General features: G+C 36.5%; 3 protein-coding genes and 1 long non-coding RNA gene across 4 annotated transcripts; 2 read left to right on the top strand and 2 right to left on the bottom strand.

The window, feature by feature from the left end:
* Nucleotides 1-28,189: 28,189 nt before the first annotated feature.
* On the bottom strand, nucleotides 28,190-29,107 carry LOC127080517 (uncharacterized). Its single transcript, XM_051020836.1, has 2 exons — nucleotides 28,524-29,107; nucleotides 28,190-28,481 (listed from the first exon to the last, which is right to left on the bottom strand). Exons 1-2 carry the CDS (start codon nucleotides 29,105-29,107, stop codon nucleotides 28,190-28,192), a joined length of 876 nt encoding a protein of 291 aa, XP_050876793.1.
* A 9,556-nt stretch (nucleotides 29,108-38,663) lies between these two features.
* Nucleotides 38,664-42,105, top strand: LOC127084442 (pentatricopeptide repeat-containing protein At5g48910). The gene is made up of 2 exons (XM_051024886.1): nucleotides 38,664-41,350; nucleotides 41,569-42,105. Exon 1 carries the CDS (start codon nucleotides 39,093-39,095, stop codon nucleotides 40,707-40,709), a length of 1,617 nt encoding a protein of 538 aa, XP_050880843.1. The 5' UTR covers nucleotides 38,664-39,092; the 3' UTR covers nucleotides 40,710-41,350; nucleotides 41,569-42,105.
* A 16,017-nt stretch (nucleotides 42,106-58,122) lies between these two features.
* LOC127084441 (uncharacterized) lies at nucleotides 58,123-59,046 on the bottom strand. Its single transcript, XR_007788714.1, has 2 exons — nucleotides 58,912-59,046; nucleotides 58,123-58,794 (listed from the first exon to the last, which is right to left on the bottom strand). It is a non-coding gene; the product is annotated as an uncharacterized LOC127084441 (long non-coding RNA).
* Nucleotides 58,347-60,689, top strand: LOC127084440 (protein NUCLEAR FUSION DEFECTIVE 4). The gene is made up of 2 exons (XM_051024885.1): nucleotides 58,347-59,500; nucleotides 60,212-60,689. Exons 1-2 carry the CDS (start codon nucleotides 58,347-58,349, stop codon nucleotides 60,630-60,632), a joined length of 1,575 nt encoding a protein of 524 aa, XP_050880842.1. The 3' UTR covers nucleotides 60,633-60,689.
* Nucleotides 60,690-72,089: the final 11,400 nt, after the last annotated feature.

Here is a 72,089-nt window from a genome sequence, read left to right as displayed (position 1 = left end):
GTCTCTCAATACTTCTGATTTTTTCCCCTTCTGGTATTTTCCCGTCTAACCATCGAACCAGCTCCCTCTTCAGTTGATCTAACGTGGTGATGTTCCAAAACAGCATCAGCAATTGAGGTTTGTCTCTCGCATAAATCACCTTACCGTATCGGCGACGAACACCAAACATGATAGGCAAATGATTATATGAGTTGTGGAACAATAGGTCACACAACGCATCTATTTATAAGACAAAAAAGGCATTTTATGAGGGACTCGCCAATTGAGTTGGCGCCTCCTTTTAAAACATACACATGGGCGCCAGTTGGATTGGCTAGGGAACCTACCCTAGCCTAGGGCACCTGCCCTAGCCTAGGGCACCTACCCTAGCCAATCCAACTGGCGCCTCCATTCAAGTTTTAACAACAGTCGCCATATGAGCAACTTTCATGTTCATCAAAAATCCATTTGAAACTTGGAAGCTCATCATTCATTTCAAAACATTATAGATCATTTTGACAGAAACCCTAATTTTAGGTCAACTTCGCAGGGACCTAACTCACTCATTTTTAATTATTTTGAGGTGGGACCAAGTGCATTAGAAAATTTAAGATGTCTACTTCAAATGTTATGTTGGACAAAATTTCATAACTCTAAAAGAAACACATGAAATAATGCAAGACATTATAGGTCAGATTACAGTTGAAACCCTAATTTTGGGTCAAGTTCGCAAGGACCTACCTCACTCATTTTTAATTATTTTGAGGTGGGACCAAGTGCATTGGAAAATTTAATATGTCTACTTCAAATGTTATGTTGGACAAAATTTCATAACTCTAAAAGAAACACATGAAATAATGCAAGACATTATAGGTCAGATTACAGTTGAAAAACTCAGAAGTCCAACTTCAACTGCCCATAACTTTCTCATAAAAAATCCAAATGATGCAAAATTTATATCCAAATTCATTGTCTTGAAAAGATCTACAACTTTCATGTTGAAGGTTTTTTCATTTGAGGCTTTTTTAAGGGAGTCGCCAATTGGATTGGCGCCCCCTCTTAAAAAATACACACAGGCGCCAATTGGATTGGCTAGGGCAGGTGCCCTAGCCAATCCAATTGGCGCCTCCTTGTAATTTTTAAGAGGGGGCGCCAATCCAATTGGCGCCTCCCTCTAAAACTGGGGTAGATTGGGAAATTTTTTGAAACCTGGGTTATTTTGGGAAGTCAAACTACAATTACAAATTTGTTCTAATTAAATGGTTTTATTTTATTCTCTTACTTTTGTCTTATTCAGAATAAACTACAAATATTATATAGCGTCAACATTTAAATATTTGGAACAAATTAATAATTTACATTTCTTTATATCCAATTTTATTATTTATTTATTTGTTTCTCTTTCATATTCTTTTTTTTCAATATATTAATATGTATTGATATTAGGAATGTGCAAGTTCTTCATGTGTATTAAATTTATTGATTTTTTCTTAAATATGTGAAAAAGATTATGAGTGTTTATAAGAGGGGTTATAGAATACGAGTATTTTATATTTATTAATCACCCTAATTTAAAATTTAAAATATTATTAACAATTCAAGTATCTAATTTAATGAATTTTTAGATATGTCCCGTACATATTCCATTTTAATTTATATAAAGACATATAATTATTTTTAGAGATTAATTGTTATGCACTGTTAGTGTAAAAAAATTTACATTGTCAATACATCACAATCATCCGTTTGTATTACTTTTTAAATGTTTAAAATAAAAGTCAAACCTTTCAAATATATTTGTGGTTGTGATTAACTGATAGTGTAAAAAATCTTTACACTGTCAGTGTATATCAATTAAATTCTTATTTTTAATATTATCTCACTAATTTATAATTTTGTATAGGATTTTGAATATCATTTTATAAATTAATTATATGCGATATTTATTTTTCTTATAGTATTTTGAACAAATTTGAAGCTCTGCTGAACCGGGAAATTATCCCGACAAGGTATGCAGACGAAACTTGCTTACGTAGGTTAGGGATGTTCTATAGTGTTAATTGGATGATTGGTAGAGTAGGTTTGACTCAACTTTGTGCACATAATGAGGCCATTTATGCTAGACTGACTAGGGAATTTATCAGTTCACTCATTTACACGGTACAACCTGCCACTACTAGTACCTCTAGGACTGTCCGATTTAGGATGTTTAATAGAGAATTTACATTTAGTACCAATCAACTTGTTGAGCTACTAAATTTCTCTTTGGGGCAGGGGGTAGTCTGTGAAACCCCATTGGATACTGATTGGGTATATGAGGTTGGACAATTTTGGAAAAAAGATGACAGGGTTTGAAACAAACAGTTTTGAGGGCAATGTGGCATCTCATGTTCATAACTCGGTCATCCGCTACTTTCGCCAAATTTTGTCTGACACTATTTTTGGTCGGGAGAATAGTAATAAGACTAATGCAAAGGAAATATATTATTTGCATGATGTTCTCACACAAACATCGATTAACTCAACCTCATTCATGATAGCCTACATGCATATGGTTCACACCGCTAGCAAGATGTCTATTTCAGTTGGAGGAATGATTACCTCTGTAGGTGTTTAATTGGTTGCATTATATGGTAAAACACTAGCTGGATTATAATGTCTTGACTGATGTCATGACATGGTGTGTATGTGTGACTGCATTGTAGGTTAGAATATCTAACTGTACTCTGATGTCTTGACTGATGTCATGACACACTTGAGTAGTTACTGCAGGATTAGCTAATACAGGATTTATTGAATGTCAAACTGGATACTGTGACATTCATCCCTGTCAGCAGATACTGAGGAATAGAACAGTTGGTGTTCTGTTAGAGCTCAGTATTCATTTGCAGTCTGGTTATCAAGGAAGAACCAGACCTGGCATAAGGCCTACTATATGAATGTCAAACTGGATGTTATGACATTCATCATGGACAGTATATACTGAATAATAGACAGAGTGGTGTTCTGCTACACTTCAGTATGTTTCTTAGTCTGTTCTTCAAGAGGATAACAGAACTGACTTAAGGCCAAATGTGTAAATGTCAAATTGGATACTTTGACATTTATTATTGTAAGTTGTTACTGTAGTATGGTCATTTTGGTCATGTACAGGTCAGCAAAATTGTACAGTCTGTTTTCTGGAAAAACAGACTCAGCATATGATCCTTGATGTCAAGCTGAATGTCGTGACATTCATTCCTGACAGCATATGCTATATTGTAGGTTGTTCAGTTTTCTGTTTCAGCTTTTTCTCAGGCTATTCTTCAGGGATTCAACAGCTTAGAGAAAATCCAGGAAATCAACAACCAAGCTACATTTAATGAACCTAACAAATAGCCTATTTGTTAGTAACCTAGATGTTGAATTTATGGGAACTCGCGTGACCTTAAATTCAGGAGAATACAAGTGCAAAAGCCCAGGTACTGCAATATAAAAGGAAGTCGTTCCTTCATTCAGTTTCGGGGATTTTGAGGCGTGAAGATTAAGTGTGTCCATCATACTTCACTGCTGTATTTTTGTGAGTCTTGTATTAGACATATCTTGTAAGCCAAGCCTTTATCACGTTGATGATTGCTTTGGCATAGGGTGTTCATTGAGTTGTAAGTGTTATGTCGCTCAAAGCTTTTAAGCGTGAGTGTTGTGTATCTTGATTAAAGCTGCTAAGCACAATCAAGAGTTGTTTGAAGTATGACTTCAAAATTGTCTTTAATATTGATTAAAGGTAGTAATCACTGAGGTGATTGAGGGGGAGTGAGTAGGAACTCTGATCTTAGAGTAAGATTGAAATTGCATTGGGTAGGGATTAAGTGACAAGTTGTAAACGGGTGAGTTTAGCTTTGAATTAATACTACTAATAGTGGATTTCCTCCCTGGCTTGGTAGCCCCCAGATGTAGGTCATGTTGGACTGAACTGGGTAAACAATTACTTGTGTTATTTACTGCACTTACTGTTAAGTTCTGCATAATTCTTGTCTGTGCAGAATTGGATGTCATAACAACCCGTGTGACATCTAAAGTCTGATAACTAGAATTTCAATTGGCATCAGAGCAGGCACCCTGCCTGTGAATTTCTGGGTGAGATCTAGGGAAGTTACTTTCTAGTACCATGGACAAGGATATAGGACACTCAAATAGACCACCCATGTTGGATGGCTCTAATTATGATGACTGGAAGCCTCGTATGATAGCCTTCTTAAGGTCTCTAGATAGCAAAGTCTGGAGAGCTGTCAACAAAGGATGGGAGCATCCAACGAAGACAGGTGAAGATGGAATCAGTGTGCAGATTCCTGAAGAAGAGTGGGACAAGGAGCAAGAGGCATTAGCTCTTGGAAATTCCAAGGCCTTGAATGCATTGTTCAATGGAATCAGTAAGAACATCTTCAGGCTGGTGCACCACTGTGAACTAGCTAAGGAAGTTTGGGATACCCTCAAGGTAACTCATGAAGGTACTTCCAAGGTGAAGATGTCCAAACTTCAGATGCTGACCACCAAGTTTGAAAATCTGAGGATGAAAGAGGATGAGACTATTCATGACTTTCACATGAATATTCTTGAAATTGCAAACACCTCTGGTGGACTAGGTGAGAAAATGGCTGAAGAGAAACTTGTAAGAAAGATTCTCAGGTCCTTGCCTAAGAGATTTGCTATGAAGGTCACAACCATAGAGGAGGCGCAGGACATCTGCAATATGAAGGTGGATGAGCTCATTGGTTCTCTCCAAACCTTTGAAATGGGCTTGTGTGAGAATGCTGAAAAGAAGAACAAAAGTGTAGCTTTTGTATCTAATGCTGAAGAGGAGTCAGAAGCAGGATATACTGAAGGTGATGAAAGTATATCAGAAGCCTTAGCCATGCTTGGAAGACATTTCAACAAGTTCGTGAAGAAGATTGATCAAAGAGGGAGACCAAATGTCAAGAACATCCCGTCTAACATCAGGAAAAGATCAACTTCTGAAGAAAAGTTCAACCAAGGCAAGGGAATCCAGTGTCATGGTTGTGAAGGGTATGAACACGTCAGAGCTGAATGTCCTACTTATCTCAAGATGCAAAAGAAGGGGCTAACTATCACATGGTCTGAAGGAGATTCTGAAAGTGAATCTGAAGGAGAATCTGCCAAACATGTCACTGCACTAACCAGTGTTTGTGCCTCTGATGATGACTCAAGTGCAGATGAACTGACCGTTGATGAACTTGCTGCAGCCTATAAGAAGCTGTGTACCACCAGTGCAGAAGTCCGTGCACAAGGAGAAAAGCAGAAGAAACTCATCAAGGAACTGGAAGATGAGAGGCATAAGCATCTGACAGCCATAGAGGGTCTAAATGGTGAGATAGCCTTGCTGACCTCCAAGCTGAATCAGATGACTAAATCCATCAGAATGATGAACAAGGGAACTGACACCTTGGAAGAGATTCTAAAGGTGGGACAGAAGTCTGGAACCAAATCTGGCCTATGATTTGGGAAAAGATCCTCAGTTGAACACAAACGCCCAAAGGCTAAAGTTCAGAAGTTCAAGCGGAAGTCAAAGCCAATGTCTCAACATCGGGGAACTAAGATGAATAATCATCAGAAGAGGAAATACCAGGAGTGGAGATGTCACCACTGTGGTAGGCTTGGACATATAAAAGCCTTCTGCTACTGGCTTCATGGTTTCCCTAACCAAACCTCGCATGTCAGGCCTAAGCACAAGACATATAAGCGCTATGTCCCCATCAAGAAGCAACAATGGTATGCTAGGTTAGCGCACACAGCTCTAAGGGCTTCTACCAGAGAAGACTGGTACTTTGACAGTGGATGCTCAAGACATATGACTGGTATGGAAAATCTACTGGTGGATATTCAACCTCACACTACCAGCTATGTGACCTTTGGTGATGGTGCCAAAGGAAAAATAAAAGGTGTGGGTAAGCTGGACTGCTTTGGAGTTCCAAAACTGAATAATGTGCTGTTAGTAAGAGGACTGACTGCAAATCTCATCAGCATAAGCCAACTGTGTGATCATGGGTTCTATGTTCAATTTACTAAGGAGCTGTGCATTGTGACAAATGGTGACAATCAGGAAGTTATGAGAGGAACCAGGTCCAAAGATAACTGTTATCTGTGGGAACCTAAAGTCTCTAACTTTTCCACAATATGCTCCTCAGCCAAGGAAGAACAGGAGGTGAAGCTGTGGCATAGACGTCTTGGACATATTCACCTACGGGGAATGAAGAAGATTATATCCAAGGAAGCAGTCAGAGGAATTCCAAAGCTGCTTATTGATGAAGGAAGAGTCTGTGGAGAATGCCAGGTGGGCAAGCAAACCAAGATGTCACATCCGAAGCTGGGACATCCTACAACTTCCAGAGTTCTGGAACTGTTGCACATGGACTTAATGGGACCTATGCAGGTTGAAAGTCTCGGTGGGAAGAGATATGCTTACGTGGTGGTTGATGACCATTCCAGATACACGTGGATAAGCTTCATCAGAGAGAAGTCAGATACATTTGATGTCTTCAAAGACCTGTGCATCAGACTTCAAAGGGAAAAGGACAGTTGTGTGGTCCGGATTAGGAGTGATCATGGTACGGAGTTCAAGAATTCCAAGTTTGATGAGTTCTGCTCGTCTGAAGGAATAAGTCATGAGTTCTCCTCCCCTATAACTCCCCAGCAGAATGGGATAGTTGAAAGAAAAAATAGAACTATTCAAGAATCTGTCAGAGCAATGATTCATGCAAAGAAGCTCCCCATGCACTTTTGGGCTGAAGCGATGAATACCGCGTGCTATGTTCACAACAGAGTCACCTTGATAAAAGGAACCTCCTCCACTCTATATGAAATATGGAAAGGCAGAAAACCCACAGTGAAGTACTTTCATATCTTTGGAAGTAAATGCTACATTCTCACAGATCGTGAACATAGAAGGAAGCTGGATCCCAAAAGTGATGAGGGTATATTTCTAGGATACTCCACTAACAGCAGAGCCTACAGAGTGTTCAACTACAGGACCAACGTCCTGATGGAATCCATAAATGTTATTGTGGATGATAAAGAGGAAGGGATCGATGTCATAGAGGATGTTGAAACATTCCTTGACAGTTCAACTGACATTCCAGTCAAGTCTGAAGAAGTATAGGAACCTCCTCCTGAATGTGAAGTAGATGCAACCACCAAAATGCCATCTATCAGAATTCAGAAAGACCACCCTAAGGATCTTATCATAGGGGATCCTAATAGTGGTGTGACTACCAGGTCACGGGGAATAAGCTCAAATTCCTGCTTTGTATCCAAGGTTGAACCAAAGAATGTGAAAGAAGCCCTGACTGACGAATACTGGATCAATGCCATGCAAGAGGAACTTGAGCAGTTCAAAAGGAATGAAGTATGGGAGCTAGTTCCAAGACCTGAAGGGACCAACATCATTGGTACCAAGTGGATCTACAAAAACAAATCTGATGAGAAAGGAGTAATTACTAGGAATAAAGCAAGACTAGTAGCTCAAGGATACACTCAAGTTGAAGGGGTTGATTTTGATGAGACATTTGCTCCTGTGGCTAGACTTGAGTCCATCAGATTGTTGTTAGGGGTAGCATGCATTCTGAAGTTTAAACTATTCCAAATGGATGTGAAGAGTGCATTCTTGAATGGCTACTTGAATGAAGAAGTCTATGTGGAACAACCCAAAGGGTTCTGTGATCCTAACCAACCTAAGCATGTATACAAGTTGAGGAAAGCCTTGTATGGGTTGAAACAAGCACCTAGAGCATGGTATGAAAGGTTGACCGAATTTCTGACCTCAAATGGATACAGAAAAGGTGGAATAGATAAAACCTTGTTTGTGAAGGATGAAGACGGCAAAATCATGATTGCTCAAATCTATGTGGATGATATAGTCTTTGGTGGTATGTCAGAACAAATGGTAACACATTTTGTTCAACAGATGCAATCTGAGTTTGAAATGAGTCTGGTTGGGGAACTAACCTACTTTCTTGGAATGCAAGTCAACCAAATGGAGGACTCTATGTTTCTCTCCCAAAGCAAGTATGCCAAAAACATCGTTAAGAAGTTTGGTATGGATAATGCTAGGTACAAAAGGACTCCTGCTCCTACTCATCTGAAGTTAACCAAAGATGATGGAGGGCCTAGTGTTGATCAATGCTTGTATAGAAGCATGATAGGCAGTCTACTATATCTAACTGCAAGTAGACCTGACATTTCTTATGCAGTTGGAGTGTGTGCGAGATACCAAGCAGAGCCTAAGGTGAGCCACTTGAATCAAGTCAAAAGGACCCTCAAGTACATCAATGGGACGTGTGACTATGGGATGATGTACTCACATGGGTCTGAGCCTGTCCTATCTGGGTACTGTGATGCTGACTTGGCTGGAAGTGCTGATGACAGAAAAAGCACATCTGGAGGATGTTTCTTCTTGGGAGACAATCTCATATCTTGGTTCAGCAAGAAGCAGAACTGTGTATCCCTGTCCACCGCAGAGGCTGAATACATAGCTGCTGGAAGCAGTTGTTCCCAACTGGTGTGGATGAAACAGATGCTCACTGAGTACAATGTCACTCAAAATGTCATGACATTATTCTGTGATAATCTCAGTGCCATCAATATTTCCAAGAATCCCATTCAACACAGCAGGACCAAACATATTGACATTAGACATCACTTCATCAGACATCTGGTGGAAGACAAGGTGATTACTTTGGAACATGTAGCCACTGAACTACAACTGGCTGACATATTTACAAAGGCTCTGGATGCTACTCAGTTTGAAAATTTAAGGGGCAAACTGGGAATATGTCTCTCTGAGACCTTATAGCAACCAATGATGTTTGGAATGTATTTATTGGAACTATGTTCTGATTGGTCAACAGATCATAGCTATACCACTTACAACAAGTGTGGCAACAAGAGGGTAAGGAGACACCCTAACGTGAGAAGGCCTATGCACCTGCAGGAATTCAAGGACGATGTTCATGCAAGAGTGGTTCTGGATGTCAGAAACAAAGTCATGGCATCTGATATGGTTGTACCTACAGTAAAGCAAAAGTGGGTGATTACTTGATCAAAGCTGTGAAGCAAGATCAAGTGGGTACTAACTTGGTTGAAACTGTGAAGTAAAACCAAGTCTGTAAGTCTGTCATTTTTCTCTGTTTATGTTGTTGGCTTTGGCAACATTTTTGACAAAAAGGGGGAGTAACAGGTGATACCCCAGACAACAGATTGGTCTGTGATAACAGACGTTCATGACAGACTCGAAGATTCCTCCCCTGCAGCTGATGTGTGTTGAAGTTTTGTATTTAACTTCTGCTCCTCTGTATGTGTGCTGCTTTGTGAAGTTTTTATTTAACTTCAATGTGTGTGAGTGTGCTGCCACTCTGAGTGTATTAGCTAGGTTTATTTCCTGCTAGATGTATGATTCCGCTGCTATGAACTCTGTTATGGGGATCAAAGTGTTTTAGCCAAAAATTTGCCAAAGGGGGAGTTTGTAGGTGTTTAATTGGCTGCATTAAATGGTAAAACACTAGCTGGATTCTAATGTCTTGACTGATGTCATGACATGGTGTGTATGTGTGACTGCATTGTAGGTTAGAATATCTAACTGTACTCTGATGTCTTGATTGATGTCATGACACACTTGAGTAGTTACTGCAGGATTAGCTAATACAGGATTTATTGAATGTCAAACTAGATACTGTGACATTCATCCCTGTCAGCAGATACTGAGGAATAGAACAGTTGGTGTTCTGTTAGAGCTCAGTATTCATTTGAAGTCTGGTTATCAAGGAAGAACCAGACCTGGCATAAGGCCTACTATATGAATGTCAAACTGGATGTTATGACATTCATCATGGACAGTATATACTGAATAATAGACAGAGTGGTGTTCTGCTACACTTCAGTATGTTTCTTAGTCTGTTCTTCAAGAGGATAACATAACTGACTTAAGGCCAAATGTGTAAATGTCAAATTGGATACTTTGACATTTATTATTGTAAGCTGTTACTGTAGTATGGTCATTTTGGTCATGTACAGGTCAGCAAAATTGTACAGTCTGTTTTCTGGAAAAACAGACTCAGCATATGATCCTTGATGTCAAGCTGAATGTCGTGACATTCATTCCTGACAGCATATGCTATATTGTAGGTTGTTCAGTTTTCTGTTTCAGCTTTTTCTCAGGCTATTCTTCAGGGGTTCAACAGCTTAGAGAAAATCCAGGAAATCAACAACCAAACTACATTTAATGAACCTAACAAATAGCCTATTTGTTAGTAACCTAGATGTTGAATTTATGGGAACTCGCGTGACCTTAAATTCAGGAGAATACAAGTGCAAAAACCCAGGTACTGCAATATAAAAGGAAGTCGTTCCTTCATTCAGTTTCGGGGATTTTGAGGCGTGAAGATTAAGTGTGTCCATCATACTTCACTGCTGTATTTTTGTGAGTCTTGTATTAGACATATCTTGTAAGCCAAGCCTTTATCACGTTGATGATTGCTTTGGCATAGTGTCACAACCTGAAAAATACAGTGCGAAAAAAAAACAACCGGCGAAAGAAAAAGACAGAAGAGTCGCCACCGTGCGTTATTTATCCCAAGGGAGGGAAAGGAAACGCTCGAAGTAAACCTGAAAAAGGAAAGGACAAGACGGGGTCTCGCAACCAAATCTTGGGTTGGGGAGTCGGTTATGCGAAGGGAAGGTATTAGCACCCCTACGCATCCGTAGTACTCTACGGGATCCACTTTTGTAGTTCTTGTCTAAAGGGTGTGGGTTTATCTTGTGTTGTTTGCCAAAAAAAAAGGGTTAAATGAAAATGACTCGCGCGGATGTCGCATCCACTGCATACGTATCTCATCTGAATATGAGAATCAGAGTCTTCGTAGCTCGGCTGACCTATGGGTTGGGATGTGTGCTCGCTAAGACATCGCGTCTTATGCCTACGTATCTCATCTGGCCTGAGAATCAGAGCAAAACGTAGTTCGGCTAACTACGGGGTTATGGATTGGGTTTTGGACGAACGACGTCACTACGCAATCTACCGGATGCTCGACCTTTGGAGACTTACTCGCCTGTAGTAGAAGGAGTTAACGTGTTGCTTTGGGTTTTAGGGTTTGGGATGCTCGAGGGCAAAAAGGTAGTCTTTGATGAAGGAACCGCGCTACCTGCAGGGATATGAATACAAAACACAAAACATGTATCTCAAAGTAAAATGCCACCAAGGGGCTCAAACGTTGCCTCCTATCGAGGTCTTCCAGCTAGGAAAGCAGTAAAATGCAGGAAAAATGTAAAAGTACCACGCGGATAAAGATCCGAAGTAACAGCAATTAGAGGAATGGGAAACCCTGAGATCCTTCCAAGCTAATGCCATCAAAGAAAAGTGAGTCAGTACAGGTAATCGGAATGAACCTCCAGGGGTTATCCCACAAATAAAGTGGGAAACCACGCAAGTTATCCCTGCAAAAGTCATGTGAGCCCTCACAAAAATTCAACAAAAGGGTTAGTGAAACACCATAAGCATTTTTTTCATGATCAACAGTATGGTTTCAGAAAAACTCAAACCTTGTGGCATACACTCAAAAATTAAACGGTTAAACATTCAAGGCATTGTTTATACATTCATATACATATTAAACCCATGGGCAAAAACCTAATGAAATTCATCCATCATACCTCATACATTCAGAGTATTCAACTTCAAAGCAAAAGGTAATGGGAATAAAGGCAAACCTGATTGGAGAGCTTGATTGAAATTGAGTTGCACCCGTGAGGTTTACAAAACAATCTTCAGGGTTTATGTGAGGCAGAGGTGATTCTGTGTAGTTGAGTTCCCTTCGGGGTTTGGAGGCTGCTCTGAACTCCGTTAGGTCTTCTCTCACTATCTTTTTCCTCAGGGTTTTGTTCCAAGGAAACCTCAGAGTATTTTGCTTCTCTTCCTTCTTCTCCTCTTCTGTGTGTCTTTTGTTTCAATGAAACTCTAGTATTTATAGGCTAATATTGGTAGCTTAGTGGGCTTTTGAGAAAGGTCCAAGTCCAAAAAAATTTATTATATTTTATTTATTTATTTATTATTATTTAATTAATTAAATAATTAATTAATTAAAAAAAATTTTTTTTTTTTTTTTTTTCGTTTTTTTTTTTTTTTCGTTTTTTTTTTTTTTCGTTTTTTTTTTTTTTCGTTTTTTTTTTTTTCGGATCTAATTCTGATTGACATGATGAAATGCTAAATGAATGCATTAATGAGGAGGGCAAATTTTGGGGTGTTACAGTTGCCCCTATTCAATCATCAGCTAACCCGAGTAGGATGAAAGCGAACAGCTTATCAGACAAACGGGATGAGCTGTGATTGAATACCAAAGATAGACCGAAAATTTGCGCTCCGAGAACACCACAAAAACGTGGAAATACACCGCGCTGTTTATTTTTCTTCCGATCCTCTGGCTGGATCTGAATCAGTCTTCTGGCTTAATCTGGAGTGTCGATCCTCTGGCTGAACATATACTCAATTTAGTCCTCTGGTTGGATATTAATTTTGATCCTCGGGCTGGATACGATTTTGATCTTCTGGCTAGATCTTCTTCGATCTTCTGGCTAGATCTATTTCCGTTTCGATTCTCTGGCTGAATCTATTTCCTTTGATTCTCTGGCTGAATCTACTTCGATCTTCTGGCTAGATCTGAATTGTTTCGATTCTCTGGCTGAATCTATTTCCGGTCTTCGGGCTAGACCTGACTTCGATCTTCTGGCTAGATCTTCTTTGTTTCGATTCTCTGGCTGAATCTACTTCGATCTTCTGGCTAGATCTTCTTCGATCTTCTGGCTAGATCTCCTTTGTTTCGATTCTCTGGCTGAATCTACTTCGATCTTCTGGCTAGATCTGGATTGTTTTGATGATAAATTCCCGTCATTAGGATCCCGCATCTGAGGCATGCGCTGGTTGACCTTCTTTTGAAATCTACACCCAACCTTCATATTAGATATGCAGCTTCGAGAATATTCCACTTTTGGGCTTCGTACATATTCTTCGGGCTAGAACATGTTGTAACGACTCCTCAATTAGACTTGGGCTTGCTGGGGAAATAAAGCTTGTAGGCGACTTCACTGGGGAATCTTCAAATTGAGCCTTAAGTTGGCTTACTGGAACACGATTCTCAGGCTGAATCTTCGAAATGACCCTCAGGCTGGATCACTGGAACACGATTCTCAGGCTGAATCTTCGAAATGGACCCTTAGGCTGGATCACTGGAACACGATTCTCAGGCTGAATCTTCAAAATGACCCTCAGGCTGGATCACTGGAAAACGATTCTCAGGCTGAATCTTCAAAATGACCCTCAGGCTGGATCACTGGAAAACGATTCTCAGGCTGAATCTTCAAAATGACCCTCAGGCTGGATCACTGGAACACGATTCTCAGGCTGAATCTTCGAAATGGACCCTCAGGCTGGATCACTGGAACACGATTCTCAGGCTGAATCTTCAAAATGAACCTCAGGCCGGATCACTGGAACACGATTCTCAGGCTGAATCTTCAAAATGACCCTCAGGCCGGATCACTGGAACACGATTCTCAGGCTGAATCTTCAAAATGACCCTCAGGTTGGATTACTGGAAAACGATTCTCAGGCTGAATCTTCAAAATGACCCTCAGGCTGGATCACTGGAAAACGATTCTCAGGCTGAATCTTCGAAATGACCCTCAGGCTGGATTACTCACGCTTGATCCTCTGGCTGGATCTCATGACCTTGGTTGTAAAGTAATTCTTCAGTCTGTTTGGAAGAACCTGTTTATCAGCTTATGTGTATGCTTGATATGATATGCATGCAAATGCAAATGTTATGCATGGTGTAAAAAGAAATCTGCTTGGGGAAGCAAACTCCGGTAGGGAACAGATCGCTGTATCAATCCTTGAATGCTCTGTGGGGAATGATCCGTCTGCCGGGACCAATGAGCCACCAAAAATAAATTGGTTGCTTGAAAAGTTGACCTTGCGGGGGGAGTATCAACTATGGAAACTTTTCTCGGCGAGGCTCTGTGAGGAGAGTCTGTGGGGAAAACACTTCCTGGGGAAATGTCGTAGGAAACAGCCTTTGCTGGGGATATGAACTTGCTAATCGCCCTCAAGCTGGGGATTAACAAATCTGTTAAAAATAATCTGCTGGGGATGAGATGAACACTGGGAACACCACCCTCTTGTCCGTTGGGTATGCAACCACTCCGCTGTTGCTAGGAAGATACAGTATGACACTGTCAACTCTACTGGGGATAGACAGTCTGGATACTGTCAACTCTGTTGGGGAACATGCTCTGCTGAGGAGAGACTTTGTCAACTGCTTGGGGATGGGGATTCATGACTTGGCATCCGGTTCCTGTGACCTGCAACCAAAAATACACGTATGCCTCGGGGGAATTACTCGGTTTGAATTCACCGTCCGGGATTAAGCACATTCAAAGCAATTTTAAATGTTTTCCTGTGCAAATCATCTGCAAAAGCCACCATTATGTTCATATGCAATATGTTTTATCAAAAATTCAGACATTTTTGCAAACAAACTGATAAATGAAAAATAAAGAGGCTCTTTAACTGAATTATTCGACTCTTACTGGGGAGAAAATTTGTGCCAGGAATAGGCGAGGGCATCAGGAAACTGATCCCTGAAAAGAGGTGATCGCTATAAAAAAAAGAGAACTATCCTAATGGCAATGTGGAAACGGGGTCCCACTGAGTTTCGACTCTGCTATGACTCGTATGTCCTCAAGACGATCTGCTCATCTTGCTTTCTGAAGTGGATGATTAGTCGATCTTTAACCTTCGAAGATTGCCGGATTGAATGAAACGGTGATATAACACTGATGAACTCAGATCACAGTCATTCGCTTATTCCCTAACTTTTGCCTGGATCGCCCCCTTTTTCGGGTTTTCAATCCACCGGGATACCCATTTTTGCCTGAGCCGCCCTTTTGGGTTTTCGACTCACCGGGTGTACTCTTTTTTTATTATATATCCCTAATTTTTGCCCGAACCTCTTTATTCTTTTTTTTTTTGGTTCGTCGGGATGCCCCTTTTTTGCCTGGACTATTCTTTTTACTGTCCAGCGGGTCTATTTTATGCGAAGTATTTTTTTTTAACTGTGTCTGAGTTAATAGGGGACGGGAATCCTTCGCCATCCATGGTTGTTAGCATCAAAGCTCCGTCATAGAAAATCCTTTTAACCACGTACGGACCCTCGTTGTTCGATGTCCATTTGCCCCTATGATCTGTGTTGGGAGGAAGAAATCTTTTGAGTACCAATTCACCGACTCGATACTCCCGAGAGCGCACTTTCTGACCAAATGCTTTCTTCATTCGTCTCTGACCGAGATACGTCAGTTCTGGGTACGTAGTTCCAGCATAGAACCATTTCCCATTGGTTTGATTGATAACCAAAGCTGAGTCCCCGTATACATCCAGGGATTTAATCTGTATTTTGACGGCTTCCTCAAGTCTTAGGATACAAGCTTCGTATTCGGATTCATTGTTGGTGCAGGGAAAAGTTATTCTGGCACCAAATGGCATATGAACCCCCTTCCGGTGTGATCAACACTATACCAACTGCGCGACCATTGACGTGGACCGCCCCATCAAACATCATAACCCATTTGGATTCAGGGTCAGGCCCCTCCTCCGGGAGTGGTTCCTCTCAATCTTTCGATTTGAGAAACATGATGTCCTCATCAGGAAAGTCAAACCTCATAGGTTGGTAATCATCAATCGGTTGCTCTGCAAGATAGTCTGACAAGACACTTCCCTTGATGGCTTTTTGTGAAGTGTATTGGATGTCATACTCTGTCAGTATCATTTGTCACCTAGTAACCTTTCCGGTAAGTGATGGCTTTTCAAAAATATACTTGACTGGATCCATTTTTGATATCAATAGAGTCGTGTGAGTCAACATATACTGTCTTAGTCGGCGAGCAGCCCATGCCAAAGTGCAGCAAGTTTTCTCGAGCAATGAGTATCTTTGTTCACAGTCGGTAAACTTTTGCTAAGGTAGTATATTGCATGCTCTTTTCGACCTGACTCGTCATGCTGACCGAGCACACAACCCATTGACCTTTCTAACACAGTCAAGTACATGATCAACGGTCTTTCCTCTCGGCCTGTAGACTGGCCCCGATCTTGATTTCTTTCTTGTCGTCTTCGGTACCAACGTTGATGGTCTCAACCATCTCCTGATAAGGTGTAATAGCTCGGTCCTCCTGTTTCAACAATCTGGCTAACCCTTCAGGCAATTCACAATCTTCCTCAGCCCCTTCTTCGGCTTGATAGATAGGATTGTCGAAGTCATACTTGGCCATAGCAGTGTCGTTAGCAGTGAGATCCGAGTGGTCGACTCTGCATGATGGAGGATCATGCTTTACCTTAAAATGAGAGTTTTTTTTTTTGAAAGAAAGGAAAAACGAAAAAAGAAACATTGCCATTTTTTTGTAAAAAGTAAAAAAAACTGAAAGAAAGAGAACACAAAATTGTTTGCAAAAGCCGTCCTTTATTGATGATAAAAATAATTGCGAAACGTAACTAAATGGATGGCCCTACAAATGAGTCATTACACCTTGGGCAAAGTGTAAGACTTTATTATGCATGTAATAAAAGGAAAACAATAAAAATCACTCTTTCAGCAGAGTAACCCGGACGGTTTTTTCGGACGACCAATTGTCGAGCTTTTCTCCTGGGACACACAGGCGAATCCAGCTATCCACGTCACAGTTGCCGTCAACCTTGTCTTCTTTGATGACTGGCTCCACAAATTTGCCCCAGCCTTGGGCATTACCAGCTTCAACCACTTCGACAACATTAATCCCCTGCCCGCCGTGAGCCGGCATCGGGTTCTGGATAACATTAGGCACCGGAGCAAAATTGATAGCCTGGGCATCTCTCAAATCTTGTACCTTTAACTAGAGAGCCTTGCAATTATCTGTAGTATGGCCAGGTGCGTTGGAGTGAAAAGCACATCTGGCGTTGACATCATAACCTCTAGGCAAATTATTGGGATCGATTGGTGGGGCCAGAGTTCTCAATGTAACCAGATTCATGTCAATCAGCTTGGGAAGTAATACTGAATAAGGCATTGGGATTGGCTCGATGACCCGGTCCGTCTGCCTTGGACGTTGTTGATAATGTCTCTGCTGACCCTGATTACCTCCTTGTTGTTGATTGTTCTACCTGGGTTGTTGTTGCGGATGATATTGCGGTTGAGGAACAGGTGTTGGAATAGTGACTGCGGCCACTTGATCTTGATAATAATTAGGGCGTCCTTTACTCCTGCCTCTGCCGGCATACACAACGCTTGTCTCGCCTTCTTTTCTTCGCTGACCGTTACCAGCAAACGGTCTCTTGGGACCTGATGAGTTGGAAGCACTATTGTCTTGAATTCGGCCCATCTTCAACAGACTCTCGATTCTTTCTCCAGCAATTACTATCTCTGCAAAGCTGATTGACGGGCAAGCAGCCAATCTCTCAATATAATTGCCTTGAAGAGTGTTCATGAACATGTCCGCCATCTCCCTTTCAGACATAGGGGGTTGGACGGACGCAACAATCTGTCTCCAACGCTGAGCATACTCTCTAAAGGTTTCCTTGGCAGTCTGAGACATACCTTGCAACAAGGTCCGATTTGGAGCCATGTCCAAGTTGTATTGATATTGCTTGACAAAAGCCTCTGCTAAGTATTTCCAGCTCTTGATGGTAGTACGAGACAAATGAGAATACCATTCACGAGAAGCTCCAGTTAAACTGTCTTCAAAATAGTACATCCACAGCTTTTCATCTTCCGTGTGAGCTCCCAACCTTCCCAGATAAGATTGGAGATGAGTGCGTGGGCAAGAAGCCCCGTTGTATTTCTCAAAAGTAGGGGGTTTGAACTTGTGAGGAATCCTTACTCCCTGAACCAGACCAAGATTTGTGACATCAAAACCTAAGGAATTTTGAGACTCCAAAGATTTGAGCTTCTCAGCAAGCTCATCCATACGGCGAGTGGTCTCGAGGGCCTCGTCGTGCAAAGAAAATTGATCATACTGACAATCTTCAGTAACGGGGTGCCCGTTAATCCGAATTCCTTGATTCACATTGTATCTTCCACCAATACCATTCCCAACATTCCCCGTGTTGCCAACATTACCCGGGTTTCCATCAACATTTGCGTTACCCGCGTTTCCAGTGTTCACAGGGTTATCAGCGTTCCCAGGGTTACCAGGGTTCCCAGGGTTACCAGGGTTCCCCTCAGCACTTGGTATCTCCAAATCTGGATTGGGCCTCGGTTGCTCAACCAATTCCCTCAGCTTTTCTTGGCCTGCTGCCATACCAGTCATCAATGTCATGAACTGATCCATCCTTTCACGCATATCAGCCAGCTCTTTCTGTACTTGGTCCATCGCTAGTTGTGGACGATTTTCCTTTGTCGGGTACCTGTGGACTCGCTTGGGACCAATAACTGCCTGATACAGGGAACAAACATTAGACACTGTGGTGACACCTGCAAAACAGACAAGGGTTAATATGCATGGTATGCGATGCACTGCTTGTTCAGTTTTAAGGCACCCCCGTTTTGAAAAGGAATACCCTGCAAATGAATAAGCATGAGATGTTGGATGCAAATATGCAGATGATGTTATGCAATGCAAAGGCATGTCAATCAGAATTGATGGACCCGCTTGAACATCTGTCAGGTTGCACTACCTGGAGAGAAATTAAGAGCACACCAAACAAAGGTCATGGGATGGATCATGTTATCCTTAATATCAACCACCCATTTTGGTGGATTATGGTTTACACCTTATCAACACCCGAGTTTCATTGATATTAAGGATACCTAATCGGACTAACCATGAATCAAGGGTTTGTTGCAAGTCACGAGCATGGAGTTTAGGTTAAGAACCACCCAAAAGGAGTGTACTAAGGTTTAAACCTGCCAAACATGTTCTACAAAAGGTTCCCATAGTCATAATCCCATCTTTCGGATATTATCAGAGGAACGACTACTCGTATTCCAACAATATTCTCAAGAGAGACTCTTATGAGTGTAGTATCGCGTAACAATCGTATCAAATCTTACATTTGAACGACTTTCGCACTACGTCCTACGAATAGGCCAAGATGGGTTTGGTAAACTAAGGTCCTTGGCTTCTTAGGTCTATATTGGAACAAGTAATGTCTAACCACAACTTACTTATGTGACATTATTGATCTCAACATGACCTCCACCAAGTGAATGGGCTTGCAAGTCAACTCGCTAAGAAATACTCCACACAAGTTGACAGGACTATGCCATTCTCCTATCTTAAGTGCACTCGAGTTCGGGTATAGAACTCATCTCACAAAGATCACCAAGCAGCCAGCCAACAGAAACAACAATGATATATACACAATGCAATAAGGTAAAGCAGGTAAATAAATAACTGCACAGAAGCATGAACACCCAATAAACAAACAAACTACAAAAGCTAGGAGGGACTCGCTTAGGGCAGATGGACCAGCAAGAGGTCAACTTCTTTCAGTCCCCAGCAGAGTCGCCAGCTGTCGCAACCTGAAAAATACAGTGCGAAAAAAAACAACCGGCGAAAGAAAAAGACAGAAGAGTCGCCACCGTGCGTTATTTATCCCAAGGGAGGGAAAGGAAACGCTCGAAGTAAACCTGAAAAAGGAAAGGACAAGACGGGGTCTCGCAACCAAATCTTGGGTTCGGGAGTCGGTTATGCGAAGGGAAGGTATTAGCACCCCTACGCATCCGTAGTACTCTACGGGATCCACTTTTGTAGTTCTTGTCTAAAGGGTGTGGGTTTATCTTGTGCTGTTTGCCAAAAAAAAAGGGTTAAATGAAAATGACTCGCGCGGATGTCGCATCCACTGCATACGTATCTCATCTGAATATGAGAATCAGAGTCTTCGTAGCTCGGCTGACCTATGGGTTGGGATGTGTGCTCGCTAAGACATCGCGTCTTATGCCTACGTATCTCATCTGGCCTGAGAATCAGAGCAAAACGTAGTTCGGCTAACTACGGGGTTATGGATTGGGTTTTGGACGAACGGCGTCACTACGCAATCTACCGGATGCTCGACCTTTGGAGACTTACTCGCTTGTAGTAGAAGGAGTTAACGTGTTGCTTTGGGTTTTAGGGTTTGGGATACTCGAGGGCAAAAAGGCAGTCTTTGATGAAGGAACCGCGCTACCTGCAGGGATATGAATACAAAACACAAAACATGTATCTCAAAGTAAAATGCCACAAAGGGGCTCAAACGTTGCCTCCTATCGAGGTCTTCCAGCTAGGAAAGCAGTAAAATGCGGGAAAAATGTAAAAGTACCACGCGGATAAAGATCCGAAGTAACAACAATTAGAGGAATGGGAAACCCTGAGATCCTTCCAAGCTAATGCCATCAAAGAAAAGTGAGTCAGTACAGGTAATCGGAATGAACCTCCAGGGGTTATCCCACAAATAAAGTGGGAAACCACGCAAGTTATCCCTGCAAAAGTCATGTGAGCCCTCACAAAAATTCAACAAAAGGGTTAGTGAAACACCATAAGCATTTTTTTCATGATCAAGAGTATGGTTTCAGAAAAACTCAAACCCTGTGGCATACACTCAAAAATTAAACGGTTAAACATTCAAGGCATTGTTTATACATTCATATACATATTAAACCCATGGGCAAAAACCTAATGAAATTCATCCATCATACCTCATACATTCAGAGTATTCAACTTCAAAGCAAAAGGTAATGGGAATAAAGGCAAACCTGATTGGAGAGCTTGATTGAAATTGAGTTGCACCCGTGAGGTTTACAAAACAATCTTCAGGGTTTATGTGAGGCAGAGGTGATTCTGTGTAGTTGAGTTCCCTTCGGGGTTTGGAGGCTGCTTTGAACTCCGTTAGGTCTTCTCTCACTATCTTTTTCCTCAGGGTTTTGTTCCAAGAAAACCTCAGAGTATTTTGCTTCTCTTCCTTCTTCTCCTCTTCTGTGTGTCTTTTGTTTCAATGAAACTCTAGTATTTATAGGCTAATATTGGTAGCTTAGTGGGCTTTTGAGAAAGGTCCAAGTCCAAAAAAATTTATTATATTTTATTTATTTATTTATTATTATTTAATTAATTAAATAATTAATTAATTAAAAAAATTTTATTTTATTTTATTTTATTATTTTTTATTTTTATTTATTTTTATTTATTTTTTATTTTTTTTAATTTTTATTTTTTATTTTTTTTCGTTTCTCTTTTTATTTTATTTTTTATTTTTTTTCGGATCTAATTCTGATTGACATGATGAAATGCAATATGAAATGCTAAATGAATGCATGAATGAGGAGGGCAAATTTTGGGGTGTTACACATAGGGTGTTCATTGAGTTGTAAGTGTTGTGTCGCTCAAAGTTTTTAAGCGTGAGTGCTGTGTATCTTGATTAAAGCTGCTAAGCACAATCAAGAGTTGTTTGAAGTGTGACTTCAAAATTGTCTTTAATATTGATTAAAGGTAGTAATCACTGAGGTGATTGAGGGGGAGTGAGTAGGAACTCTGATCTTAGAGTAAGATTGAAATTGCATTGGGTAGGGATTAAGTGACAAGTTGTAAACGGGTGAGTTTAGCTTTGAATTAATACTACTAATAGTGGATTTCCTCCCTGGCTTGGTAGCCCCCAGATGTAGGTCATGTTGGACTGAACTGGGTAAACAATTACTTGTGTTATTTACTGCACTTACTGTTAAGTTCTGCATAATTCTTGTCTGTGCAGAATTGGATGTCATAACAACCCGTGTGACATCTAAAGTCTGATAACTAGAATTTCAACCTCCATTGCTCGTGCTTTGGGGCTAGATGCAGAGCTTGCTACTCTTGAACCTCTACCGTCATGTTCCCTTGATCTCCGAGCCTGTAGGAGCATGAGATTTATTAGATCCAGGCTGGATAGGAAATTTTTACTGATGGTCCATAACGTTGCCATTCACAACATTGTTTTACCTTGCCCAGATTGCACTGATGTGCGTAATGAGGCTAATTGGACTTATGATTTGAATGTCGGTGTTGAAGCCAGACTAGAGCCTATGGACAATCATGAGAATGTCGCTGCTAATGGCGCTACTGATGATGAGTATGATCAGAGAGAGCGAGTCTCTCCTGTACACCAGTCTCAACCATACCACTCACCATATATTCCTGCTTCACCTGCACACACCACACATTTTTCTAACCATTTTGAAGGTACTTCCTCCGGAGCTACGCATGCCACACTTGATGATATACTTAATGAAATGCATGCCCGGAACGCTGCTGATGTTGAGAGGGACAACCTGATATATGCTATGCATCAACAACAAATAGGTATGATGCAACATGTAGATCAAATTCAAACACAACAAGCAACAATGATGGAGCATATGGGTCAGGTGCAAACCTTTCAGACAAATATGACAAATGATGTGCAACTGATCCAAGCCACCCAAGTTTCACTTCTAGGGAGCCTGCAACACATAAGGTTAACACCTTGAATCTCTCGAATATGGATATCAATTTGAGTACTTGTCATGTTGTAGCCTTAAACTCTCATCCTGAAACTTTCCTTAAGTAGTTTATTTAGTAGTCAGCACCATCCCGAACACACACTACGCAAGAAGTCGATGCAAATAAGTGTATGATCTTAAGATTAAAAGAGAAAAGGAAAGACCAAATTAATAAGGATGTTCCTTCTAAGTTAGATGACTCTCACCCGATCATTTAACCCAACGGTACAAGCCTTTTTTGATGACATTAATCAAGGCAAAGTGCGAAGGAAATAATATATATATATATATATATATATATATATATATATATATATATATATATATATATATATATATATATATATATATATATATATATATATATATATATATATATATATATATATATATATATATATATATATATATATATATATATATATATATATGAATCATAGTCACTAACAGATTATCTTGCTATGAGTGTGGAAGGATAACGAGTTTAATATGATTGCACTAGAATGAAAAATGATAGAGGGAATGATGGGTAAATTAGGCTTAAACATGAAGATATGATTCAGATTGGTTTGTATAGGAGGAGACTTATGTCTGCACCATGCGGATTTGTGTTCCCACGATATCCTTTGAGAAGAAGTTAGTACCTATTGATGTAGTTCTAACCGAAATTGAGTTTATAGCCTAGAATGAGTATCCAATTTCAATTGTTTTCATGAGTCTTGATTTCTACATGCTGCATAATTCATAAAAAAAAATTCATATGTGTTGCATTTGCTTGAGCACAAGCAAATGATTAAGTGTGGGACAGTTTGATAACATTGAAACACATACTTTATTTTGACTCGATTTTCACATATTTTTAGTATCATTTCGTTGCATTTTGTAGTGTTATACTGGTAGTTTATGCATGTTTCAGGTACTTTACGAGTAAGAGTCGATTTATGAAGAAACCAGACGAAAACGGAGAAAAATGGTAAAAAAATACATTGATGGCGACCTACATGGCACCTGCCATGGCCTCTGCCATGACTAGGCAGTCATAAAGCCCACCAGAGAGGAAATAGGAATATAGAAAATGCAGTCAAAGGCTTGTGGCGACCGCCACAAGCATCATGGCGACAACCATGCACTTAAAAAAGGCCAAAATCACAACTTTGAACTTGTGGCAACCGCCATAAGCTTCGTTGCGTCCGCCATGCAGTTCATCCCCTGAAAAACTGCAACAGAAAGAATCAGTCTTTCCATATGCCCCCATGTTTTTACCACGAAGTTTACACGATCAAGACTCAATTCAACACCTATTACACTATTAATTGTTAGTTTTTAGAAGATTTAGGTGTCCAAGTTTATATACAATTTTTCTGCAATTTATTTTTTCATAGTTTTAGGAATAAATCACCATTGTAAAAGTAGTAGATTTTCTCACATCGAGGAACTACTACACCAATAGTGTTTAGGCCTACAATCTATGTAACGCTTGGATCAATCTCGCTGTCATTTGAAGTTATTTTTCGTTCTGTTCTGTGTACTCAGAGTTATTTTCGCATTAATTCCAATTTTTCAGGTTCTTTATATAATTGATTTAATTTAATTCTATTTGTTTGAAATTTATTTACTTGCAACGTTGATGTTAATTTCCATTACCATGAATTCCATGTTTATACTTAATATCATGTTCGGCTAAATTGCTTTGAGTCTCGTATGTGAGGACCGTCGTTCCGACGGGACTCGGTAATAAGTTGGCCTAAACCTTTTTATAAATTACTTTTCTGGTTTTTATTTTTAATTTTAAGTCTGAAAAGTTTTGCACAAGAGTAAAAATATTAAGATTTCGAGTCAATACCACGAGAGTGTGAGGCTTGAACCAGATAGTAAAAATTGGACATTAATCCTAAACACAGCGAGAGCGCTTTAGGATTAATTAGAACTTATTGGTTTTCAAAAAGTATTTCCTGATTCAAATGGGTTAGCGAGAGCAAACATTTAGTCTAGAAGTATAGCTAGAGTCAACAACACGAGAGTATGAGATAAAGATTTCTAAATTAATATTTTTCTACTGAAAAGTGATTTAATATATTAACACACGCCAATAAATTATTGAGTCCTCGAGATACACCGGGATTCACATTCTGGTCTCTCCTTTTTGTTATATTTTCTAAACTTTATTCTAATTTTAGTTTAAATTTCCCCTAAATCAAATTTTCATAAGCCTTAGATTTGCATAACACCAATAGATAGCGATAAGTTTGATTATTGGTCTCTGTGCATTCGATATCTTTTAAAACTACGTGATACAATTGTGCACTTGCAGTTAGATATTTTGATAGACTCACTAAGTCGTGATCAGTGCTCTACAAATGGAACCACGATGTGGTGTTACTCTAATATGGATACAAAATGGACATACTTATCAAAGATATCCACGAAGGATCCTTTGGCACTCACGCTAATGGACATGCCATGGCTAAGAAAATTCTCAGAGCGGGGTACTATTGGTTGACTATGGAGTCTGATTGCTCCAAATACATCAAGAAGTGTCATAAGTGTCAAATATATACAGACAAGGTACACGTGCCACCTACTCCCTTGAATGTCCTGACCACTCCATGGCCTTTCTCCATGTGGGGTATTGACATAATTGAGATGATAGAGTCAAAAGCTGCGAATAGACACTGATTCATCCTGGTTGCTATCGATTACTTCGCAAAGTAGGTAGAGGTTGATTCTTACGCTAATGTGATGAGGCAAGTGATCGCACGATTCATCAAAAAGGAAATCATTTGTCGCTACGGAATTCCTAACAAGATCATCACCAATAATGGGTTGAATCTAAACAACAAGGTAATGGATGAGTTATGCGACAATTTAAAAATCGAACACCATAACTCATCACCCTACAAGCCTAAGATGAACGGGGCAGTAGAAATAGATAACAAAAGCATCAAAAAGATTATCCAAAAGATGGTAAAAACTTACAAAGATTGGCACGAAATGCTACCTTTCGCACTACACGACTATAGGACATCAGTTCGCACGTCAACTAGAGCAACTCCTTTCTCTCTAGTCTATGGCACTGAAGCGGTACATCCTATTGAAGTCGAGATCCCCTCACTAAGAATCCTGGTGGAGACTAAATTAGAAGAAGCGGAATAGGTACAAACGAGATTCGGCCAATTGAACCTCATAGAAAAGAAGTGCATGGATGTGATATGTCATAGACAGTTATATCAGCAGAGGTGAAGAAAGTGAAATTCTGGAAGGCAGATCCCTGATGTCGAACATGATGTCACGACCTCAAGGTCTGCATATTATCATGCAACAAACAATATCAGGATGAATAAAACAGTAAATAACACAATCAGTTGTTAACCCAGTTCGGTGCAACGTCGCCTACATCTGGGGGCTACCAAGCCAAGAAGGAAATCCACTATCACATAATTAGTTTGAAGTCCTGAACAACCTCAGTGTTTACAGACTTCTCTCCTAAGCTCTACTTGTGTACGTTTCTATTTAGGGAAAACCTAGATATGAGACCCCTCTCACTTCTCTCAAACACACGAAAATACACAACAGAAAAACACAATCCACTCTTGCTTAAAAGCTTCTGAGGGATTGTAAATTACGACTCAATACACCCAGTTCAATTCAAGTATCAAAGTGATACTCGAATGGCTCACACAAAGTACACACACAAAACCCTAATGATATCATAATACTGCACTGCTTCGATGCATTTCTAGGTTTAGAACTCCTCTATAAATAGCAGTGAGACGCATGGGCTTCGGTCTTTGATATGAAGCAGATCCAAGATCTCTTCTCAATCTTATGAAGATATGATTCTTATTAAATCAAATGTTTCCTAATATGTCTTGACATTGTTCCTTCGTGAACACGTCAAGATACGATATTCTTTAGCCACAAGGAAGCGTGTAATAATATACATGAATTAAATATTCAGAGAATCTGAACATAAGGAAACTAAATCTCATAACAAACACAAGCTTGATTATGTTGAATGTTAAGGCAACATGTCAGGACATCTTGCTTAACATCTAGTAAATACTTGTTTTTCCAAAATGCAGCCAATTACCAAAAGACAAACCTAACAATATCCCTTCTTTGGCAAATTTTGGCTAAAACAATCTTTGCAACGGTCAAAAAGTAGAACGGGTAGAAATAGACATATATATCAACAAAACAACATATACCATCCTTTCACACAGTCATCAGAGGCAGTCGCAACGAAACAACAAGCCTCATACTGTAACTAAAACCATAAACACACACATAAAATTACTTCTATCTTAGACAGGATGTTGGGACATTGTTCTTGGCATCATGAACAACAAAGCCAGATCAGGCGCCCCTCTGAGTATCAGAGCAACTCCCCCTGAGTATCAAAATAATGGGATAAGTTTCCCCAAGGATGACTCCCCCTATAGACCTGCACATGCTCCCCCTGAAATCAACCCATCCAAACATTCAAAAACAGTCAACCACACTACTCCCCCTTTTTATCCATAAAGTTGACAAAAACAAAAATAATGAACCATACCATTAATGTTAGTCATACAAGAGTAAGATAGTTTACAAACCAAAAAGCACTTAACGGGTGCTCAAAATAGAATCCAGGGCATAACCCACAAAAAAAAATCAGAAACAACACACAAAAGAACTAGAGAACATTAATCTTCATCATTGTTGGTCTCTTCCTCATCACTAGCATCAATTTTGTCTTTATTAGCCTCTTCCTCATCTGTGCCATCATCTTTCACACCACCTTCTTCTTTAGATAGAACTTTAATCAACATTTTAAGTTTGCTTTTCCTTTCAATACAACTTTTTATAGTCTCATCCAAAGTCTTGTAGGTGTCTTTCAACTCAGTAAGAATGCTTATTCTTTGAGTGGACCTTGAAGTAGTCTGGCCAGATGTCATGATAATGTCTAAGACATGTTTCCCAGTGAACAACCTATAACGCAATGAAAGAGGAGGGTCCCTTTTACATGTACTGTCAGAATTGATCAATATATTGGGGTGTTGACTCAGGATAACTCCACAGATCAAAGAGGGAAAAGCTATTGGCATTTTCACAACATAAGAAGCATCATGTTTCATAGTCTGATAAAAAACATAAGACCCAAAATCAAAATTTGATTTGGTCCTAACAATATAGATGAACTTGCCTAGACCAGTAGCTATATTGGAGGTGTGATTGGTTGGCACCTAATTAGCAGCTCCAATTCTGTGGAGAATAGCATACTTGAAACTCAACGCACTAGCAAACAATTTTCCATTCCTTGGCCATTATTTTACTTGCTTAACAGTGATCTCTTTGCAGATGACATTGTCTGAGACTTCAATTCCAACTTGTTCTTCTTCATTTCTTCACAAGAACCTATTGATTATTTTAGGAGAAAAATCCACACATCTTCCTCTGAGATACACTTTTATGAATTCCTTGCTCCTTTTGTTGTCACACTCTTTGGAGATGTTCACAATAAACTATTTGACCAGCATTTCATAGCACTTGCCAAAGTCTGTTACAGTTTTCATCAGACCAGCTTCTTGAATCAGATTTGGCACCTCTTTACATTCAAACTCATCATTCCCCAATTCCATTTCCAATGCTAACCTTCTTTGATAAACATATTTCCATTTTTAAACATTTTCAACAGAATGAAAAAAGATGTTGTCAAGTGGAACTTCAGGAATGTTGGATGGAATCTTCTTCCCAAAGGCTTGCTTTCTGGAAGTGGAGATGATGTCCTGAACATTGTGTTCAATGTCCTGATCAGATTCACTATATTTAGAGGGAACATCCTTTCTTTTTAGAGACTTCTCCTTAGGCGTAGGATTAACCACCTTGCTCCATCTTTTAGTGGGACCAACACTAGTCTTCTTCCTGATAGATTTGGAGGGAGTGTTGGAGGACCTAACAACTTGACCTTTCCTGTTCTTCAATCTTTTAGATATGACAGGAGCCAGTCTTTACCCGATAGGGACATCATCAGAGTCCAAATCCTCAATATTAACAAGGTATGTGGGTTGATCAACAAGGTTTTTATCCAGGTCATTAGTTATATCTTCGGACCTTTCTTTGTCTTGAGATTTCTCAGGAGAGAGAGTTTGTGCATGCACATCAGGATTATCTCTGGGGTTCTTAGTATTGTTATCCGGTTGGGTCAAGGATATGGAGACATCCGGCACAACATTTTTCTTAGGGTCAATCCCCAAAACTTGAGAGATTAGCACGCAAATATTCTTATTAACACCGTCTCTATCAGCAACGATCACGCTAGATTTTCTCAAGGTAGTGACAAATCTAGGTTTGTTGCTAGGTACAAAAGCTTCAAAATTTTCCATAACACTTGTCACATCGGAACAAGCTTCATTCATACCAACATTAGGTTCAATGCTGATGGGATCAAGATACAAACTAGTCATGAACATGGGTTTCTTCACACCAGGGGGAAGTTCAGGATCATTCATATTTCTCACAGTCATGGAGGGAGTGGAAGCGGTACTTACTTTAGTAGGCTTGCTTTTTCTTGAAGATGAAGTTCTGACCTTTCTCATGGGGGTTGCATGGACAGGAACGATTGAGAGAGGAATAACATCAGTGATGACATCATAGACATCTATCTCGGTGCTAATATTTTTAGGGTTTTCTTGCTCTTTGTAGGATTTGCTTGGAGTGGAGACAGAAGGTTGTGATATTTTGGATAATTTTGGTGGAGAGGTGATGGAGAGATGAATATATCTGAGAATACGTTTGAGAGAGAGAATGCAAAGGTTAGTGTGAAGGTGACTAGGGTGTCGTGTTGGGAAAATAAGAAAGATGTGTAATGATGGACTTTGAGTTTTATGCACAATTAAGTGGAGGGAAGAGAAAATTTGATTTCTTTTTCTCTTCTTCAGTAATTGCTATAATTCTTCAAGCATTCAAATGCCCAATTCGCCCCTTAGTTTTTAAAATTATTTGCATCTAGAGCTTTTGTAAAAATGTCTGTCAGTTGCTTTTCAGTATATACATGCTCAAGAGTGACAATTTTGTCTTCCACTAGATCCCTAATAAAGTGATGTCGGATATAAATGTGCTTAGTTCTGTTGTGCTGAATAGGGTTCTTGGAGAAGTTAATAACACTTAGGTTGTCACAGTACAATGTCATGACATCTTGTTGGATATTGTATTCTTCTAACATTTGTTTCATCCAAATCAATTGAGAGCAACTACTTCCTGCAGCAATATGTTCAGCCTCAGTTGTGGATAAGGATACACTATTTTGCTTCTTACTGAACCAATATATTAGATTATTTCCCAAAAATAAACACCCTCCAAAAATTCTTTTTCTGTCATCAGCATTGCCTGCCCAATCAGCATCACAATATCCTGTTAGTAAGGAGTTTGCATTATGAGTATACAACATTCCATATTCATTGGTTCCATTGATATACTTCAGAATCCTTTTCACTTGAGCAATGTGACTCATTTTGGGTTCATATTGATATCTAGCACAAACTCCTACAACAAATGTGATGTCAGGTCTGCTAGTTGTGAGATAAAGCAGACTACCAATCATACTCTTGTACATGCTTTGATCCACATTTGTTCCTTTTTCATCTTTGGTTAGTTTTAAAGGAGTTGGTGAAGGTGTCCTTTTATGGCTATCATTTTCCATGCCAAACTTTTTCACTATGTTCTTGGCATACTCGCCTTAGGAGATGAAGATAGTGCCATCCATCTGTCTGACTTGGAGCCCAAGAAAGTATGTCAGTTCACCAACAAAACTCATTTCAAACTCAGATTGCATCTGCTTAACAAAATGTTGTACCATCTAGTTTGACATCCCTCCAAACATAATTTCATCCATATATTTGAGTTATCAAGAGTTTACCATGTTCTTCTTTCACAAACAGAGTTTTGTCTATTCCTCCTTTCCTGTATCCATTATTGACAAGGTACTCAGTGAGATTTTCATACCAAGCCCTAGGTGCTTGCTTTGTCCATATAGAGTTTTCCTCAATTTGTAAACATGACATGGAAAGCTTGGATCTATGAACCCCTTGGGTAGTTCTACATAGAATTATTCAATCAAATACTCATTTAAACAAAGCAGTTTTTACATCCATTTGAAATAGTTTGAATTTAAGAAGGCAGACCATTCCTAACAAAAGTCTGATTGACTCAAGGCTAGAAATATGGGCAAATTTTTCATCAAAATCGACCCCTTCAATTTGAGTGTATCCTTAAGCAATAAGTATGGCTTTGTTTCTGGTCATAGTTCCTTTTTCATCATATTTATTCTTGTAGATCCACCAAGTGCCAATAACATTCATTCCTTTAAGTCTAGGTACTAAGTATCATACTTCATTTCTTATAAATTGACCTAATTCCTCTTGCATTGCATTGATCCAGAATTCATCAGTCAAAACTTCCTTCATATTTTTTGGTTCAAACTTAGAAACAAAACATGCATTTGAGATCACATCTCTAGATCTATTGGTGACACCTTCATTAAGGTTTCCAATTATGAGATTTGTTGGATAGTCTTTTTGTATTCTGATGGAGGGACCTTTGTTGACTTGGGGGTTATCAGGTTCAACACCTCTTGATTCATTGTCTGATTCAATCACTTCCTCATTTTCAGTTGAGTTGATCTGCTGAAATGATGTCTCGACATCAGATTCAACATTTGTCCCCTTTTATGAGATATTATCATCCACTACCATATTGATGAGTTCCAACATAGCTTTGGTTATGGAATTAAAGACTCTATAGGCTCTGCTATTTGTAGAGTATCCCAGAAATATACCTTCATCACTTTTGGGATCCATCTTTCTTCTTTGTTCACGGTCATCTAGGATGTAGTATTTGCTTCCAAATATGTGAAAGTATTTGACTGTGGGCTTCTTTCCTTTCCATAATTCATAGAGAGTGGCTGAGGTACCGGTTCTTAGGGTGACTCTATTATGAATATAGCAGGAAATATTCATTGCTTCAGCCCATAAATGATAGGGAAAATGCTTGGCGTGAAGCATGACTCTAGCTGACACTCGGAGAGTTCTGTTCTTATGTTCCACAACCTCATTTTGCCGTGGGGTGATAGGAGATGAGAACTCATGACCAATACCTTCATAGGAGCAAAAAACATCAAATATGTTGTTTTCAAATTCTTTCCCATGGTCACTTCGAATCCTGATGATTTCACTTTCCTTCTCTCTTTGAATCCTTTGACATAGATCTTTGAACACCTTAAATACATCAGATTTTTCTTTGATGAAGTTCACCCATGTGAACCTTGAAAAATCATCAACAATAACATAAGCGTACCTTTTCTCTCAAAGGATCTCAACCTGTATAGGTCTCATTAGGTCCATATGAAGAAGTTCCAGAACTTTTGAAGTCGGTTGATGTTGTAACTTTGGATGTGACATCTTGGTTTACTCCCCAATTTGACACTCACCACATATTTTACCTTCTTCGATCTTGAGTTATGAAATGCCTCTGATGGCTTCTTTTGACACAATCCTTTTCATCCCCTTCAGATGCAGATGTCCAAGTTTTTGGTGTCATAGATTAACTTCGTCTTCTTTGGATATCAGGCATGTAGGAGTGTGGTTTGTTTCTTTAGAGGACCATAAGTAGCAATTGTCCTTAGACCTGACTCCCTTCATTAGCACTTCATGTTTCTCATTTATGACAAGACACTCTGATTTTGTGAAGTTAACTTTAAGACCCTTACCACATAGTTGACTAATACTGATTAGGTTAGCAGTCAAACCTTTTACCAGCAGGACATTATCGATACTTGGAGGTCCATTACATGTTAGTCTTCCAACCCCTTTAACTTCACCTTTGGATCCATCTCTGAATGTGGCATAGTCGGTTGAGTATGTCTTAATGTTTTCAAGGAACTTCTTGACACCTGTGATATGCCTGAAACATCTACTGTCAAAATACCAGTCTTCATGAGTTGAAGCTCTTAGAGAGGTATGAGCTATAAAGTTGGTGTTAACAGTCTTGGGTATCCACTCTTTCTTTTGATTGACCATGAGTTGTATTGGGTACCTTGGATAACCATACAATTTGAAACATAAGGGCTTAATATGTCCATATTTTCCATAGTAGTGACATCTCCAGCAAGATGATCTTCCTTTAGTTTGAGAGTCTTGATGACTGGCATGATGTTGATACATAGGTTTTGATATGAAGGGTTTAGACTTTTTCCCTGGAAGAAAAAAGTTGGTCATCGATGATTCTCCCTAGCTATTAAGAGATTGATCTTTAAAGCCAATCCCTCTTAGATCTCCAACTGCTTTTCTGATTTGCAGAACTTCATCTAACATGTTAGATCCCTTGCTTAGCATTATGACAAATTTTTTCATGTTGTTAAGTTTGTAAGACTACAATATCACTTCATTTTGGAGCTCAGAGATGGTGAATTTAAATCCTTCTTTTTCAGCCTGCGGTTGAGATATAATTTTCTTCTATTTTTCTCCCAGCAGGCACACTTCTTCACTTCTGATGCAGAGATCTCTATAGGAAGCAGCCAGTTCCTCATAGGATAGTTCTTCATCATATGAATCTTCATCAAATTCCCATCTCCCAGTTAGGGCAGTAACATGTTTATCAACTTCCTCCTCAGCTTCACTTTCAGAATTGTCCTAATCATACCAAGAAATAGATAGTCCTTTTTTTGTTTCTTGAGATAGGTAGGACATTCAGCTATAATGTTTCAAAAACCTTCACACCCTGACACTGGATTCTTTTACCTTGATTTGATCTCTCTTCAGTTCTTGTTCTTCTCTGGAAGTCATTAGTATTTCTGATGTCAAGAGGGATGTTCTTGACATTGGGTCTTGACTTCCTGTCAATTCTCTTAAGAACCTTGTTGAATTGTCTTTCAAGAAGCATTATAGCATTGGTAATTCCTTCATCAGTATCCAAGTCACATTGGTTTCCCTCATCTTCAGTGTTGGATACAAATGATATGCTCTTGGTTTTCTTTCCAGTTCTGTCATTAATACCTAACTCAAAAGTTTGAAGAGATCCAATAAGTTCATCTACTCTCATGGAGCTGATGTCTTGAGCTTCCTTAATAGTTGTGACCTTCATGTCAAATTTTTTAGGTAGAGACCTTAGAATTTTTCTCACCAATTTTTCTTCTGACACCCTTTCTCCCAAAGCACTAGATGAATTAGCTATTCCAGTACTGATTCTAAAGAATGACGAAACAATAATAAAATATATGAACTAAATATCTTGTCTGTACTGATTCTAAAAGAATATAAGTTCACATATTTTATTACAATATGAAAAATATGTAAACACATATTTCTAAATCGATTAGAGTATTGTTGATGTCCATGCCATAAAACCGTTTCTGTTATGTCACTTTCAAAGTTTGTCTACAAAACAATTGAAATGTTTATTCAAGGCAATTCTATTGTATAAGCTAAACATTTTTCATGATAAGAAATTAGTTTGCAAATTAAGCAATAAGGATTTTACCTTCTATGGAACTTCCTGCAAGCACTACAGCTGCTGGTTTTCTCCATTATTCTATCTGCACTCTTAGCTTCTTCATTTCTAATTATAATAATTCCTTTTCTTCTTTCACAGTTTTACACTTTTTGTTCAATTTCTATGCATTCCTTTTACTTGCGTCCAATTTTTCACTCAATTGCTTTACCTGCAGTGTCGTTCCTTCTTCCTTAAGTTCATAAGATTTCACTATTGAAACTGAACCATTCAGTTGACTCTTTAGATTTTCGTTTCCCTTAATCAATGATTCCAACTCCTTCAATTTCTCTAACAAATTAGATATCAATGAATAACAACTATTTAATCGCAACTTCTACAATAACAACGACTATTGCAATAACAAGGATCAGAAAAATCCTTTTTGTAAATCATTTCACATCCACATACATTTAGAAATCCTTTCTCCATAAATATTATTACTCATAATAAAAGTTAATAATTACAAAAGCAGGATTATTATTTCATTATTTTTTCTATTTTAAATGAAGTTAGAAAAGACGCGAAAATCCTCCATGGACAAGATTATGAACAAAATGAGTCTCTCTAAGAAAAAGACTCAGAATTATTTAGAACAGTGCAAAAAATAACACAAATAACCAAGTAACCTATCAATTACATAACAACGTCAAGTAAACTAGGATAAGAAGCATTTTCCATAACTTGGTAACAAAGATGAGATTGCAATCGGTCTTCAGATTTAGTAAATAAAATGATTGTCACAAATGAAACAAATTTGAGTTACACATAAGGAGCTGACCTCACATTGGATTCAGGCGACATATAAGAAATTAGGGTTTTTGTTGAAAATGGTTCAGTGATTTGGAAACTAAGCTTGTTTCGATGATTGAAAATGGCTTAGTTAGTTTGGTATTTTAGGTTGATTCAATGAATTTTGGGTTGGGTTAGGGATTATGGTTTGGTGAAAAGAAAAGAAAGAAGTTGGAGAGTTTTAAGGGTGATATATAATTTTCATGTAAAGAAGAAGGAAACTCCATCTCACGGCAAATCATCAAGGCGATGGAGTAACCTCTCATTTTTTCTATCAAGATTTATTTCGCATTTGTAAGAAATTAACAAAAGAAACAAGTAAATTAGAACAAATTATCTCTACCTCCAAAAACAATATCTCTTCCCTTGAATTGAAAAATAAAAATATGCTGGATGAAATAGAAAGTCTCAGCGAGAGAGAATATGATCTAATTCAAAACTCATATGCATCTCATAACATTTTAGACAAATATATCAATCATGATCAATCTGACATTTTGAAAAATAAAATTGATGATCTTCAAAAAAACACTTGATATATTCACTAAAAGGACACACAACTTGAATGTTTTGTTAGGAAATCAAAAAGCGTCTTAAAATAAGGCTGGTCTTAGTTATGAACCTAAGAACAATAGAAAAAGCTTTAGAAATATTTGCAATGCCCAACCAACATTTGAATGCAAAACCCTAAAATGTAATTATTATAAAAAAATATGGTCATATTGTTAGGTCCAGTTTCATCAAAAAGAGTCACGGGAGCATAGAAGGACATCCTCCTTCATACTTTTATAAAGAACATTGTGAACTTAAAAATATAAAGATGTCATCTCATAATATGTATTCCACTATAACATCAAAGGGTCCAAAAAGATATGCGTACCAAAGGAAGAAAAGTCAAATTGTGATGTAGATGATGATATCGACTATTGCTCTTCAAGTGAAAAAATAAATATGTTCTATTATTCCTCTCCTACGAGAGAAGAAATTCATTTGTCTAATAAAAACAAGACAAAATCATTGGATATTTGAGTCATGGTGAGATACCCAATCTTACCTGTTAGTTATTCTTATTAATTATAGTATTATTGCTTAAGTTACTTAATATTAAGTAAGTTGTGTAACAAAGGTAATAAAGTATGTTTAATTCCTCTATATGTATGGTCAGTAAAAATCGTAATGTAAAATACTTTTAAAAAACTATTTTAGGAAGTACCATGACTATGGAAGACCTCATACATATTACTTTTGGTGAAATAACCCATAATAGGTAGAAGTAGATTTGTTACTTTTGCAGGTTTACCTTAGAGAAAATCATTGGAAGATGACAATAAAGGGAAAGAAAAATATCAGAGATAAGAGGAAGTATAAAGTGAAAATAGAGAAATTTAAGGTAAAGATGACAACTAAAGGAAGTATATCTTAATAATGGATTATCATTAAGGATCACTTCATTCAGAATGTTAATGGGGAAATCTCTAAGAGAACTGCATCTCAATACTCCTCTAGCAAGTTATGTAACAATTAGAATTTTGTTTCAAAAATTAAACCAAAGGAGATTGATAAATCTATCATCAAATAAGATTAGTCTTTTTCTATGTAATAAAGGTTAAATCAATTTGAGAGAAACAATGGTTGGGAACTCGTTCCCAAAACTAGTTGAGTTATTGAAACCTTAAGTGATTCTTTCGTAATAAGCTTGATGAAAATCCTTGTTGTTAAACAAGAATCATTATTAATAATATTCAAAGAATATATATCAATAAAGCATATGCTCATGTACCTTAACTAGAAGCCATAAGGATGATTATAGCCTTCTCATGCATTTTTGCAAAATCTTCCAAATGAATGTAATGAATGCAGTCTAAGCTATTACTTCCATAAGGAAGTACATGTTGATAATTCTAGTAATTTTCTAAAGATCTTCTACTCATGTTTTCAAAATGAAAATGGATCTCTACGATCTAATAAAAGCTCATGGAGATTGGTTTAATAGTCTGAGAAATTGAATAATCAAGCTATAAAAGAATATTTGAATTGATCATCAAATATTAAAGGAGAGTTATTTGGTTATCATTAGCATTTAGAGGCATATAACTTTATCAAACAGTAACAGCTAGCTAGCTAAAGTTTAGATTTATTTCAAACATTTCCTATTCAATTCTCACTATGTAATATATGTATATATACTAATGTATATCTCTGTAAAATATTCATTCAGAAGTACATTCACTTATACTATATAAGGGAGGGTCTTCATCACTTCATATCACAAAAATTTCCAAGGTTTTCATATTGCTTTGGAATTTATCACTTTCTCTCTTTTGGAAAATATTTTCTATTTCACTTCTAATTGCCTTAGTGCTACTAAGTGAAGTTTTACTTGTGAGGAAGATACTTTTGTAAGTGGTCGTGTTGGTCATTTATATTCTTAAGGGTGTAATACCTTTAAGGGGTAGAGTTTGGTTCTTGAGATCAACCTTTATAAAATCTTTGATATTGGTTTATTAAGCTTCGCCGAAAAAAGTTTTATTTTGGTTATTGAGATCAACCATAAATCTCTAAACGGTTCGATAGCGTGGCCTGAGTAAAAACTGTCATTTGATTGGGGATAAGTCTGTATTAAAGGTTCATAGGCATAACATTCAAAAGCTCAAAGTTTATAATGAAACTCTCAAGAATACCTCTTGGGGACATGACTAAGCCAACGTTCGGCCAAACCTGTATAAATCTTTGGTGCAATATTTTTAACCAAAACCTTTTACTTTTCTGCAACTTATTTTTATTATTTAATTTTTCGCTGTAATTACTCACATAAACTTACTAATACAATCTTAAATGAGAAAAAGTTAAAATTAGTCACGAATTTTGAATACCACAATTCACCACCCTATTGTGTTGAAGTTACTTGTCCAACAATCTCAACATTTTCTCAATCTTCTGCAAATCAGTGATTGATTCACCACACACCTTCATCTAGTTTGTTGACAACATGACATGTGAAAAGAATTCAGAGACTGATTCGTCTTCCTTCATCTGAGTCATCACAAATTGCTTTCTGAATGTTTGTAACTTCATCCTCTTTAACTTTTCATCATCGCCGTACAAGTTTTTTTAACTTTTCCTATGCTGTTTTTGTCGATTCTTCTTCAATGATCTTCTTAAACACATTAGGATCCACACATTGATGGATAAAGAAGAAATTTTCCATCTTTCTTTCTTCGTTCCTTGTGCGCAGCTTTCTGAACATCATTTGCATTCGCTTCCAATGTCGGTACTCCATCATTCACGATTCAACCACATCTTGAAATTTGAAGGTGACATTCATTTACGCAACCCACTGTTCGTAATTCTCTCATTTGAAAACCGATAGATTCGCTGAATATTGCATTGATGTTGTATTTACATTTGCCATTATAAATTCTCTCTGAATCACAATCAGCCTCGTTGAAATCAATTTGTTATAACAATTTAGGATTCAAGAAGAATGAAGAACAAAATAGAGAGAAAAGATAAAACTGTAAAAATTCTATCAACGTAAAGTTCTTATACTTACAACATATCATGCCTATACATATAAGCAACCAAGACTCAAACCCAATACGTACAAGTTACATTTCGACTTCGACTCAACAACTATACGCTATATTCGACTTTATCAACTAGGACGGCTGACTCTACAACTAACTCCTACTAAACTTTTTACTTTAACTAAATCAGAATCACTTCATTCAAATACAATTTTCAAAGGATTAAAATTTTCAACATCCGCTCCTAATTTTGAGAGCGTGGCCAAATTGGAAGCACCGACCCTTTTTAATAGTTTCCTTTCTTTTCTTTTTTTCTTTTCCTTTTTCTATCTCGTCCTTCATTCATTTTTTCACATACAACCCTCTTCCCGACATTGTTCAATCAAAAGATTGAAAATATTTTCACTATCCAATTTTAGTCAAACATTCACTGAAGTTGCATCTGCATAGATACATTCCGATTCCTATTTTCTACTAGTTGGAGAGATATGCATAAAATGGTGAGGATTCTTGTCCCTATCTGGTTAGAACCACAACACATAATTGCCAAGTAGAGCCACAACAACCTCAAACAATAAAACATCGTGATGTCACCGCCGTGTTCTCCGCCATAGCTCAAATCAACAGCGACAGCGCCACCACCATTGCCACCCTGACGTTTTTGTTGAACCACAAGGCTCTTCCTGCATTTCCGTTAGAGTAACACAAACAACTTTCTTCTATGTCTATGTTCGCCAATAAAATCAAACCCTTTTTCGATTCTCTCCCACAACGACCTTCACTACACCAAATCAAACTAAGCCATGCACACCTCGTCGTTTTAGGCCAATCCCAATCCCGTCTCATCCTTCACATTCTCTCTCTACTTTCTCTCTCTACATTCCCACTCAACTATTCTCTATCCGTTTTCAACTCAATTTCCTTCCCAACAGTTTTCGCTTTCAACTCCATTATTCGTTGTCACGCCAAATCAAATTCATCACCTTCTATCTCCCTCGCACTTTACTCTTCCATGCGACGCCGTTTCCTCAACCCAAATCAACACACCTTCACTTTCCTCCTTCACGCATGCACCAAAGGGAGTTTCACGTCCACGCCTACCCCAGGTGTTCAGGTTCATTGTCACGTGATCAAACTCGGTTACGCGCGCCATGTGTTTGTTCGAAATGCGCTCATTCATTTTTACTTTGAGGGTTTTTCAACGACTGAGTATTCCAAAAGGGTGTTTGAAGAAGATACTGATACAGATACAGATACCCTTTGTAGTGATGTTGTCACGTGGAACTCCATGTTGGCTGGTTTGGTTAGAAGAGGAGAGGTTGGTGTTGCCGAGAAGATGTTTGATGAAATGCCTTGCAGAGATGTTGTTTCTTGGAGTACTATGATAATGGGGTATGTTCAAAATGGGAACTTGGAAGATGGGTTGGAGTGTTTTAGGTTAATGAGGGAGAAAGGGATAAGACCCAATGAGGCTATTTTGGTTACTGTGCTTTCTGCTTCTGCTCAGATGGGTTTGTTAGGGTGTGGGAGGTTCATTCATTCAACCATTGAATCTCTGAGATTTCGAATAACTGTACCAATTGGGACTGCTTTGGTTGATATGTATGCAAAGTGTGGCTGCATTGAAGAGTCGAGAGCTTTGTTTGATTGCATGTTAAAGAAGGATATATGGACTTGGAATGTTATGATTTGTGGGCTGGCTTCACATGACCGTGCAAAGGAAGCACTTTCGTTATTTCATGAGTTTATATGTGAGGGTTTTAGTCCTGTGAATGTGACATTTGTTGGAGTTTTAAATGCTTGTAGTAGGGCTGGTTTTGTTAGTGAGGGAAGGCATTACTTTAAGTTGATGGTGGATCGTTATGGAATTCAACCGGAGATGGAGCACTATGGGTGCATGGTTGATCTTCTGGCTCGTGCAGGATTGATAGATGAAGCAGTTTGGTTGATTGAGACAATGACTGTTGCACCGGATCCTGTAATGTGGGCAACACTGCTTGATGCTTGTAAGATTCATGGATTGGTGGAAATGGGAGAAACAATTGGAAATAAGTTGTTAAAGTTGGATCCGACACATGATGGTCATTATGTGCAGTTAGCTGGAATCTATGCAAAAGCAAGAAAATGGAAAGATGTGGTTAGAGTTCGAAGGTTAATGGTTGAGAGAGTTGCCAACAAAGTTGCGGGTTGGAGCTTAATTGAAGCGGAGGGTAAAGTTCATCGCTTTATTGCAGGAGACAGAGACCATGACCATTCTTCCGACATTTACAGAATGCTTGAAATAATAGGACTGCGGATAACTGAAGCTGGTTACTCACCAAAACAGCTAACTGTGTAGCACGATATAGGAGAAGAAGGGGGTTGATTTTCCTAGCAAGGGAATGATAAGGAGGGTTTAGTTACCAAAACATTTTCACGCACGACCTGTGAGATATCATTCAAGATATAGTTCTATTTGACAATCATGTCAGTAGAATTTTCATCCGGATGTAAGGTCCTGTCTGTGGCGCTCTTCGAAGAAAGGGATAATTTTTCCAAAGCATCTTACTCAGTCTATCAAGTTTCCCAAGCAAGGGATTTATTGAGAGGGATTATTCACCAAAACTTTTTCAGTCAAGACACTTAAGATAGAAATTACGCAAGTTGTATTTAACAATTCTGCTAGTAGAGTTTTCATCTGAATGGAAGGTGTATGGTGCTCCTGGATTTTGTGTTTTTCTTAGACGGGAAATATTGTTTTATTTGACTTGGGGCTTCCTGTGTACACAATAATCCTGTTCCGAGCATTTGTTCATCAGCAATTTTGAAAAATACTTGTATAGGATAATCATGAGGGATATTGATTTAGGCTTGGTGTTGCTGAAGGTTGGAACATTATGGTTCAGAGATTAACATTCTTAAGATTTGGCTTGCTTACTGATTGATGGGTAATATGTTCAATTCTTCAAATCATCAAAGCTAGTTCAATGGAATTTGAAGGTATATTTTTTTTCCGTCTAGGTTTTGATCTTTCAAGGCCATTTCTGATTTTGTCTTGTTGATGTGGCTTCAAAATAATCTGCATCGATGGTTTCTGTTTCTTCTGATTTTGTTATGAATTGTGTGACTCTGTAAAGAGAACCCTATCCTATTTTTATTTTGTTTTACCATATTTCCTAAGAGTACACAATGTTTTGATTGATATATACTATATGTAGGGAACGGAATGACAAGATGCATTCATCTGGATACTGACTGATTTGAGTGCAAAGGATTATGTGGAATAGTTCTAGCAGCATGATATAGTGTTTTGCAATTTGCATAGACTGGTTTTGGGAGAAGAAAAATGACTGAACTGGAACTTCATTGATAGTATAGTTGTCAATTACCAGCATCCTTCCTGTAAATCTCCATGTAGATGGAATGAGAAATTTACTTATAAATGCAAAATGTGGACCCAATAATTAATATTAAAATTTTCAATAACCCAATTGAAAACCTCCCAACATCTGTTATATCAGTTGTTGGACGGAATATCAACCACCACAAACGATCATTGGTCAAGATCACTTGAGCTACGAAGCATAGCAGCAAGCCACTGATACTTCCTCTTCCTCTTCCTCTTTGTCTCACACTTTATGGATAGTGTCTCTCTCATAGTGAGTCTTTAAGGGTGTGTTTGAGAGCTTTGAAAAAAAAAGGAAGAATAAAGGGAAAAGAATAGAAAGATTTAGGTGGAGAGTGATTTGTAAGGTTTGTTTTTATTCATTACATCAAAAATCCTATAATTTGAAAAAATTCAAAATTTGTATTGAACGAATGTTTTGGAGAATTTATCTAAAATTTTCAAATATCTTTTATGTTATTATAGTATTTTAAAAATAAAAAATATATAATGATAAATACTATTCTATATGTTTATACAAAATCATTCTTTTAAAAAATATCAAATATTTTTCTATATATTTTTTAAAAATTCGTTTTTGAAAACCTTCACATTTCTTCTAAACTCCTTATATTTTTACAAAAATTTCAAAAATATTATTCTACATTAACATATAAAATCATATTATTTTTTAAATATTTTAAAAATATCAAATACATTTTAAAACATAATCGCAACTTTACAAATCACTCTCCTTTAAATAATCCAAAAACCCACTCCCAGATAAGAGTTGGGTTGTTTTTGCTGATTTAGATGTTTGTAATTGAATGCACGTGGCATAGTACTGTGTTTTGGCCAACCTAGTTGGTGAAGGTTGTGTTGTCCATAGTTTTCATCAAGAGGAGGGTGACATGATGTCATTTTCAGGATGTTTTTTTGGAGAGAAAATAAACACGTATAATTTTTATATTGGATAACAGTACCAACAATAGGTATTTTACTGTATCTAAGTTTTGTACTTTAATTTATCAGATTCATGAGTATTATTTGACAGTGTTGACGTACTATTTTATTAAAACAGTTTCATGACTCATGAGTCGTTATTAAATATTTAGATACATTGTATCCTTTCCTACTTTTACACACTAATGTTATTATTCATGATTTTTAGTAATATTTTATGATGACGGTGAATGAAGAATTATATTGTTTTAGATAATAACATATTTATTATAGAGTATAGAGACGGGTAAATCTTTAATGACTATTTTGTGATATATCATGACACTTTAAGTCATAATTACAGTGTTAGTAATAGTATTATGCAAGTCTTATGCAGAAACAAGTTCTCCATTTGGTCCCAAAAAAATTATTTTTTAAATTCATTTAATATTCAACTGAACAAAATATAGATAAGATATATTAGTTATTAAATAAATTTAAAAAATAATTTTTTTTATAAATAAAATTAGAGGTGGTATTATATAAGTCGGACATAAAAGTTCAATAATTAGATTTTATGTCTTGTCATATTGAAGAGGAATTATATAATAAGTTGCAATTGTTATGAAACTAACCAAAATAATATAAGATAGAAAAAACAATAAGAGAGTGCATTGAACTATTTTTATTATTAGCCATGTCTTTCAAATACAATATAAATTTTATTTATAGGATCTATGTAATAATATAAAATTGACTCATCAATAGACATTTATAATCATTTTATTTTTAATATTTGGTGGTCCATCAAGAATATGTCTCGTTAAAACCTTATTAAAAAAATCTAGTAAAAAAAAAATAACAGAAGGAAAAAGAGTACAACATTTTTTTTTAGAACTCCATCGTTACTAATCCATACAAATTTTATAAATAAGAAAGAAAATCATTCGGAGACAATCACATTTATCATGCATTATTCATAACACTCCATTAGATTTTGTTTACGACATGTCTTATTAACACCTTATTAGAAAAAACACACAGGGAAAAAAATTTAGTGAAGAAAAAATAGTATAATATTCTTTTAACATAAATTCATTTCTCCACCTCAGCTGAACGATAATTTTTTTAATGATGAAGATCAATATTTTGTACTAGTTGGTTAAAAATTCTACTTGAGAGTGACTTTGAGAAAAAGTCTGTAAGATTATTACATGAACGGATTTGTTGGATGCTTATATCACCACTCTTCTGAAGATCAAGAGTGAAAAAAATTGTGAAGAAATGTGTTTTATTGAGTCTTATTTTAATATAATCATCTTTTAATATGAAGTATTGTCTTCATATATGGTTATTGTATTTATTTTTCTAGAAGACAAACCACAAGTCTGTTGTATGTGTTGAATTCAGGATCTCAACCAAAGCATTCTCGACTTGATTCATGTAGTGTTAAGAGTTCTATATGATTAGATAAAATTGTTGTTATGCTTTGTTTCATAGATCTCCATGACATAGTTGTACCATCATAAGTAAACAAATAATCTATTTGTGATATACCATTACGAGGGTCTAACAAGTAACCAGCATTTGCATAACCTGAAAATTCTAATTTGGATACTTTAGAATAAAACAAACCCATATCTATTTATCCCTAAGATAACGAAGTATATGTTTGAATCATTTCCAATGTCTATGTGTAGGTGAAATATTATATATTTCTAATAAAGTGATAAAAATTGATATATCATAGTGTGTATAATTAGCAAGATAAATCAATGCTTGAATTGCACTAAGATATGATACTTCAGGATCAGTTAACTTTTCATCCTCTTCTCAAAGTCTAAAAGAATCTTCTACACATCCAATAATCTAATATCATAGGGGTACACAACATAAGAGATTTGTATGCACCTCTGGTTGTATATCAAATATATTACCCCAAATAATATTTTACCTTCTATATATTAAAGCTTTCAAACTCTTGACTATGACTTCCTAGCTCTCCCTCTTCCAATTTCTTCATTGCTTGTTTCCTCCCAATTCCCAATTACACGTACAATAACCCAGTCTCCCCTCAAACTTTCCTATTTATTTTATCCTAATTTTTAAAAAATTTGCTTATTACAATATTGGCCCAAATTACTCAAATTTCTCATCAATTCACCTCTCATTCTCAAAATATTCCAGTTTCCACCCAACTTCTAAGATTCTTATTTTATTATTATTTTTATTAAATAAAAATTCCATTTAAATAAAAATTTAATAAAATCCTCCAAATTTCTATTTTTTCAATTTATCACTAAATAACTCAATTCTTCAATTATTCCTAATAATTCCAATAAATCTCATTTTACTGCTCTCAAATCCTATAACTCTAGTAATGATTAAATTATCAAAATAACCCTAAGTACCAAATAACATAAATAATTCAAACAACACACAAATAAATACACCAATAATTACATAAAATATTTAATTAAAAATCGGGGTGTTACAACTAAACCCTTAGTCCTTTGGTGGGAATGACGCAATGTTTGTCATGTTCCTATCAAAAGTTCTTCTACTAACATGGTTCACTTCTACCATGTAGTAGCTTTGATCGGCTTCCACGTTTTCGACAATGTCGTTTTCTCTCCATATTGATATTCTTTGATGGAGAGGTGAGGGGACGATACCAACACCATGTATCCATTCCCCATAGAAATAAGTTATAATTGGCTTTGGAAGGAATGACCATAAACAAGGTTGGTTGAACTTTGGTTCCAACATCCAAATCTACATGGATTAACCCTAGAGAATGGCCAATATTGCCTTCATAATTAGAAAGAACCATGTTATGAGGCCTTAGGTCGGTGTCAAACTTCCCTATCTTTCTTAACAGGGAATTTGACATCAAGTTAACTGCTGCACCATTATCGATTAGGACTTTGTTGACACCATGGTTGTCAACTTTTGCTTTGATGAAAAATGGTTTTAGATTACTTTTTATCCCTATATCTGGTTTCTCAAAGAGGACATTCTACTCTTCGACACAACCGTTATTCATCACATAATAGCAAACTGGCCTGTGTTCAGCCAGATCTTCTACAAAATATTCCTCTTCTGCATCAGTTACTTCAGTCACCACGTTGTACTCAACAGGAAACACTGACACCATGTTGCACAAGACATCAAAATCAGCCCCTGACCAAGAAAAATTATCTGCTATCATTTCCCAATCTTCATCTTTACCTTCTTCCTTGTCTGTTGTTACAGGAAGGTTTATCCTCTACTTCACTGACCTTTTTGCTACCTTGACTTTAAGTTCGATAGGTGATGGTCGAGGAAAGATTCTTTCTTTAATGGCAGTTTGGCCATCTTGTCATTTTATTCTTGATTTTGGTTGCTATTGAACCCGACGTTTCTCATAATGTCTTATTTTGGAGTTGATACTTTCACCATTACGTCTGATTCATGAGGTTTTTCCCCATGTAATTTGGATTGCAAGTAGGGGTGGCAAAACAGGTCGCCCGCCCCGCCCTACCGCGCCTTAAGCCTGCCAAAAAAAGAGTTAGGCCAGCAAGCCGCCAAGTGAAATTGGGCTTAAAAATCTAACAGGCCCCACCAAGGTGACGGGTTGACGGGCGTGGCCGCCTATTTTTTAAAATAATTTTTCTTCATTTTTTAATAGATTAAAAGGATTTTTTTTTACATTTCAATTAGAATGCATCAAACTAACAATTAGAAAGCATAAAATGGAAACTAAAAGTCTAAAACCATCAAGAAATGTCACCTAAAATAGAACCATTAACAAGAGTTCCAAAACTATAGTTCATGTATTAACCTTCAACCAACCAAAATAAATATTTTGAGTGTTTGATAACTAGGTTGGCGAGCTGGCAGACCAACCAACCCTTTTTTTGGAGGACTTAATGTGGGGTGGGCTTAAGGCAGGGCAGGCTGAGCGGGAAGACGAGTACAAAATCCCATCCAAACCCGTCATTTTTGGCGGGTACGCGGGCCAACCCAGTGGGCCATAACCCGTTTTTCCACCCTTAACTGCAAGCATGTTTCTTGGTGGCCTAGGGGTTCTTCGGGTGTGTCCAAGTTGTGTTTAACATCAACACCTCTCCATTCTTTTGGTTGGTGTTTCTTATGTTGTGGGGATGTATCCACTCCCCAACTGGAGCCTTTGACTGAGGCGCGCATGTATTATTTCAACCTTTTATGTAGCCCATGGCCATATTTTGTGTCATATAGGGGACACTTATTTTGTTGAAAGTATAATTTGGCCTCGATTGGGGCCATTTTCCCCCCTTAGAAGGTTTATGCATGGTTTTCTTAAGGCCTTTAATATCCTTTCTATCAAACATATCACCGCACCTGGGGCATATCATAACTTCTGAGCCTTTCCATTTGCATCTATTGAGGAAATCTATGAGTTTCTCTTCAACATCGGGGTAAGCCGCTTTGACTTTCTCAACATATTTCGACTCAAGAACTTCCATTACCACATCGGGGCTCTCATTGGCCTCAACCATTAAACATTCGAGTGGTTTAACATAATTTACATCTTTGATTTGCAGAGGATCAGAGTCGACTTGCATTGGGGATTTAGCCCTATCAACAAACTTCAGCCTTCCCTCGTTCAATGCTCCTTGCACCAAATCCTTGAAAAGGAGACAATGAGAAGTCTTAGGACCCGAAAAATTATGAAAATTGAAAAATCCTCTTTTCTTTCATTGCTCAAAAGGTGGCATTTTTAGTCCCTTAGATACTATGATTTATCCATTCTACAACTACGAGGTCAAAAATCTCATTGCATTTAGTTATGTCGAAGGTGTACGTTTTTGCGACAAATTTTTCATTTTTTAGTTCAACGGGATTCTTTCTATTGGATGGCTTCAACAATTTACAAACATAGGGAGGTCCTGGCTTAAGTTTCTCCACATTCATGTTGTTCTCTTCGACCTCCTCATGTCCTATGTTATATTCCTGGTCTCTCTCATCTACTTTTACATAGACAAACTTTTCTTTTTTATGGAATTTGTCGTCATGGCCTTCTCGAACTTTAGGCGTTTCGACCTGTCAAACCCTATCTGCCAACTGGGCCATACCTCTCAGATATTGGGTATCTAGTTTCTTTCTAATAGAGTAGTCTAGAATCCTAACGACCATTTCGACCAATTCATATTCATGCACTTGGGTAAAACACTTTGCCTTCAACAACCTGAACCTATTTAGACAATCATCAATTTACTCAAGTGCTTTGCACCTTACACTAGCCAATTCTTTGAGGCTAATCTTCAACTGTCCCATATAAAACTGTTCATGGAGCACTCTCTCCAATTGAATTCAATTATGTATGGAGTGAGAAGGGAGTGTTATGAACCATTTAAAGGTGTTTTTTGTTAGGTAATTTTGAAAAAAATATCATTTTCAAATTCTCATTATTTGTTATATCGACTTCTTCAGTTTGGTATCAAGCAATGTGTTTGAAAGTCGAGTCACTTGTGTCTCCTACGAACTTGGTGAATTTAGGGACTTTCCATTCCATAGGGAGTTCAACTTGCAACACATATTCGGATAAAGGAGACACACAATTTGGCCTATGTAGTCCTACATTAAGGTCATTCCGGGCTAGGATGTTTTTGACCATGTTGGCTAAATTATTTTACCCCCTCTATTTATCTTGTCGAACATTCCTGACCACATCCTCAACATCTTGGTCCCTATTTACCAGAAACATTCTTGGGTTAACTTGACATATATACTCTTCTTCTCCCCCACACGCAGGAGGTTCTACAAGTCGAAAACCCACTTGTTGTTGTTACCCTTGATTACTAGGGGCAACCCTATTGTCAAGTATTTATATTGGCATGACTTGCACAATTTAAGAAATTAGTTATGCCTGAGCTTGAGAGGCACCGAAAAAATCGGCTATTCGACCCATTTGATTGTCCAATAATTGTTAAAAGGAGATAATTCAAAATATTTGCACAAACAAGTCCCGCTAGGCGTGCCAATTTATTCACTGATGATTTTGGTAAACAATCACTTAGTTTTAAATTTATTTCTGGAAGGACCAAAATAGTAAATCACGAGGCATGTTGTGCTAAATTTCTGGTAAAAGAAAGCGTGCATTAATATTGTCGAATATTTGCATTGAATACTTTGGAAAAAGATTGAGTTTGAAAGTAAACGTATCGGTAGTTTCGACTAAGTCGAAATAGTAACTTGAATGAAGATAAAAATAAGTAAATGTAGATGAAATGAAAAGAAAACTTTATTTGCATAAGTAAAAGTTGGTAGGCAATTATATTTTTTTAGAGACTCGTTTCTCGCTTGCGTATGGGTACTTTGAGTTTGTATTGAAGTTTACAATGATTTGCCACCCCGAATCCTAACACTAGAATCCTTATTTATAGTACTACGAACTAACTAACTTTAATGTTTAATTGTCTTCCATCCGACACATCACCTCTGGATGATTTTCCCGCCTTCAATTGATCCTTACATGTCTTTGATGTTTGGATAAGACCAAAAAATGGTTATCTTGTTTGATTTTGAATTTGTTTTGGTCGAATCTCCTTTGATCTGTCAAATTGGTGAATAACCAAAGTTTTAGAAATTTTGCTAAGTATCCGACCAATCTTTCATATGTCGAATATTGATGTTTTCCCCTAATGACCCTGGTCGAAAGGCATGAAATCTTGCCTTATGTTTGTGCATAAGTTTCAGCTAATTCCCTTGTCAAATTAGTACATTGAAATTTCTTGGCTAACACATTTTAACTTAACATTTCATTAGATAAAAATTAATATTACATTACTGCACGATGAACATAACTTAACATGATCATTGCTTAACATAACTTAACACAAAAATAACATGCATAAACTTAAATAATAATAGATGATTCAAGATGTTTCAACATTTTCATAATATCATCAACATATCTCGCAACTGTCGCATCCACCTCGACCAAATCCTTTGTTTCATATCGGCAAAATATGCTCCACATAACTTTTAAATTTTCATCTATTTTGAGTTCAAAGTTACTAAACTCAATCTTCCCTTCATTATTAATCGAATGTGAAGAGTACTCGATCTTAACCACCTTTCTGTTGTCGATGTGGTGCAAGAGATTATTCACTTTGGATTTCAGAACAGTGAGAATGGTGTCCTCTGTGAGCCTAAAATCAATAGGAGGTTTCACGCCATTGAAATACACAAATGCGAGATATCAAAATTGAGACATTATGATGCGTTTTTGTTAATAACATATGGTGCCTATTTATACATGTTTTAAATCATTATGAACTACACAAAATTGTTAGTGCAATTACAATCTTACAAAAATGTCAATAAAATTTCAACATTTGAAAATTAGTCACTGACAGATTTTTCAAAAAGTTAGAAAAAATCCAGCAACTCAAATTTTTTTTTGAAAAAATCGATAAAGAATTGTCACATACCAGATTTTTTAAAAATGTCAATAAAAATGTATACTAATTTTTTTGAATGACCTATCAAAATTTTCACATCAATTTTTTTTAATATTACAATTTTTTTTAAATACCAAATATAAGTTTAAAAGGTCCCAAGGAAAAATTCTCATATAAGCTCCATTTTTATAAAATAAAGCAAATGAATTGGGGCAAGTAATCAAGGGCTTACACATTTCATTCCAAATCTAGATCACCACTTTTTGAAAAACTATTTTAGTGTTTCATAAATTCCAAGATCTTAGACAGTTTACTCTTCAAATTTTAACCCTTTAGACGAAGAAAAACGTGAGTAACTAAGTGATAGTATAAAATCCAAATTCATACTTTACCAAAAAATAATAGCACTCCAAATTCAACCCTACACGCACATTAGGCCAGGAACTCCATCAGGCCAAGTTAGACCAAACTTAACAAACATACATATACTAAACCAACACTTGTGGCATTAAGCACATGAAGAAATGGAACATGTACATTGTCGTATGCATGGATTTAACATATGTTTATTACGTGTGAGTCTCCCATACCTAATATTTTAAGACAATTCACCCCTTGTTCTAAAATGATGGTTCCACTAGGAAGTTCAAAACTAAAAGAGTACTGAAATTACGATTCATTCTTGTTTTGAAATCAAATAGGGAATTGAACAATGGTACATACATGAGGTGTTAGTGTAAACCACGTGTACGAGTTCAACAATGTTCAAAATTTGTCGCATCAAATGAAAATATATCAAGTATCTCTTGCTTGAGCATAATTAATACCTTCACCTACGGTTATGGCTGATGAGTCTCCATGTCCATCAATTTGATACAAAGAATTTATTGTTAATTCCCATATACCATGAATACACTTCTTAGTTTCAAAGTAGGTCCATGCAATACATGGTTAAAAACGATCATAAAATGGCCCACGTAAATCTATTAATGCATGACATAAATTACAACCTTATAAACCAGACAAGGATACACCTAGTATATGTATGTGGCGCCTATTTTATGCGCACAATAAAATAATTATCTTTTTAAAATTGAATACAAATAGTTATTTAAAAAAAAAATTAATTTATAGATATTAATAATTTATATACCGGCATAAAGTAACAATTTGTATATATTAATAAAATAAAAAAATACAAATAAATATGACTATCAAAGGTTAAATTCTAAATCAATAACTCACATTCATTTAATTTAAATAGTAAATAACAATTGTACTACCTCACTCGGAAAATAAATATAAAATATCACACATTATCTAAGAGAAACACGACGTTAGTGAGTTTTTGAATGAATATGCATAAGAACGAAGATGAACGGTGATAGCCTGAACACAACTTCTAGTCTTTGATGAAAAAAATGGAATCGATGGATGATTCAAATGCGTGTAATGTTGGAGCTCAAGATGGAATTGATCTCGTCAATGACGAGTATGTAGTTGTTGCAGCTAATGCAACTGAAGCACAAAGAAACACGCATAAAGATAAAGAGATAAGGAAGAAGGATCTAAAGGCTTTGTTCTATATCCATCAGTGTGTGAATCTAAATGTCTTTGAAAAGATAGTTGATTCAACAACGACGAACGTTGTATGGGACACACTGGTACATTGCTATGATGGTGATCCATCAGTGAAGAAGGTGAAACTGCAGTCTCTATGTAAGTAGTATAAGAATCTCAACACGAAGAACAATGAGAAGGTACCTGGTTACATCTCCGTAGTGATTCTTATCACAAATGAGATGAAATCTTGTGGAGAGACTCTCTCCGAACAAGTAATAATTGAAAATGTATTGATATCACTTACTCCTCAGAATGATTACATTATTGTAGAAATTGAACACTCTAAGGACCTTAGCACCATGAGAGTTGAAGAGTTGCAGAGTAGTCTAGAGGCATAAGAGTTGCGTATGACCGAGAGAAACTCTGAAAGAGAGGTAGATCAGACTCTGAAAGTATCTTCTGGTAAGAAGAATAAGAAGCATTCTTGGTCAGAGGCCAAGAAGATACATGATGGTGGTTATCAGAAGTAAGAAGTGTCCAACTCTAATGAGAAGAAACATAAGAAGGGAAATGAGAAATTTGACAAGAAGAAGGTTCAATGTTACTGTTGTAAGAAGTTTTGTCACTTTGCTGTTGACTGTTGGTCAAACATGGCAAGGAAATCAGAAGAAGAAAATATAGCCCGAGGAGAGTCTGATGATGAACCTATGTTATTGATGACTTATGAATCTGATGGTGGATATTTTGTAGACTGGTGGCATATGGACTCTGTCTTCTCAAATCACCTAACTAGAAACAAACAATGGCTAATTAATTTTGACTCTAGAAAGACGAAAAAAATCATATGTGTTGATGATAAATATTTGAATGCTGAAGGAATGGGAAATGTCAAGGTCAGAGTGAAGAATGACAAAACTATTCTGATCAAGGATGTTTGGTATGTTCATGGAATGAAGAGTAATCTAATGAGTGTATGTCAGCTAATTAAGAAAGGTTTCTCAGTTACTATGAAGGACAATCTCTTAAAGTTGTATGATTCTGATCAGAAGTTGATTATGCATTTTGAACAGGGAAGCAACCAAACATTAAAGGTGAATGTTGAAACAACTAAAACTAAATGCCTTAGTGAAGAAGGTGCTGAAGGCGAAAGTGAGATGTGGCACAAGAGATTAAGGCATCTGAACTTCATGAGCTTAGGGCATATGAGTTCTAAGAAGGTGGTACACGACATCCCTAAGATTTTGAAGCCTGAGAAGTCATGTGTGATATTTATGAAAGACAAGCAACCTAGATTTCCATTTGCAATAGAAGTGGCTCCAAGAGTAAAACATGATTTAGGAGTAATGCGTTCTGATGTGTGTGGACCATTTGAAGTACATTCACTTAGAAGAAACAAGTACTTTATGTCATTTATGGATGAGTTCACAAGAATGACATGGGTAACACTCATCAGGTTTAAGCATGAGTTTCATAAGTTCAAGGTGATGACTGGAAAACAAAATGGTCAGAAGTTGAAAATTCTCAGAAATGATGGTAAAAGTGAGTACAACTATACACTGTTCAAGAAATACTGTGAGGAGAATGTAATTGAAAGAAGAAACATAGCTTTGCTTGATATGACAAGGAGCATGTTGAAGGAGAAGAAGCTCCCTCACACATTGTGGGGAGAAGTTGTTGCCACTACAATATATGTGCTAAATAGGTGTCCAACTAAGAAGCTGAAGAAAATTGTTCCTTTTGAGAAGTGGATTTATGATTAGCAAAGTGTGAGACATTTAAAGGTGTTTAGTTCTGTTTGTTATAAACATGTACCATATGCTAAGAGAAGGAAGTTGAATGACAGAAGAAAAGTCATGTTGCTTGTAGGATACCACAATACATATGCTTATAAACTTCATTGTTCTGTCATTAACAAAGTTGAATTCAATAGAGATGTCATTGTGAAAGAATCAAAAGCGTGGGATTAGAACAAGTCTCAATCCAAATCAGGTGTAATACTAACACCTGAGTTAACTTCTGAAGATATTTCAGACTCTGAAGGAAAATATCTCGCTGAAGGAGATTCTGAGTCTGAAGATGAGTCGGAGTTTGAAGGTGATTCTGATACTGAAGGAGAGTCTGACTCTGAAGGTGAATATGATTTTAATCTACATTCTGATGATGATCTAGACTCTGGTGATAAGCATGCCTCTGAAGGTGGTCTAACCTCTGAAGGCAGTACACCATATGATAATGTTCTAGCATCTAAAGAAGATCCTGAACAAGTTCGGAGACCACAAAGAATCAGACAAATACCAAAAAGATTTGCAGAGTTTGACATGTTGCAAGATACTGAGCTAGACTTTGAAGGGAGTGTTCCATGTTGGTAGACTCTGAACCAGTTAGTTGATCGCTATATTCACAAGTGCACGAATCGCGTCAGAGTAATATAAAAGAATATCGATCCCACAGAGACCAAATCGTCAATCTATCGATTACTATTGTTACGATGTTTATCTAAGGCGGTACAAATGAGAAATTGATGTCACAAAATAAAAGTAAATAAAGAAAATGATAAATACAGTGCAGATAAAGATAGGCTTGAATGTATTTCACGTCAGTTAAACGATGCTTCGATTGTCTAAATAGAATTACTTATGGGGCAATATTTTCTACTCTTGAAAAGAATCCATTTAACAGGAACTGTCGCTTTCGCGTATTTAGAACCGAGTTTACCCTTAAATTAAGGCCTTTTATTGTCACTTATAAAAGGTGCGCAGAACGCTAAAGTAGTAAACCTATTTTAAAGAAATAAGACTCGTAAACTTAGTTGAAAAGTGATTTTGATTCGGAAAGTTTTACCTAAGGAGTTTCCTGATTTTAAATCTATCAACGCGTCCGAAAATAGTTTCAAAAGTTGTTTTCCCTTAAAGTGATAAAAAAATCATAGTTACTAAGCCAGGGTGCTTTCGCACTCCTTGAGTAGTTAAAATTAACCAAGTTTGTTTTAGAAAACTCGAATTAAGAATCAAAACAGCCCCTAAAGCATTTCTACAGATGCAATATGTGAAACATCTCTTTAACCGCAATCCTTACATTCTAACCTTTGAAAGATTTAGCCATACATGGTAATACAAACAAACACAACGATATTGATCATGATGAAAAGTTGTTTAGAATGTAAGGCGTAAAGAACAAGTAAAGCGTGTAAAATAATTAAAACGAGCAATAAAGATAATGGCGAGAAATTAAATAAAGTAAAGACAATGACAAGAATTAAATAAAGTAAAGCATGGCAAGAAATTAAACATTGTAAAGCATAGCAAGGAATTAAATAAAGTAAAGCATGGCAAGGAATTAAATAAAAAATGCGATTAAATTAGAACCTGCTCCAAACGGAGGCTTTAAATCTGGTACAAGGAAGTAAATAAACCTTTGACTTTGAAAATAAAGACGACAACAAAATCAAAGTGCTCCAACTCAATCTCACTAAGTTGCATACAGAGCTTTATGCAACTTATACATCAAATAAACCTTTGACTTTGAAAATAAAGACGACAGCAAAATCAAAGTGCTCCTAGATTTGTGAAAAGAATCAGAAAGGGATGATGTATAAGTTGCATAAAGCTCTGTATGGGTTAAAACAAGCTCCTAGAGCTTGGAATTTGAAAATTGATTCATTTTGCAAGCTTCAAGGATTAAAAAAATGTGAGATGGAGTACGGTGTTTAGGTTCAGCATACATCTAATAGTGATATGATTCTGGCGTGTCTCTATGTTGATGACATATTGCTAACAGGGAGTTGTTCAAATGAGATAGCTAAGTTCAAGAAGGTGTCGATGAATGAGTTTAGGGTGACTGATATAGTAAATATGGTCTATTTTATAGGGATGGAGATTTTGTAATCTGATAAGGGTATAATTTTGCATCAGGTGAAGTATGAACTTGAGCTTCTAAAGATATTTGAGCTAATAAATTGCAAGTCTGCAATCACACCTGCTGAAACAAATTACAAGTTGGATTCTGATGTTGAGGGTAATGATGTAGATGCTATAATTTTTTTTAAGTTGGTGGGCTCATTGAGACATCTCAATAATACCATAATTGACATTTGTTATGCAGTTGGAATGATGAGTAAGTTTATGAATAAACCAAAATGGTCACATTACCAAGCTGCTGTCAGAATACTGAGGTATATTAACGGGACTCCAAAGTATGGAGTTTTATTCCCTTCTGATGCTGAATCAGATTCAGAGATAATATGATATTCATACTCTGATTAGTGTGGAGACTGAGTTGACAAAATAAATAATATTGGATATTTTTTTCAATTATCTGGGAGGTCCCATTTCTTGGTGCTCCAAGAAGCACCGGGTGGTTGCATTGTCAACTTGTGAAGTTGAGTACATTGTAGGTTTTTTTGTCTGCTTGTCAAGCTGTTTGGATTTTGAACTTGTTACAGGATCTGAAGATCAAGATGAGCAAGTTTGTGAAGTTGATGATTGAAAAAAAACAGTCATAAGCCTTACCGAGAATCTAGTGTTGCATGAAATGAGCAAGCATATAGACGCAAAGTTCCACTTTCTGAGAAATCAGCTTAAGAATGGAATACTTGAAGTTGTTAATCGTAGCACTCAGAAGGAGCTGACGGATGTGCTGACCAAAACAATCAAGATTGAACACTTTATCCGTTTGAGGGATGGAATTAGTGTTATTGATTTTAGTTAGCTGAATATGAATTAAGGGACGATGTTAGTTGTAATTCATTTTCATTTAAGTTTCATTTGAGTTTCACTTCTGATTTGAATTTGTATATATCCTGAATTTACATTCAGTTAGATGTAGAACTCATTTTGTAATAGAATCAGAAAGTTAGTTACAATTCAGTTACATATTCTCTCTCTTCTTTCTCTTCCATCATCTTCTTCATCTTCAACTTTGTGCTCCAACAAAGGTAAGATTTAATACAATTAGATATTACATAAAAAGATTACGACCCTTATTTTAAGTAAGTTGAACCCCTTCCAAGTCTATATACTTGGTTGACTAAGAGTACCAACATCCACATGGCACACCCACTTCTTGACTATCCATCAAAGTTTACACAGTAATGATGTTACATCCATCTCGAATCAAGAACTACTCCTTGGAATGTTGAAGGGACATTTTACATCCTGGCCGGCGACTTATTCTCTGAGATGATAGGATGCCAATTAAATCAGATTCACAAAAGTGAATTTTGATCAAATTCCACGACCCCAATAAAAAATTGACTCAAGCCACTACCTGCATACATCAATAAAGGCTTGGAAGGATATTGTACGTACCTGATAAAAAAGCCCAAACAAGATACCTATGTTAAAAGGCCCACCAAGATATTTAGGTGATCCAAGCTCAATACCATAACTTCAAAGTTATATAAGCTTAACACTACCTGTCTCATTTAGAAGGCAAGCATCTTAGAAGGTAGGGGGTCAGAAGGCATGCATCTCAGAGGGCAAATGATTCAGACGGAAAACAACCTAGAAAGTAGATGATTAAGAAGACACTTAACCTAGAAGTGTCTTGTCCTAGAAAGCCTTAAGCGTAGAAGGTTGGCAGCCAAAAAGTGTCTAAGCTTAGAAGGAAGATGAATCAGAAGGAAGACGACCTAAAAGTGTCCTGACCGAACATACATGCGTCTAGAAAAATCTTGACCAATAAGTACCTCGTTCCAAAAGGCATGCAACCCAAAAGATAGGCAAACTAATTGACATGAAGCCCCAAATGTAAATATGACTAGCCCAAAGGCCCAATATATCGAGAATCGGGTCGCCATGGTACTAAAAGTTGGGTGACAGAAGAGATGGACACGACCTCGAGACACACCTGATCAAAACCTACTAAGATTGTTATAGAGCGTTAAATGACAAATGCCCGTTGAATCACTTGATAGATGTAGAAAACAAAAAGGTTCTAGGTTTTTTTAGAACACTATGACCTTACTATGAAAGCCTCACATAAATTTCAAATTCAATTACACACTTGTTAAATCAAAAAATACCGTCCATGTTTAATTGCTATTAAATTAAGCATCAAAATATTTGCAAATATCCCCCTCTCTATATTGGACTAAAAGATCAATGCATTAGTCACACCAGAGCTCATTAGGAGATTTGATCAACATCGTCATCAAGTTATCAATCCAAACTCTACTAATTAATTTTATATGAGAACACCTCTAATATTTAATTTCTATTTCAATAATTACTAGTATAGTATTATTTAATTGGGTTTAAGCTAAGTTAGTGCTACTATAACCCACTCAAGATTTAAAGTTGAAAATTTCATCCATAAATGCATTCATTATAACATTGATTCCCTGATCTTCACCATACATAATATTATACACTCTTCTATCACTATTATAAATAAAAGTTTAGTTTTCAAATTTATTGAATAATGTATCGAATATCTGATGTATCTTTTAGTTAATATATAAAGCATTTACATCATTTAACCAATAAATCTAAAAGATAACTTTTTGTCCATAATACAGAACAACATTTTACACATACAGGTACAGCCACGTTATTCAATTTCATGTGTCACCATATTAATTTCTTGACTTTGTTGCACACCTTAATCATCTAGCCCATTCTTTTTTCTTATCAACATTTAATCCCTCACACACACATACCATACCATATAACCTCTCTTAATGTCTTACAAGTTTTACTCATCATTCTTCTTCACAATGCCTTCTTCTACTCTTCAATGGCTTAGCCTAGTTGCCATCATTTGGCTCCAAGTCATAAATGGAACAAACACTAATTTCCCAGCTTATTCTTCCCAGCTAAAACAACTTCTCTCCATTTCACAAGTTGAACTCAATAACCTTGCTTTTGCATCTGATGCTGGCAAACTTTTTGGTTGGTTTTCCGGCCTTGCTGCTATTTACCTCCCTCTCTGGCTCGTCCTCATCATCGGTTCGTTTCTCGGACTAATCGGTTATGGTCTACAATATCTCTTCATAACCAACCAAATTTCTTATCTATCCTATTGGCATGTGTTCTTCCTAACATTTCTTGCTGGCAATAGCATTTGTTGGATCAACACTGTCTGTTATGTTGTCGCCATACGAAACTTTCTATCTAATCGCCAAGTCGCTGTCGGATTAACAACTAGTTATCAAGGATTAAGTGCAAAGATTTATACAAACATTGTTGATGTTGTTTCTTCACACAATAAAGCTAAAACTTTTCTTTTATTGAACTCTATAGTACCTATGGTTGTTTGCTTCATATTAGCTCCTATAGTAAGAGAAAATGAAGTCAAAAATTCAAAGCATTCTAGTGTTGTTTTTGCTTTGATGTTTGTTATCACAATTACCACCGGAATATATGCTGTGATTAGCAGCTTGCAAATTTTCACAAACAAAATTTCCTCACTTGGTGTCCTTATTGGTATTCTAGTATCTCTTCTCTTACCTCTTTTACTTCCAATTTCTGTGAAGATCAAGGAACTAGTTGAATCATTGCACAAAAAAAGAGAAAGTCTAAGAATCTACCATTTTACCATGGAGGAGAATATTGATAAAGAGAGTTATGTGAAAGAGAGTGAAGATAGTTGTGAAGTTGAAGATGGTTGTGTTATGGAAGAAATAGGTGTGAAGTTAATGTTGAAAAGAATGAACTTCTGGTTATATTTCTTTGTGTATTTTTTTGGTGCAACAATTGGTTTAGTATTTCTAAACAATTTGGGACAAATAGCAGAATCAAGAGGTTGTTCTGCTACTTCCTATTTGGTGTCTTTGTCTTCTTCTTTTGGATTCTTTGGTCGTCTCATTCCATCTCTTCTAGATTACTTCTACAGGTAATTTGAAACAATTTCTATGCCTTCTACATGTTTTAAATTTCTTTCACACTAATAGTTTTGTCAAATATTTATATAGTAAAGAATTGCGGTTAATATGTTTTATTCAACTTAAATTATACTTACTTCTATATCTATTATAAGAAGAAAAAAAATTATATTTTAGAAAATATATTTTAAATTTATTGAGTAACTAATATATATATTTTTAATATTTATTGAATAATCGATTTATTTTATCAAATATATTAATTAATTAATAAAAATAAAAATAAAAGTTTTTTTAATAAGAGTGAGATAGAAGAAATTAAGTAGTTGCCTCAAAAAACATAATGTTTTTCCCTAGAATACAATCTTAAAACATTTTTTTTAACATAGTGAAATGTAATACCGACCGAAAATATTGCATTTATGCTTTCATTTAATGGATATAATGAGGATGGAAATGTTGGTTGATCTACATTGATGAAGACAAGCAAACCAACAAAAATAAAAGCTTCTCATTTCTTATGATAGTTACTATTTACTTTAACGTCTCAAAATTACTAACTTAGTTAATCAATATACATATATTAAAAAATATATATAATAGAATTTTTTATAAGCAATTTTTTTATAATATTTTGAATAATTAATACATCTAATCTGTATATAAATCAAATACATCAGTTATTTAATATATCTAAAAAAAAACTTTATTTAATATTTCAGAGGAAAACGTACAATTTCAAGACCTGCCTTGATGGTGGGAGTAATGGCACCAACAGCAGGTGCATTCTTGTTACTTCTCAACAAAACAGACATTGCTCTTTACATAAGCACAGCCGTGATTGGAGTCTCAACTGGAGCAATCACTTCCACTGCTATTTCCACAACAACTGAACTTTTTGGAACTAACAATTTCTCTGTAAATCATAATGTGGTTGTGGCTAATATTCCAATTGGATCTTTCTTATTTGGTTATTCAGCTGCACTTATCTACCGTAACCAAGGAAATGGAGATGGAAAATGCATGGGAATGGAATGTTTTAGCAACACTTTTATCATTTGGGGTTCCTTTTGTTGCTTTGGAACTTTTTTGGCTTTGATTCTATATTTTAGGACTCGCAAGTTTTACTCACAAAATCATTAGGGTAACATTTTTGTTTACTTATTACTAATATATAATCTCACTTTGATTTTACACCAATTTACTATATTTAGATATAGTTACATATTAGTTTTATGGTACACAAGTAAGTTGGTGTTGTAATATTTATAAATTTGTTTTCACTTAAGTAATTAGGATCACTATTGAATCAAGTAAGACCTGGTAGAAATTATTAATCTAATAGGAAAAAAAAAAACTCATGCATGATACAACACTATTTTAATGATTGTAACAATGACGTCATGGGTGATTTCTGAAAGAAGAGATTGAGAGAGAGGAGTATGAAATTGAGAGCAAAGAAATTAAGTATGGAATGTATTTTATTAATGAGGTGAAAAGCTATATAGATAGCCATGATAGCAGCTACTACTTGCATACCAAATAACTATTACTCCTATGGGATTTATAAGCAAAAGACACAAGTTTCATGTTTATTAAAAAATATAGTTAAGTGCATTTAAATTTTTTGATTTCATGTGAGAGAGACAACACAATTACTAATATATTCTTAATTAAATTGTGTTCTACTAACAATATTAAGTAATTAATGTAAGAATACTTTTAGAATAAAGACATTAAATGCACCTAGATTTGTTGACATTTGCTTATATTTAAGACCAAAAAAATTAGAAGACTTTTACTTATAAGTAAGGACGGAGGGAGTATTTTTTTTACATGATCTCTAAACATAGAAAACTAACTAACATACTTACGAATAAGTAACTATTTAAACAATTTAAAGCTTTAATTGGATTTTTTTAAAAAATAACCAACTTTTTCAACTAAAATATCAAAATAACCAAAATTTCAAAAAATATACCAAAATAATTAAAATTTCAAAAAATATATCTAAATAACCAATTTTTTAAACGGATGCGTCAGTTGAACTGACACATCCAACTAAGGCACATAGGAGGCGTCAAGTGTGCAGGCACATGCATGCAAAGCCAATACATGTAGGCGCCACATGCATTGGCACATGCATGTCTTGGTGCCACATGCATTGGCGCATGGATACAATACATATGTAGTGTATGCGCCAATGCATGTGGCACATGCACCTTTCATTTTTTTTTTAAATTTTAAATGTTAAATTTATAATTAATTAAAAGAAATATTGAAAATAAAAATTATATTTATATTATAATAAAAAATTACATAGAATTGACAAGAAATTTAATGACCCGCCCGATTAAAACGCTCTCCTGTTCCACATCCAGGTGCGTTAGTCTGTCTTCGAGGTCTCCCACGATTTTCCTGAGGTGTTTGGGGTCTTTGAGTGCTGACATGATCCAATGGTGGCTGGTGTGAAGGTCCGGTGGAAGGTCCAACAATATTTGATAGATGTGCCATCATTTGTCCCCAATAGCTAGGGGATTATCGCCAACGACATTTCCGTAATTGAGTTCGGTGCCCATGTTGTCGTGGTTGGATCGTTGTGGTTGGGTGAATTATGGACGATATGGTTGCCCGAATTGAGACATTGAATCGATTTGGAAACGAGTCAATGATTCCTGGGGTGTACTATAGTCAAACAATGATTGGGTGTTATGGCGATGAGATGTTTGGGTGGTCATTGGTGGGGGGTTACGATGGCATGATGCTGAATCATATGAATCATCTGAGCTATAGACTGTTGTGATGGTTGCGTATGGTTGTTGGTAGTTAGGGTTTGATTCTTGGTTTTGAGTTTGGGTGTGTGGCATGAATGTGTTGCGATGTTGGGTGTTTGGTTGTTGGGTGTATATGGTAGGGTGATGGTGTGAGGTTGGTCGTTGGGTTTGGGTGGGTTGACATTGTTCTTGGATGGGGATTTGTTGTTGGACGTATGATGACGAAGATAATTGGCGTGGATCAATCAAATACCTTGGCTCAGACACAAATTATGGCGTTGTAACCGACCTAAACCATGTCATATAATGTTGAGTTCGTCTAGCAACCTGTATGACTGGTTCGTTTAAGATGTGTTATCGTCGATTCCTCCAATGATGATCCATGGGTCCAGTTCACACATGCATGCTCACAAACCCAATGCAAGACCATCACAAACTTAACTCTCAATTAATATGCGATGAAATTTTGTCTGTCATTAGCGACAATCCGCCATTAAAGGTGAGTACAATAATCTCGCATATTGAAACATAATACAACTATACTCCATCATAAAAGAAGACTTGGATAGCTAGGACAAAAGCGGTTGAAAAAGTGTATGATAATTGGGAGGAGTCTTACAAACAACTTCTAAAATACTTGGTGGCTCTTAAACAGTACGCTCCAGGGACTATTGTCAAGTTGGAAACGTTGCCAGTGTATACCCCAAATGGGACTTGTGCTATTGGAAATGGAATGTTCCACCGTCTCTTCTGGGCGTATCAACCATGCATCGAAGATTTTGGTTTCTGTAAACCTATTATACAAAAATGATGGTACATGGTTGTACGGGAAATATAAAGGAATGCTACTGATGGCAGTGGCAAGATGGAAACAATAATATTTTTCCAATTTCCTTTGCCCTAGTTAAAGGGGAGACTGCTGAGGGATGGAGGTTTTTCCTAAAAAAATCTCCGATTGCACGTTGCTCCTCAACCTAACTTATGTTTGATCTCTGACCGACACCCTTCAATAGTGAGTTCCTATAAAAACATTGATAATGGCTGGCAGGATCCTCTGTCGACATATGTATACTACATTAGACATATCGCTCAAAATTTTATGCGAGAGATCAAACACAAAACGTTGCGGAATAAGGTTATCAACACAGGTTATGCATTAATAGAACCTGCTTTCAAACACTATCGCGGAGACATCATATTGTCTAACACAAATACAGTACGATGGATCGACATTATTCCATTGGAGAAGTGGAGTAGGGCATACGATAACGGTCAACGTTGGGGACACATGACAACAAATCTTATGGAATCAATGAACTCTATCTTCAAAGGCATCAGAAACCTACCTATAACCGCTTTAGCGCAAGCAACATATTTCAGTCTAGGGGCGCTGTTTGAGACCAGACGTTCCAAATGGAGTTCAGTGTTACAATCTGGGAAGTTGTTCAGTAATGCTTCAATGAAATTCATTAGACACGAAGCTGCCAAAGCTAACACATACGTGGTCACAGTGTTTGACCGTACTAAAGGTTGGTACAGTGTTTCTGAGTCCATGGATCACAATGACGCCATGTCAATGGGACAATACAGAGTGGAACTAGATAAAGCTTGATGCGACTGCGGAAAGTTCCAAGCCTTTCATATGCCCTGCTACCATGTTATTGCGGCATGTTCAAAGGTTCGAAGGGATCCATCCTACTTACTATCCGACGTTTAGAAAGTCATAAGCCTATCCAATGTTTACAAAATTAGCTTTTTAGTGATTGCAAAAGAGGATTACTGGCCTGAATATCAAAGGGGCATTCTCTTGCACAATGAAGTAATGCGAAGAAATAAAAAGGGCCTCCCAAACAGCACCCGTATTCAAACCGAAATGGATACGGCGAACAAAATGGTTCGATTATGTAGTTCATGTTGCCAATCCGATCACAATCGTACTAACTGTCCCAGTGTTGGAACAATCACAACAAGATAATTTTAATTGTACCTCTTTTGTTTTATATTAAAAACAATATTTATTTCATATGATAACTTTGTGAGAAAATACCATCACAAACAAATACAACACATAAGCAACAACACGATAAATAAAATACCATTACTATAACTAAGCAATTACAACCATCAAAACAATTTTGAATATATTATACATCATCCTGTGAACGTCTCTATCAGTCTTAATATCCATACACGCACTTTTCCATTTTGGTTGAATGTGGACTCAAGCCATTGAATTCTTCTAATCCTTTCACCATCTGCAATTTCTCCATCTAACCAACAGTTCAACGTTCGATTAAGGCATTCAAACGATTCTATATTCCAAAGTCGAATCTTTATCGGAGATTGAACTGCTGAAAAAATTAAATCGACATTTCTCTTGTGAATGTATTCAGACATGGTTAAAGAACAAAAAAATTGAAGGAGATTGAAGTAGAATGAAAGGAAATGGGGTTGGAGGGTAAGAAGTTGTCTGCAAAAATATGGGAGATGTGCATGTTATTTATAGATGAAACCATGAATACATGCGCCAATGTCCTAGGCGCCACACACACATGGCACAAGCAGACACGTGCATGCGCTAGATGCATGAGCGCACACACTTAACCACACATTCATGCACCAACTAGCATGGCGCCTAAATGCAATGCCATTGGGAGCATGCGCCAACTCCAAATGCGCCTCCTTTGGATGGTTATTGGATGCTCCAGTTCCACTAACGCATAAGTTAAAAAAGGTGGTTATTTTGGTATATTTTTTGAAATTTTGGTTATTTTGGTATTTTAGTTGAAAATGTTGGTTATTTTAAAAAAAATCGTTGAATTGAATTAAATTCAACATCTCTTCTTCGTTCAAGCTGTAAAAAATTATAACTTCAAGTTTCTTTCTCAATTTCTTAATTGCATTCTCTTGATTTCTTTGTGTGAACACATCAACCATTTCATTTTCGGCTAGAAAATACACAACATTAAGTTTTCTCTTTATGACTTGATTTCTTAAAAATGAAACTTGGCTTCTATGTGTTTTCTCTTATCATATGTAATGAGATTTTTGCCAAATTGATGACTGATTTGTTGTTTATCATCAGTTTGATTGGTTGTTTCAGTTTGATCATCAAATTATTCAAGAAAGATTGAAGTCAATTTGCTTAATAAGCTGCAACAACCCACAACTAGATAATTTGATTCTTTAAGCACCATGACACAAATGATCCTAGGAACTTCAACAAATATCCAATTGTTTCTCTTCTATTAACCTTATAACCACACCATCTAGCATCTGAAAAAACTATGAGTTAAAGCCATTTATTCCCCCATGCCTAATGGAAATACGAGACCACAATGTAGTATGCCACTTATGTATCTCATTATTCTTATTACAACATTGAAATGTTGTCTAAGATGGTTCTTACTTCTGGCATGCTTTGCCACAAGTACCTGAATGTTCTTATTAGTTTCCTAAACATGATATCATCAACCATGTCCTCTTCATATGTATTTGATTCTTCGAACTTTAAATTTGTGTCAAGTGGTGTGATAGTAGAGTTGCATTCCATCATATTGAACCTTATCAAGATTTCATTTGTCTACTTTTCTTGATGCATAATCATTCCCATTAAGGTGTCTAAGAATTCCATACCAAGAAAATAAGTTAGCTATCCTATTTCAGTCGACTCAAAGACCATCATCGTCTTAACTTTGAAGCTGACAAATCTCTTTCTCACAAATTCCTATAACTAGAAGATCATCCACATATATGAAAATAGTTAATATATTTTACTCTTATTTGCCTTTAACATAAACATCATGTTCAAACACTTTATGAATCCAATACCCATGAAGAATTAGTCGATTTTTTGTTCCAGATCCTTGGTGCTTATTTCAGAGCATACAAAACTTTGTGCAACTTGTATACCTTATATATTATTTCCCCTTAATTGCAAAATTAGGTGGTTGGACTATGATCACCTCATATTATAGAGGACCAAAACAATTATCATCCTTAAGGTCTCATGTCTTGCCACATGTAAGAAGACTTCATCATAGTCAACTCATTATCTTTACAAGAAACTGTCGCATCTCGAAAATATGATACTTTGTGGAACGTTCGCGCGCTCGCAGAAATATGATTCGAACAGAGTCACCATCGAATTTTATTTATTCGAAAGAAGGAAAGTGAAAATATCAATGAAACCCTTTAGAGAAAAAGAAGATGGTCGTTGCAACCAAATTCGGGTTCGAAAGTCGATTACGCAAGGGGAATGTGTAACACATTAAACCCTTGATAATAGATTTTAAATAAAAAGAACAGGAAAAGGATGTTACTACATCATAAATACTTCATAAATCATAAAAATACATATGTTGCACAACGAAAATTTATTTAGAAACACCATAAAAATGTCTGAATAGAACTGAATCAATACATCATAATCATAATCTCATAATAGTTTATTACAAAAAAAATCCAAGTAATGCAAACGAACACCCTTATCCCCAGTGTTATAGATCAGAGAATTCTTATTCAAAAACTAGAATATACGGAGGATAAAAATCTGCTGAGAGGCAACAACCATCTCACTACAATAATGAAGCTCAGCCCTGCTAATTACCTGTGCAAAGCATACCACGAAACCAAGCAAACAAGAAATGAGGTGAGAATATACTTATATATAGTGATGGTGAATGTTCCGGCAAATAATATGATAATCGAGAAATGATAATTCACTCAAAACATGAATGATAATCGCGCAATTACAAACACAAAACACAACATCGAAACAACCATTCATCACAAGACACATCAGTGTATGCAAGACTAATGTTCACCAACTCCATCATCTAAATACATATGGTACCAAAGTTTTGTGAACATCAGAGGTATGTTACTGATATCGTTCACCATCGTAAAAAGTCTACAACCCCTCAATTGAACCGATGATCCCCACCATAGAATATGAGACATACCTCTAGTCTCTCAAATAGACTAACGATCCCCACCATAGGATTTGAGACCATCCAAAAATAGACCGAAGTCTCACCTAACTGCGAAATAGTATGAATGCATGACAAGTTATAAGGATTCAAACTAACACCCACAAAAAATCACCCAAACATCATCAAAAGTTGTATATTCACAAAAATTTGATATTTCGTCATTACCACCATAACATATTCCAAGTATGAACTCAAATTCCAGTCATCGTCCTCCAAAATAACATCGTAACATTGTTAATTCCCCAAAAGGATTTAATTAAATTAAATATAAGGTTTATACTTAATTTAATTTTATAACGAAAAATTTTAAGTTATCAAAACTAACATCATTAATTTTCCAATAAAAAGAATTATTCCAACTAAGAACAAAGATTTTGTTAGTTTTAGCTTTATTTATAAAAATTATTATTATTCACCAGAAAGAGTAACCAAAACTCTGAAATTTATTATAATCAAAAGGTTAAGCCTGATGGCAATGCCAATGGTCTTTAAATGCATAAAACTAAGAAACTCTAATGAGTCTTATGGACTTTTAATCCTAAACAAAACAAATAAATAAAGCAAATAAAACATAAACTGCTAAAATTTCAAAAAATAGGAAAACTCTAATTTCGAAACTTAAACGAGCTTAAACGGCTTAAAACTGAATAGTCACTACATAGCATTGAGTTGGACTCCTGAGACGATTCCCTTTCCGAAAATATATAATACGAGTTATTCTGACATCAGACACCAAACTTACGTAAAATTCTACTGAACCGCTCTAAAGCGCGACTTCTCCTTCGGTACGTGCAACCGACCCTCCTACCTCAGATTTTGCACGTTTTTGCCTCCCAAGGTCAAATTCTTATAGCATACAGTTTCCAATGACAAATTCGCAAAAGTTATGATTTTCCCCAAAAGATTAATTTTAGAGTTTTTATAGAAAAAGTTATTGTTTAAGTTATTTTTTTATGAAAAAGGGATTACGGTTAACATAACAATCAAAAAGGACAAAGATTAACCAAATGTGATTATCCCATTTGAGCACAAGTCGAATCACTAATCGATCAAATTATAATTTTATTTTTCATTAGATCATAAAAAGTTTATATTTAATTAAAAATCATTAGTTGTTACAGTAATTTAAAAAGATTTTCCCGAAAATTATTTTATCGATTAAAATATCCAAAAGTGACCAAATGGGATTATCTCATTTGTACACATAACGTAAAACTAACGATCGATTTAGCCTTCAACACTAAAAAAAACTTATATTCATATCATTATCCCTATACACACTTCTGGGATATTATCATATAGAATTGACCAAAAGGGTTTTGGGAAAATTCAATTTGGTCAAACATTCAGGGATCAATACTTTTTAATAAAACAATCACAAACATGCAATTTCGTATTATACTGAATCAATAATACAATTTATAGGGTCAAAGACCCTTGGCGCTGATGATATGGGAAGAGAACCTCCATCATGGTGCTGCCTAAAAACCCACCATATAGTAAGAATCCCCCTTTACCTTATCGATTGAGCTTTCAAGGGCTTGATGTTCCTCCCTCTCCAAATCACTGCCTCACGATCGCTCACAAAATGATCTCCCTAGACTCAGATGCACCGTTTATCGATATGCCTCAAACCTTAGTTTTGCCCTAACCCTCACACTCTCCCTTATGATATATATAATGTTTAATCCAACAAGATTAATTCTCAAATATTTAGTCCCAGACAAAATATTTATTTAATTGATAAATAAAATAAAATAATTCTTAAATTAAATAATTATTCAATTAAGTGTCACACATTTAATATTTAAACAAAATATTTATTTCATTTTAAAAGGAAAATATATTTTTAAAATAAGGTGTCACACTTTATTTAAATAATTAAATAATTATTATTATAAACCTCAAATAATTATCATCATTATTTTTATATAATTAAACAAAATATACTGCTCTCATCCAAATATTTTAATAATTATTAAATTATTAAAATACCCTCGAATACTCTAAAACACCATAAAACACCCCAAAATACACATACATCACATAAATAAATTATCAAATAATTCATAAAATGCTATAATTAAATAAAAACTATTAAATAAGTTAGGGGCGTTACAACTCTCTCTCACTTAAAACAGTTTCCGCCCTAAAAAGTTATCTGGCAAAAACAACTCTCGGTAAGATTCTTTCATCTTGCTCTCAACTCCCAAGTCATGCTTCCTCCAGCAGGTCCTCCCTAAATGACCTTCACTAGAGTAATCTATTTGTCTCGCAACTGCTTAACCTCTTGATTCATAATCTGAAAAGAAGTTGCTTAAATAGTCAGGTTGTCACGAACTTGCACATTGTCCATCTGGATTACGTACGAAGGATCATGAACATACTTCCGAAGCTGCGACACTTGGAAAACATCATGCAGATTCGAAAGAGATTGGGGTAGCTCCACACGGTAAGCAACAACTCCAATCTTCTAGGTAATCTGATAGGGTCCAATGAAGCAGAGAGTCAACTCCTTAGACTTCAGAGCACGACCTACACCGGTCACATGAGTGACTCTAAAAAATACATGATCACCTTCTCAAAACTCTAGACCCTTCCTTCGCTTATCATGATAACTCTTCTGCCTGCTCTGTGAAGTCTTCATCTTCTCTTGAATCATTTTAACTTTCTCGATAGTCTGTCGAATGATTCCAGGTCCAAGTACATCACTCTCTCTAGATTTGTACCAACATAGAGGATTTCTGCATCTTCTACCATATAATGCCTCGAATGGATCCATACCAATGCTAGAATAATAGTTGTTATTATATGTAAACTCGATGAATGGTAGATATCTTTCCCGAGCACTTCCTTGTTCCAAAACACATGCCCTCAATAAACCTTCGATAGTAACCAGCTAATCCAAGGAAACTCCTGAATCAATAACTGCCTTCGGGGCTTCCCAATATAACATTATATCTACCTTCGAAGGATCCACCACTATACCACCACTGGAAATTACATGCCCCAGATAACTGACTTCATGCAACAAAAACTCACATTTAGATAACTTGGCATATAATTTCCTCTCTTTTAAAACTTGAAGCACAATACAAAGGTGTTTTACATGCTCTTCATCTTATTTGGAATAGATAAATATGCGATCAATGAAAACCACAACGAACTTATCCAAATATGGTTGAAATATCCTGCTCATATACTCCATGAATACACCAGGTGCATTAGTAACTCCAAACGGAATTACCGAGTACTCATAGTGGCCGTATCGAGTTCTAAAAGTAGCCTTAGAAATATCTTTGTTCTTCACTCTAACTTGATGGTACCCCGATCTCAAGTTTATCTTGCTGAACACACATGCTCCAACTAGTTGGTCCATAAGATCATCAATTATGGGAAAAGGATATTTATTGTTTATAGTAACCTTGTTGAGATGATCGTAATCTATACACAATTTCATACTGCCATCCTTCTTTTTCGTTGATAACATCGTAGCTCCCCAAGATGACACACTTGGTTTGATAAATTTATTCTCAAGTAGGTCTTCTAATTGCTTCTTCAACTCACTTAACTCTGCTGGAGACATTTTGTACGGTGCCATAAATATAGGTCTAGTACCGGGTACTAACTCAATACTGAATTCAGATTCTTTTTCTGGTGGAAGATCAATAATATTATCTGGAAATTGACACACTACTAGTTCAGATTGGCAAAACGGGTCGCCTGCCCCGCCCCGCCACACCTTAAGTCCGCAAAACAAAAAGGGCGGGGCGGGCAAGCCTGCCAAGTGAAGTTGAGCTTAAACATCAAGCTCTCCCAGCCAAGGTGACGGGTTAGCAGGCAGCACACTTACCCGCCTATTTTTTTATTTTTTATTTTTTATTTTTTTAATAAATTAATATGCTTATTTTTTCAATTAAAATTTTCACTTATTTTTTAAAATAATTTTTTATAAAGTATATTTTTAACAATTGTTTTTATAAAAAATATTACATATATTCACAAATGAATATATAAAATAGAATCATCAACAAGTATTCAAAAACTATTGTTCAAGTATTAACCTTCAACCAACGAAAATAAATATTTTGAGTGCTTGATAACTAGGTTGATGGGCCAACTCGCCCTTTTTTGGCGGGCTTAAGGTAGAGCGAGCTTAAAGCGGGGTGGGATGAGCGGGTAGGCAGGAAAAAAATCCCAACCTAACCCGCCATTTTTTGGCGGGTGCGCGGGCCGGCCCGATGGGCCATGACCCATTTTTCCACCCCTACTACTGGTATCTCATCAATTATTGATTTACTCTCTAACTTCAAAATGCAAACATCGCGATTACTTGGGCTTCATCTTTCATTAGCTCTTACAATTGATTAAAAAATATGAACTTGGAAACTTCCTCTTCCACATACTCAAGAAACAACACAGTCTTGTCATAACACTTGATATGAATACGGTTGAATTCCAACCAATTCATTCCCAAAATAACATCAAGATGACTTAGCATAAGCAAATTAAGTCAACACCAAAGTTCTTACCGTAAATCTCCAAAGGGAATTGCAAACAAACCAAAGAAGCAGTTACCGACTTCTTAGCTGGAATATCGATAACCATACTACCATTCATAAAAGCTACTACAAGATTTAATCTTTTCACACAATCAGCAAATATAAAAGAACGGGTAACACCTGTGTCAATAATAGTGATTAAAGGAACACCATTAATAAAACATGTACCTCGAATGAGATTATCAATCCTCGAAACATACCTTCCACTGAGAGCAAATACTTTGCTTCCAAATTTGACCTCCCAAGTCTTCTTAGTTTTCTCACAGTTGG

The sequence above is a fragment of the Lathyrus oleraceus genome, chromosome 5, assembly GCF_024323335.1.
Source record: "Lathyrus oleraceus cultivar Zhongwan6 chromosome 5, CAAS_Psat_ZW6_1.0, whole genome shotgun sequence".
NCBI classification, from domain to species: domain Eukaryota; kingdom Viridiplantae; phylum Streptophyta; class Magnoliopsida; order Fabales; family Fabaceae; genus Lathyrus; species Lathyrus oleraceus.
The sequence above is the reverse complement of the archived record's forward strand: the minus strand, read 5'-3'. Positions and strand labels throughout refer to the sequence as shown.

Coding starts and splice junctions, on each gene's coding strand:
- LOC127084440 (XM_051024885.1), top strand. CDS start 58,347: ATGTCTTACAAGTTTTACTCATCATTCTTCTTCACAATGCCTTCTTCT. Junction 59,501..60,211: donor CTTCTAGATTACTTCTACAG/GTAATTTGAAAC, acceptor TTAATATTTCAG/AGGAAAACGTACAATTTCAA.
- LOC127080517 (XM_051020836.1), bottom strand. CDS start 29,107: ATGAGAAAGGTCAGAACTTCATCTTCAAGAAAAAGCAAGCCTACTAAA. Junction 28,482..28,523: donor TCTGATGATGTCCCTATCGG/GTAAAGACTGGC, acceptor ATTGAAGAACAG/GAAAGGTCAAGTTGTTAGGT.
- LOC127084442 (XM_051024886.1), top strand. CDS start 39,093: ATGTCTATGTTCGCCAATAAAATCAAACCCTTTTTCGATTCTCTCCCA.